The 72089-nt window shown below is 34.7% G+C and overlaps 1 pseudogene; it reads right to left on the bottom strand.

Annotated features, from left to right (window-relative positions):
• Positions 1-31137: 31137 nt before the first annotated feature.
• On the bottom strand, positions 31138-42286 carry LOC149557329 (E3 ubiquitin-protein ligase UPL4-like; annotated as a pseudogene).
• Between the last annotated feature and the right edge of the window lie 29803 nt (positions 42287-72089).

The following is a 72089-nucleotide window of genomic DNA, read 5'->3' as shown; positions in this document are numbered from 1 at the left end:
GATTCTAGGAAATTTCAGACCTTCAAAAATTTAGACTTAGCCAAATTTTAGGATTCTACATTTATGCCCCAACTTGGTGTTTTGTTGATGAGTGGTCATTCGTTGGAGCCCTCATCATGTGTATAGTCATTGTTGGCCTCTGTTTGCATGTGTTAGTTGTTAGTGGCATTGGGAGATTTGTTGGTTTTCGGGATTGTCATGAAGTCTTCAGCTGCGATCTTTGTGATCCCTGTATGATGTTGTCATGTGCATTCATACTTGTAAAAAAATAATATCTTGACTTGAATTGAATCTTTGTTCCAAGTATCTCCAAGTGGGGCATTACACCAATGGTGTCCTTGAATTGTACATAATGGTAGTTGACTTTTGAACTTCACAAGTCTCCCCTTTTCCTCATGTTCTCCATGGAAGGAAAGTTTAATGTGGTATGAAGTGTGATATGTGGAATAATCTTAAAGGAAGATTAAAGTAAAATTATTACACATTAATCAATGTGTTTATTGGGCAATTTAAGATAGTAAGAAGGCTTCAAAGATTGTTTTTTCTATTTTTCTTATACATTTCATAAGAGAAGGTCATTCACCACCTTGTTCATAGGTAGTTGCATGCCTACAACTCCATTAGGTTGCACTAGTTATGGTTCCTACTTAGAGACAAGTATGTTAAGGCACTAGGGAAATATCATGCTCAGAATTCTAGGTTGGTGATCATTTTCTCTGTCCCTTGCAATGTTTGGGTCATTTGCTTCCCTTCTTTTTTACTCTTTCTTTTTCGTCATTAGAGCATTTGCCTTGATTTTTTAATTTTATTTCTACTTGTAGGTTTATTTGGTTGGCATGTTTTGGGCTACTTATCATTATTTGTTGTTGGTCATTTTATTTGGATACAAGTGTTTTGGCTCGACCCTCACTGGACAAGGCAAATGAGGCCCTTGGCTTGTGTAATGCCTCCATACCCTGAAGAATAGGTCACCTTCATGTTGTAGTACAAATGACATTTCACAAGAGAGAACATTTGTTTGCATTGCTAGTTTCTTTTATCTTAGGTGGGTGGAAAGTTCATCTTTCTCAATTTTCTAAGTGTTTTCTCAATTGAAAAGGATTGCCTCGACTCCTTATTGTTAGTAGGGCCTTTTTTAGTGTTCATTGACTTCCTGTTTTCTTCCTTGATTCTACATGGGGAAATATATCATCAGTTGGGCTTATTTTCTCAACCTAACCAGGAAGTTGTATACATGCCTTCATGGATGCCTTAAGATTGGATTGTGATATAAGTTGTTGTCACTCAATTTCTCTATTTGGTCATGGATTTGGATGATTTTTGTGGCTTGTTGGTGTCACACTAGCAGTGCCTCCAGATTTCTTTTAGTGGTTGTGGGAGGCAACTTTCTACCTTAACCACTCATAGAATGTCAATCAATCTCCAATGAAGCTCCTTGTGTCATTCAATAACTAATATGATGGTATTTTTAATTTAAACATCTATCACATCAAAAGTATGCAATATTAATTTCTCCTATGTATCACATGAGTTAGTATTAAATGTTGGTCTTATCACTAACAATAGGAAAACTCATTATCATCATCCACATCGCTGGAACTTTTTCCAAAGAGTGCAAGTTATTGTTTCTAGTAAGTAAAAAATCAAAACATTTATATGCAAGAGTTACCTTTTATACTTAAATGGTGATATGATGTTGCATGATTTTGGGTTCTAAAGATCTAGAACCCTCTTTTTGACAAAGGTAGTTTTCTATTTGTAAGGTAAGATCTTTCAAAATCCCTTTTCTTATATTTGATAGGACTCACTTTAATTGTCTTTGGATTTTGAATTTTCACATTTTTTCCTCATAATAATTTGTCTCATAAAATGGAAGGAAGACATGATACCCTAGAACCTAAATGATATCTTTCGTCTAGAAAAGTTAATAATACTTCAAACCACTAACATATGTTTGGTCCTTGGAGGTGTGTTGGTAGATGCTAGCTTTAGAGAGATTGGCATGGGCTTCTTGGTATGAAAATAGAAGAAGGTTCCATCTAAATGCCAGAAGATGGAGGATGTTTTAAAAGACTAGCCCCCCCAGGTGCAAACAGAAAGACAATTGTTTGGTAGTTTTGATAGGCTGCATTTCATTGTATCTGGTACTCAAAATTGTATTTGCCAATCCATTCATAGTGGAAGGTATTTCTTTCTAAATAGAATACGCATACAAAAAATGATAACAAAAAGCCCTTTTCACCTACACATTCATTGCTCACTCATAATGCATTTGATGTTGTTAGAGGAATGACCTGGTCTCATCATTTGGTGGATGTTCCAAGGTGAAAACTAACTGATTATGATAGAATAAGAATGTGGAGGTGACCATTGGGATCAAATTTCACTTGGGAAATTCCCCTTTTCCTTTCCCCATCTCTTCTTATCCTTTTCATAGTTGTAAAATAACTACATTATATTTTGTAGATGCCTCTATGTGTAGGTGGCTTTAAGTATCTATAATTACTTGGTGACCTAGGTTGGTAGATTAGGGTTAAGGTTATTTTCCAATTCTATGAGGTTGTAGTGTTTTTTTATAAGTAGGAAGAAGATTGACTTTTGAAGGGTCAGTAAAATTGATAATTTTGTCATCTGTTGAAAAGAATCCTTTTGAACTCCTCTCTTGAAAAGATAGTCTAGGATCAACTCCAAGGTTCCAAGATATCTTCCAACCTAATGGAATATGATCAATAGAAGATAAATGTGTATGTTCATGAGGAGGCCTTTGCTAGCTCTAACCAATTTGTGATAAGATGTTTGGTCTGCTATTTTGAAAAATAACCATAAAAGAGGTAAAAAAATTTGGTATTTTATGTTTTATGATGAATGCAATTTATCTATGAGGCCTTGCCCTGACCCTTCGTAGCCTTAGTTGTTACTTTATCATTTTGATACTCACAACTCAAGATGTTGAGACATTATTAGATACTTGAACATATTATATTATTTTATGTTGTGTGATGTTACTTTCAGATATTTGATGTTTGTCATTCAATGTTTTATGTATATGTATGTTGATGAAATCAGTAAATGTAGGATTGATTCTTTGATTTAAGAGATTTTAAATGGTTAAGAATTAAGTAGGATGAAAGAAATCCTGATTGATGTATGTTTCAATTTATGTGAATTTTTGATATGTATATATATATATATATATATATATATATATATATATATATATATATATATATATATATATATATATATATATATATATATATATATATATATACACACACACACACATATATATATATACATCTATATATATATACATATATATATATATATACATCTATATATATACATATATAAATATATATATATGTGTGTGTGTGTGTGTGTGTGTGTGTGTGTGTGTGTGTGTGTGTACATGTAATTTTATGGGACTACTGATGTGTGCAATGAGTGTGCAGATATTTTAGTTGAAAAAACTGACGGAGGAACAGAATTGATCCCTATGTGCTAATTTTGGAAACCTTGTTGTTCGTAATTCAAGTATTTTAACTATGAGATGTATGTATTTTCTTTTTGTGTTCAGTGAATGTTAATGTTCGTAACTATGTTCTTTTAGTGTCACTTGACACTCGTGAATTTGTGTATGCTCTTCAGTGTGTTGATTAGGGTTAGCTGTGTAACCTCTAGACCTAAGTCAAATTAAGTTAGTGTCAATTTTCTAATTGGGTTCTTAATCGAGTTTAGTCACCCTTAATTCAGATTAGTGCTTAATCTGCATTTTTGAGTTGTTAGATGGTCCTATTTAATTCCTAGCTTTGTTTGGCTCTAAACCTATTTCTAATGCTTTAAAACATGAAATATTTATACCCAAGGGGTATGGGTATGGGTTGGGGGTCTTTTCCAACCCCTAAGCCCCTTTTATTGACTTTTGAGGTCACTCAAAAAGTCTCCTTTTGCCTTTGTACGAAAATTGATTATGGCTACCATGAGTTGTCTCACCTCACCTCCACTTAGTGGTTAACTATAGTATGGGTTGAGTTAGGAGCTTATAGATTTGTAGGTGGGTGGGAGAAGTTATTGATCCCTTTGGTGGTTGAATTGGAGGCTTATTTAGAGGCCCTTCTTGGACTAGTGGAGGTTGTTACCCAATCTCTGCATTTAGAGAGGAGTCTTGGAAGATTGAATCAAGGAAGGGAAAAGCTCTACTCAAACTTGTTCATTTTCCATTACCTCTTTGTGCAGGTAGGAATTCTCATCTCCCTTGTTCAGATTTTCATGTTTGTTTCATGCTTATGCTACCATGTTGATGTTTGAATTCTTGTATGATTGTGGGTATGTTGGGAAGATTTGAAAACCATATTTTTTTGAATGTCTTCTTTTCTTGTTATGTTTGAATTTTGAGATTTTCTTGCATGGGTTTTTTGGCATTACTCACCCTTGGAGAGGGAAGAAGTGGCCAATTTTGGGAAAGGTCCTTTTAGTTGGACTCCAACAATGTAGAGTCTCTTCTCAGGATGAGAAGAGGGAGAGAGGGTAGGGTGTTATGGGCCCCTACCTGTCAGCACAAACCGTGTATAAGTTTTGGCATGTAAGAATGGAAGAACAGAAGTTCTTTATTTATAGCCTCAATTGGGCACCTAGTTTGGTGTTGTGTCTGACATCTCCTGTGTGAAAAATCCACCTTTCCCTAGTTTTGATTCATTGTGAATCCTATTGTGAAAACCTCGTATGAATATGCATGTTTGAATTGTCTCTTGGTCATGCTTGTTGACACCTGATCAGATTTTGTTCCCTCCATGGTTCTAGAAATGTGTTGCAAAAATTGTTATGAATCCCTTGATTAGGGTCATGAAGTAATTAAATTAAATTGTTGTAATTTGGGATTGATATCCTATGTAATTTGTATTTCAAACTTTTTTGTAATGGCAACGAAGCTGGGTTTTTTTCCTGGTTCTTTCCCAGTTGAGCCTTTGAATCAGGTTTGCCAATAAAAAATGGTGATTGAGTATATTTGTTTATTAAGTGATTTAATCATAATTTTAAATTAGATGGATGCACATTAAAAATAGGATGAATGATGATGGTTTAATTAAGAAAATTTTTAAGTTTTCCTTATATGTTAAATTTGAAAACTATGTTGAGGAAAGAAAAATGGTTATGGTTTATAGTTCAATTCAAGTTGTTTGAAATATCAATTAATCTTGTATTATTGTGTCACAATGATTAAATCTATGTTTTAAATCTATCAAAAAAAAATACACCTTAAAAAAAATACATTGCTTTGAAATCCTTAGAAAAATGTTGACAAAAAAAAAAGTATTCTAAGAGAGTAAAAACTCTTTGTTTTTTGTATGGGGTTTGAAATTTAAATTTCTCCTTACAACAGAGAATATTCTTAAAAATATTCTTATATTTAAATTTGAAGCAAAAAAAATAGGAGAAAAACATGTGTGTGTGTGTGTGTGTGTGTGTGTGTGTGTGTGTGTGTGTGTGTGTGTGTTTAAAATAACAAAACAAATTTCAAAAAAAAAAAAATCTATAAAACATTCCATCTTAAATATCTAAATTCTACCTAATTAACTTTTGGCTTAAATTTCCCTTGGACGTCACTTCTAAAAAGGCATATTTTTTAGAAAGGTTTTTATTAAAAAAAAGTTTTTATGTTGCAAAGTCTTTGTCATCATAATAGATGACATCATCCCTGCCTCCATTTATTTGCTGACTTTGGAAGGAGATTGAATTGTTCTAAATGTCTTTCTTTTGCCCTTGAACTGGGTCGCCACCTCACATAATGGTGGTGGGGGGTGTCAGTGTACCCCGCTTGGACTGTGCGCTATCCCAAGTGCAGCGCTTGGGAAGCAGAAATTTGGATTGTGCATGGTTTGGGGGGGAACGATGGGACTTGAGGAAGGAAGGGTAGAGTAGGGTGTAGGGGGGAAGTAGAGTGTAGAAGGTAAAGGGGTTAGTGTAGGAATGTTAGAGTTAGGTGTTAGGGGTTAGTGTTAAGTTAGTAAGTAGGTTAGTTTAGTATTTTTTTTGTTATGTCATTTGTTATAGTACTAGTTGTAAGTTGTTATTAGGTTAGTTTATTATTAAGTTTTTAATTGTTAGTTTAGATTAGTTTAATTATAGTTTTTTTAAATTAAAGTTTTAGAATATTTTTTGTTATGATTTGGCTAGTTGTCATTTTAATATAGTTTTGTAATAATAAGTTCAATTAGTTTTTATATTATGTTAATTTAGTTGTTTAATTAATTTAGAAAGCTTTAAATTAGTTAGAATTTATTTAGTTGTTAATTGATTTTTAGTAGGGTTTTGATAGTTGATTATTATTTTTAAGTAGTCGAAATATATATATATATATATATATATATATATATATATATTGTTTTAATTCTAGTTAATTGTTTTTCTTAAAGTGACTTTTCAATATCGATTAAATTTTCAATCGGTAATTGTCTAAGAGATTTATAATTGAACTTGATATAGTTGAACTTGATTAAAATTCTTTTTTTATAATGTTAACCTTATATGAGATGAAAGATGCTATGTAAGAATGGTTAAATCTATCTTTAATTATATTGTTATAGAGGAAATTTAAATCTATTGTTTTAAGATTAATATGAAATGAAATAAACGTCGATATTATTTTAATAACGAGAGCTTCGGTTTAACGATGTATTCCTCCACAAGAGTTTATAAACTTATGATGTAATGAAGATAATCTTTTCTTGAAATGTGATTGCAAACTTATCAACTTGAGCATTATAATAATTATTAATTTTTAAAAAAAAATTGTGTGTGTTTTTGCCCCATAGTTTGGGCATGACATTATCGATTCAATTATATGAATTCCTATTTTAGCTAAGTGTTAGAAAAGAAAGAATAAAGATAAGGTAACAAGAGATTAAAGAAAATAACTTGAAAGGTAAATTCCTAATAGACATAAACCACAGTAACAAAATGTTTGTGAGTTAAATCATTGAAAAGATAGGGTAGGAAACTAATGAAAATAGGAGTAGTGCTTCTTCAATTCAATTGATGCAATCATCGATGGGAACTCAATAATAATTGAAAGATGTTTCACTTCTCATCAAATAGCAAGGCCATGAAAAGTGCACTCATGCAAGGCAAGAAGCTATGTAGGAAAAATAGGTTATCTTTTCTCCAACTTGATATATCAATAGAATTCGTGAACACGAGGCAAACACCAGAACTAAAAGATTGCACAATAAAATCAACACAACAAAACTACTCAATCCAATATTATTCATGAACACACATTCACAAAAATAACACACTCTAGAAAGAATAACTACACTCAAAATGAGAGCACCAATAACATATATTATTGCATCAAAATAATAGCTTGGAGTACATATTACATCCATGTATTTATAAGAACACATCTCCTCTTTTTGTGTTGAGAGTGAGAGTTCTTAAAATGAAAACATATGCTAAAAACTAATAAAACAAATCTAATTATATGCAAACTAACTCTCTAAATGGTGCTGAATAGGTCTCCACTCTTGTTTATATCAATTAATGGGTGCATGAGTTTTTACATGACTTAAAACAATAAAAGAAGATAAGAAGATAGAAGCCATGAGATGATTTGGAAGTCTCTGGGAGCTCTAAAAACGGAATCTTGTCCCTCTCTAGGCAATTTTTGGGAGTTGAACTATCTTCAAAATGTGTTTCTGGTGCATGGAATGCTCTAAAATAGCAATTGATCATTAACAATCAGTGCATTGCTTCTTCTTCAAAAACTTCCAGCGTACTATTACTTCTTCAAAATAGTCAGTGCACCTCTATGACCTGCACACCTACACAACTTAATGACAAGTTCAACAAATCCGAAATTTTCCCCCAAGTGTCAAAATTGAATTTCCAAAATCTGGGTTTTCTCCCTGTTTGTATCAAAATGATATGTGAATGTCTCCCTTTGAAATTGTGGATAGAAGAAGTAATTTATTAGGGAGATAATAAGTCTAAAGATTCATACTTTTCCCTCACTTCCCTATGGAAATCATAAAGTGTGACTTCTTGGGCATTCTCTGGAACTTGAAAGTCATGGGTTAGTGTGATCTTATTTGCTACAAAAGACAAGGAACCATGGTAATGTTTAGGACCTCAGGGGGCCTATAGATGTTTTAGATATGCACACCTTTAGAGATAATTCATTCACCAAATCTTCAAATTGTGCACCTACACACCTTTAGGGAATTTGTGCAAGGTGCTCAATTCACCAAAAAATTAAAATTCTCTATTTTCAAAATGATTTTTGGGTTTTTCTCAGACGAGGTCTGGGAGCACTTTTGTGTACTTATTTTTCCCTTTTTGATGATTTATACCCACTTTATGGCCCAACATTGTCATAGACTTGAACTCCTTATGCTTCTTCTATCTGAACTCCCAAAGTACATGTGTTGAATCTTATCATTAATAGTTTCATAAGGTGAGGAACTTGTTTTGGTTCATGTGTCCAACCTCTATATCTTTGATCTTTAGTGTAAATTCATGAATCAAAACTTATATGTGGCTCCTTTGGAGGTGAAGGTTACTAGCTTAGGTGAGATCTCTATTGCTGATGATAATGAAGATGCTATGATAATCTATGCACTTGTGTGTTATGTGCCACACCTTCATGTTATGCGCACTTGCACACCTTCGTGTTATGCACATCTTCGTGCACTGTGAAGTCTATTCCTTGATTTTTTATTTTCTCTGATTGCCCAATTCTTCCTAATTGGGGACTAGGTGATCCAAATTATTGAAAATGATCAAATGTTTGAAACTTTTTCATATATATATTCAAGATTTTCTAGGCAATTTTAACTAGATTTTTCAGAGGTCTTCTACTCAAAATTTCAAGTTGAATCATTTACTAGTCTCTAAAATTGGAAATCTAAAGGCTCAATATTTTAGGGACTAAAATTAGATTTTTAGTTCTTCTTTCCAACAGTGTAAACAGTTTTGAATTTTGAGCTCTACGTCAAAAGTTATGATCCAGACAAGTTATCCAATACCATGGATATTGTTTGTGTTATGGCTAATGAGGATGTCAATTTATTTTCACAAAGAAGAAAACATTAGTTATCTTATTCTAGAGAACCCAAAAGAGGACCCCATATGACTTAGATGAAAAAATGGGTTAACATCAATCAAAATAGAGAAAACAGTGGATTCCCCCCCCCCCCCAAAAAAAAGGCTAGTTTTGCGCACTAGCACACCTAGTGCACCTTAGAATACAAATGCCCAGAGAAGGCAAAGCTTCCTTATGAGGCATATTAATGCCTTAATTTTGATATAGTTTTCATATTTTAGATTTACTCTTTGTGCTTGCTCAAAAACATTTCCAAAACATTTGTGTAAATATCTTGTGAACTTATGCCAGAGACAGCTAGAACTTACTAAACCTATGGATAGTGTGTATGACATACTTTGCTTAATATTATAAATAGAATGTAGTATTTTATATAAATATCTTAAGCTATGTACTAATATTTGAATAAGAGTAGGAATGTTATCTTACATATATGTTTCGAATATTTCTAACTTTCAAGAAAATGAAGCGTGACACAAAGGGTCGTGATTACTGCATTAAAAAATAGGATGATGGAGATTGATTCTATCAAGGAAAGTGTAGTTCAGTTCCTATGGATAAGCCACACCTGCAGAGGAGTTATTGTTCCAAAAAATCTAGGAGACACAACTTGCTATATTTCTTGCAAATTGTTATTATGTTGCTTAGTAATAAATGTACTATGTCATGGTTGATCTTCCGCCTTCTTTACTGGCAATGTTTGTTCAAGAATTTTATGTCATGTTTTTAATAAGTATCCAATCCTCTATATAATGGATTTAAATCCTCTTAGTAAGCTAATGAGAATATAGACAATGCTAGTTTAAGATTCAGAAGTTTCTCTTTTTCTGTTCTTCATGAATTATTTAGTTGATGTAATCCAAGAAGGATTTTAATGAAAGAGTGATTTTGGAACACTTGTTGTGTTTTTAGTTATTTGAAACTAACCAAGGGGGCCTACTTGGGAGGTGGAATAGATTTAGGTAGAGTAGATTCATTCTTTGCAATTTCCTATTTTCAAGATAGATTTATTGTATTAGTCCTGCAACATTGTTACTGTGAAAGTTCCTACAACACTTGCAAAAAATGATTATAGTGGATGTTTTCAGTTGTTAACTAGTTTAGGTTCATTTTCCAAAGCTTTCTATAATTATTTTTTGTTATTCCAAGTGTGTTTACTATTTTGTAACAATAGCATAGATTCTTCTCATGCATTTTACTTTCCTATAGCATAGGTGTTAAGACTCTTAAAGGAACTTAGTGCACATACTGTGCTGACCCATTTTAAGTCCTACATTCTTGGGTTGACAATTCAAATGTATTTCATGATGGAATAGGTAGTCTTTAGAATAGATATAGTATCCTTGAGAAAGACAATGGTGTGATTATCTTCATCTATTATGAAACCATAAATTTTTGGTGTCATTTTTAGGGATGGTGTCAAACTAGGGACCTTCATGAGTCCTTTATTTTCAAATTAGTTTGTTAGCCAAAAATCACAAAGTTGTGGGCTCTATTAACAAGTCACCAATTCAATTGCATGCATCGAAGAGGAAGACAAAAAGATGAATATGGTAGTTTTTTTCCATGGGAGTGTGTTAATTTGAATGAAGAAATTAAAGAAGAAGTTGAGTTTCCTTTTGAGGATGCAAGCCTTGATTTTCCTGCAAGATCTTCCTCTAGAGCAGAAACCTTGGACACAATTGGTCATCAGCCTTTTGCTGAAATTTTGGCCAGCTTTCTTGATAGTTTTGGTCCAAATCCACCTATTGTTAACAATCATGTAGCCAACACTCCTTTTCAATAGCAACCCCATAATCAAATACCTCCAGTAATGGCACAAACTACTTTTCCATTTCCTCTCTTGAGCCTCATAACCAATGTTAATCTCAAAAATATACCTGCAGCTACTCTTCCAAAGTTTTATGTCCTTGTAATTGAGGATATTGATACTTTATTGTTTGAGTTTGACATACTCTATCATAGCTTTGACTATAATTCTAATGCCCATAAGCTCATCTTGTTTCCAAGAACACTGAAAAAATTAGCCTTACAATGGTTCATGGGCTTAGGAGCCAATGAACAAGTACCTGGGATGAAATGCACTCTATTTTTGGAGAAATACAAAGAGTATTTCAAGGGGAATAATTGAAGAGGAGATGACATCTTTAGAATATCAAAAAAGGAGGATGAAACATTGGAAGAATATGTTTCATGTTTCTTGTATACAATGCAGAAGAACCCCCAGCATGTACTAGTGAAGGATTCAAAGAAACTAGTCTTCTTGAGAGGGGTAAACAATAATTGTTTGGAAGCACTAGACCTGATGGATGGTGTTGATGTATATCAATCCTCTTGGGATGACATCAAGAAAATCTATCTTAACTACTCAAGTTCAACTATGAAGAAAGGCAAAGGAAACTGGTCTATAGCCGCTAAAGGGATCAATTAGGGTATTCTTGAGACATCTAATCTACTCTCAGATTTCAAGTAGGACATCATAAATGATGTTTCTATAGATTTGGACATAATGACTACAAAGAAGAAGCATGCAAAGGCTGAGGTGTAGTTAGCTGAGTACTGCCCACACTGCCGAAAGTAGAAGAAAGATTGTCAATGAAAATTGGTCGCTAGTATGGAGAACCAGCATCTTCCAACTAAGTACCTCAAGATAGAAGGAGAGGATGAACAAGTATTCTTTGTTGCTCAATGCTGGCCATGGGCCCCACGTCAAGGTATGCCACAAGACCCTTTACAAAATTCAAATCCACATGGTAATTAATGGCCACCATAGTGTCCAAGGTCCTCCACAATATAGTCAACCTAATTGTAAAAGTTCTTAGAAAAATAATCCACAACAGCCTTAGTACTCCCAACCTTCTTGGCCTAACTAGAAAGATAACCAATGGCAGAATCAATAGAACCAATGGTAAACATCCCAAGGGAATTGGCAGTCTACAAACTAATGGAGAGGACCTCAACAATGGCCTAACCAAAATCCTAGTAACCCACAACTACCACCTCTAGTCCAACAACCTACACTAATGCCACCACCTACAAGTTTTGGACCTCAAAAGAAGACTCAGTTGCCTGCACAACCTCAACCAAATTTAAATAACCAATAGCTAGAATAACCCATGTATTCTGTTGATGCTCAACAATATCCTTCTTATGCTCTAAATGTTGCAAATATACATTTGAGATCTGGTATAACCCTACCAATGCCTAGACCACCTCTCATAACTAAAATACCAAACATTCCTATAGCATCAGAACTAGCAACTTCTCTACCACAAATGGTTGACCCAACCAATGTAACTAGCTTAGCATAAACTCAAACAATAATTGAACCCCCTTTTCCACAAAACCTCATACAAAGTAAACCTACAAAAATAGAGGAACAATCCTTTGACATCATTGATCAACTAAAGAACGTGCATGTCCAAATTCCTTTGTTCCAAGCTATTAAAGATGTTACTATTTATGACAAATCCATTAGAGAAGCTTGTCTGAAAAATCTTGGGAGAAAGAAGAAGGACCCAATCAAAATCCATGTTATAGGACAATTGGTTGATATTATGTTAGGAAAATTGGTTATTCCTAAATATTCTGATCTAGGAAGTCCAATTGGGAATGTGACTATAAATGTTCAATCTATTAAAAATGCCTTGATTGATCTTGGTGCTACTATAAATATTATGACCAAGGATACTATGAAAAAGTTGAATATAGAAGGATTAAGGGCTACTCGAAAAAATTTTCAACTTGCAAATAGTTATATTGTCACTCCTGATGGGATGATAGAAGACATAGTAATAACCCTAGACTATCTAGAGTACCCTATAGATTTTATGATTATGTCCCCAAAAATCAACTTATCTAGTTACCCTATCATTTTAGGATGACCATGGGTAGCTATAGCCGATGCAAATATAAGTTGTAGGTTATGGAGTATGACCATATCAAATGGACATGCAACAAAGAAATTTGTCCTATATCCTCTAGCACAACCCCAACTAGATTTAAGCACACTTGTGTGACTAGATTTAGGGGATAGAGAGGAAGAGTTAAACTCTATGGCACAACTTGTGATGTTATATAGATAGTCTTTTCTAAAGTTGCAAGAGGAGGATTTAGTAATTCAAAGTATTCTTAATAATACTTGTGTGGTAGAAAAGGATGTATTTGATAGTTCTGTGTTGGAACTAACTACATACAAGGAATGTAATGAGAATTATTTTCTACCCAATGAGCCAAACATTATCCATCAGCGTTAACCATGTGAACTAGATTCAAGTCCAATCTCTGAAGCTACTATGGTTGGTCTCACAACTAATTTTGAGTTGTCAAAAGGTCATACTCTCGATAAATTGCCTCCCAAATAGATGAAACAGTTAAGAGAGCTTCTTCAAAAATATGAAAAGGATTTTACATGGGACTATGGGAATATGAAAGGGTTAAGTCCTACATTATGCACTCATAGAATATATATCAATGAAGGGTGTCTGCTACTCTATCAACCCCAGTGCATGATTAATCTAGCACTTAGAGAAATAGTTAAAACTGAATCTAAAAAATTGCTTGATGCTAGTTTTATATACTCTATATCTGATAGTAGGTGGCTTTCACCTCTGGTTATAGTACCTAAAAAGGGAGGGAAATGGTAGATTTTTGTAGATTATAGATAATTGAATAAGGCAACCAAGAAGGATCACTTTCCTTTACCCTTTATTGATCAAGTTCTAGACACTCTGGCTGGTAAGAAATATTTTTCTTTTCTTGATGGGTAGAGTGGTTATAATCAAATACGTATAGCTCCAAAAGATCAGGATAAAATGACATTTGCATGGCCATGGGGTACTTTTTCATATGTTGTCTTGTCATTTGGCCTATGCAATGCTCCTACAACATTTCAAAGAGTTGTAATCAACATTTTTGCTAATATATCACATGGCTACATGAAAATATACATGGATGATTTCACGGTGTTTGGAGTCACCTTTGAGGAAGCCTTGATGAATCTTGAAAAGGCTATCACTCAATAGTGAGAAATGTTTCATACTCATGCAGGAAGGAGTGGTACTTGGTCATTTTATATCTGTTGTAGGGATACAAGTGGACCCAGCTAAGATAGAGGTAATTTTAACATTGCCCATACCTATAAAACTAAACGATGTAAGATCTTTTTTAGGTCATGTTGGCTATTATAGGCATTTCATAAAAGATTTTAGTAAATTAGCTAGTCCTTTGTATACACTATTGACTAAAGAAGCTAAATTGATTTGGACACCTGCATGTAATGAAGCCTTCTTGCAGCTTAAGAAACTCCTCACCACAACACCTATTTTGAAGGGACCTGATTGGTGAATTCCATTTCATATCCGTACTAATGCATCAAAATATGTTGTAGGTGTTGTATTAGGATGAAAGCCTACTAACCTTGAAAATGCAATCTAGTATATTAGTAAAAGCCTTCATGTTCTTGAACTATACTACACAGTAACTGTGAAAGAACTTTTAGTTGTAGTTTATGCATTAAACAAATTCAAACATTTTGTAACTAGATATCCTATTTTTGTTCATATTGACCACTCAGCTATAAAGTATTTAATGAACAAACCTGCTATAACTAGTAGATTGGTAAGATGGCTCTTGTTGTTACAGGAGTTTGATATTATCATTATTGATAAGCCAGGAAAGTCCAACATAGTTGTTGCTTATTTGTCTAGACTGCACGTTGCTAATGAAGATTTGACTCCAATTGAAGATACCTTTCCAAATGAGCATTTGTTCCACATAGCAACTCATACACCATGATATGCAAACATAGAAAACTATCTTGCTGCAAATAGAATCTACCCACACTTCTCTCACAAAGATAGGAGGAAGCTAGCAGAGAAAAGTTTTCATTATTCATGGATAGATAATAATCTCTTCTATACTTGACCAGAACAGATTATGAGGAGATGTGTTAGGGAGGATAAGATATATGACATACTACATGCCTTTCATGAGGAACCATGTAGAGGCCATTTTGCACAAAAAAGAACAGCACTGAAGGTACTTACAACTAGATATTATTGGCCAACATTACATAAGGATGCAACAAATTATGTAACCAAGTGTGACAAATGCCAGAGGATGGGCCTGCCAACCAAATTAGATGAGATGCCACTCAATCCTCAAATTATTGTTAGACCCTTTGAGAAGTGGGGTATGGACTTCATAGGTGCAATTGGCCCACTATCAAATGGAAAATCCTACATCTTGGTATGCATAGATTATTTAACTAAATGGTTGGAAGTCAGGGCAATGCAAAATGAAAGAGATGAGAAAGTAGCTAAATTCTTATATGAGAAAATATTCACATGCTATGGAGTTCCCAGAGAACTTTTCATAGATCAAGGCACCTAGTTCACATCAAACTTGATCACTAAACTTATGAAATAATACAACATAAGGCACCAAAAATCCAATCCTTATCACCCTCAGGAAAATGGGCAAGCAGAGATCACCAACAGAGAAATTGAGGCCATTCTGACCAAGACAGTCCAAATACATAGGAAGGATTAGAGTAGTAGGTTAACTAAAGCTATCTAGGCATACTATACTACATGGAAGACAACAACTAGATTTTCTCCATTTGAGCTTGTGTATGGAAAAGAAGCAATGTTGCCTATTGAATTTGAACATCAATCTTCTTTTAGAATAAGAAGAGAGACTTCTCCACTTGAACTCACTAGATGAAATGAGAAAGATGGCTTTGGAAAGAACAGAGATCATTCAGCAGCAATGAAAGAAGTGACATGACACCAATATCAATAATAAACAATTCCAAGTGGGAGATTGGGCTCTCCTATACAATTCTTGTTTCAAAGAGAATCTAGGAAAGTTGTAGACTCGGTGGCTATGGACTTATGAAATTTAGTATGTATCCAAAAATATGGCAATCCAACTGACAACCATTGATCCTATCTAGTTCAAATTGCTTGTAAATGGAAATAGATTGCACCTCTATCATAAACCACAAACCAAAGATTAGTTCTTGTACTAGTTCCAACCAAATGGTTTACCAACTCCTATGGACATAGTTCCTATAGTAGAGGGTGCAAACCTTCTTTCTGTGGCTATATCATTAAAAACCTTCAACAAGCACTCATAATAAAACCTCATTTAATCTGAGGTCCATTATTTAATTCATTTTTTATTTTTCTTCATATCAACTCATCTCACTTCTTTATCTATCATCCGCTCACACTCCACACCACCCACACATTCTATTTTTACTACTTTCAATAAAACATATCGCCAGCACCTTTTCTGTGGTCACTAGACTTTGCCACCTCATCAGTTTTCATGTAGAAGTACACTTTAAAAAATTTAGGTATAACATTTTTACTCTTTATTCATTTTCAATGCATAGATTTCAATATTTATATATAATACTACATTAAATGTATCGTATAAGCCTTAAGCTAATTTCTCATTCCTATGCCAAAATTTTTAAGTGTGGACACTTGTTAAAATTTAGTGGGGGGTGAGAAAGTTTATTAATTTTCAAATGTCATCTCCATATCACCCTAGTCATGTCCATGTTATAAGTTGTACTTTGGTGGTGGTCTAATTTTAATTTTAAAATCTTTTTGTATCTATCATACCTTTTCATTGTGATTTTGGGAAAGATCTCATGTCTTTGACATGATTGAAAAAAGACTGATTTATTGCAAGAACACTTCTAGATAAACCTTGATTTCCTTCATAATTAATTGCATCATTATTTTGCATGCCAAACATAATGGAGTCATGTTAAGAGAATGTGGTATCGGCATTTCTGAAGAAGATCAATTTGAAATTTTAAGAAGAGGGTATTTGCAGAAGTGTTAAAGGAGTAAAACTTATCAGGGTGGTGAGAATAGAGAAATTTGAGGCTAGGCATTTTGAAGATGGGAGGATAGTTGCTGCGACATGAGCCTATTTTTCATAGTATTCTACTTGCGGATGTGGAGGCAGCTGACTATTTAATGCTTGTGGATGGCTTGGCTACTTCCTACTGTTAACTAAGCTCAATGAAGTAGCAATGGAGTTTATGAGGATATTTTATAAAGGGAAAACCATAGTATGGGGATTAACAATAGTTTCTACTAAGAAGCCAAAAGAAAAAGTCATAGGACTACCAGCTAATGGGGAGCATTATTCGAAAAAACATGATGCCAGGTTGTCGCAGGTGCAGTTGTCTTGATCAAGTGACCCTCTACTAGAAATTACTAAGAAAGGGTGTAAAAGACTCTCTCTCCCAAGTCTGTATTCAAAATTGGCAACCCATATCATCAGGTATTTGACTTGTGAAGGCAGGTTGTCACACTTGCACACTCACTATTTTAAGTTGCTCAATTGTGCAAGACATAAAATTCAAGTTAATATCCCCAATTTCCTTTATAATATGTTGTGTATCAATATTGAAGAAACTTAGAAAATAAATGTAAATTCTATTTCTCATCATGTCCTCATCAAACTTTTAGTTGAAAGATCTCTTAGGGATTCTTCCCTTGTATCATGAGCATAATTTGAATTTAAAACCTTGCAGCCTCAAGCCAACCCTATTTTGCAAAATTTAGGGAATGAAGAAGAAATTTCAGAGCCTAGTCAGAATCTAGCTAAAATGGAAAAAAACTAGTACTACCCTCTCTTGATAAACTTGTTGAGCCTATTCCATAGGTTGACATACCTAGCTCTTCTAGAGATAAAGGCAAGCATAAGGTTGGTAAAGAGAGCCCTAATCTTGAAAAGGAAGCCAAAAACCCTTCTGTTAAAGTGACAAAGTGAAAAAGGTCTATTCCTGTAGCAACCACTCCTAGAACATCTACCCCAATAGCACCTAAACCAAGGTGGACCCACAAAATAATAGAAGTTAAAGAGGTTTCTGAGCATTGAAGCCCTCATATGTGAGGTCAAGTAACCCTAGTTTTGAATACCTAAATGCTTCAATCTCAAAATTTTATATAGAACCAGTGGTTTAGAATATTCGAGATGACTCTCCTATATAGTTGGAACCCCAAAATGTGGAAACAAATGAAATAGAGCCTATTAATGAAATGCCACAAGGAAATCAAGAAATGTGTGAGTCAAACCCTGTTGTTGTCTTAGAAAAAGCACCTAAAAATGATCAACCTACTTTGCCACTAGTCCTTGCATATTCTAATGTTTCTATCATGCCTTATAGATCCTCTTGGTATACCATTACTTCCAGCAAGTTGTTGAGGAAAAAAAGAAGAAATATATGGCTCAAGAATTCCCTTCTTCTACAATTCAATCTATATAATTTAGTTTGTACAATCACTTCATTTTTCAAAAGGCCTTGTGGAGGCAAGAAAGAGACCAAATGCAAAAAGTAATATTTGACAAAGATGAGGAAATTGAGTCACTGAAAGAGCAACTTGAGAAATAGAAACAACGAATGAATAAGGATTTAATGTTAGCTGACCAAGTAATGGCCTGTAGACCACCACCAAGGGTGCATTCCATTTTTTTAAAGGATTAGTTTTTTTTTATTTCAACTGATGATGACAATAAGGGATGTTGATTGTGAATTTAAAAATGTTGAATATTTTTACAATGTGTATTAGACTTTTCCTTCATGGCAGAAGAATTTGTTGTGTGAACTCTATTTACATAATTTCATAATTCTACATGAGATAGAGTGGAACCCTTTGCTTTACATTGGGGATGTTAACCTTAGAGCTTTAATGTCTTAGATGCACAGCAAGACAAACTATGATAGGTATTTAAATGCCTATAGAGATCTTGAGAAATCTGAACCATTACCACTATGGGTTGAATCATGCAAGCTTGATGACCTTCTAAGAGACTGGTTAAGACTAACCTATGGGAAACCATAACTAGAGATTAGGGAGAAAGTGTTTGTAGAAAGAGAAAAGGTTTATAGAGATTACCAGACACTTCCAAACTTTACACATCAAAGAGCTATTGCAGGGCTTAGGAATTGATGGAACCGACTGCTAGAAACTTTCAAAAAGGAAAAACCACATGCCCTATTAATTACAAGGCATCTATTAATAGGGTGGCCAAGTATATACAACTGGGAAGATAAATAAAAAAGGAACTATGGATGCCATTGACTTTTCAGCCTCCTACACTTATTTTCCCTCCTTATGGTAATGATGCTAATAGACAAGATCCATTAGTTGAGGAACACATGGGTGAACATTAGAAGCATACCGGAGGATTCTTCTACACTTTTAGAAGTGGGAAGGAAGGGAAAACTATAGTGGAAGACTTTAGAGCTATGGCAAGGAAGTTTAATGCTTGAAGACAAACATTTGAATAGTGGGGGGTAGATGATGAGGCATATTAATGTCTTAATTTTGATATAGTTTTCATAGTTTGGAGTTACACTTTGTGCTTTGTCAAAAACATTTCCAAAACATTTGTGTAAATATCTTCTGAACTTATGCTAGAGATAGCTAGAACTTACTAAACCTATGGGTGGTGTGTATGACATACTTTGCTTAATATTATACATAGAATGCAATATTTCAAATAAATATCTTAAGCTATGTTCTAATATCTAAATAAGAGTAGGAATGTTATCTTGCATATATGTTCTAGATGATTCTAACTTTTAGGAAAATGAATAGCGATGCAAAGGGTGGTGATTACTGTATTAAAGAAAGAGGATGATGGAGACCAATTGTGGCAAGGAAAGCTTAGTTTAGTTCCTATGGATAAGTCATGCCTATAGAGGAGTTACTATTCTAGAAAATCTAGGAGACACAACTTGCTATATTTCCTGCAAGTTGTTATTATGTTGCTTCGTAGTAAATGTACTATGTCATGATTGATCTTCCACCTTCTTTTCTGGCAATGATTGTTCAAGACTTTTATGTCATGTTTTTAATAAGTATCCAATCCTCTATATAATGGATTCAGATTGTCTTAGTAAGCTAATGAGAATATAGACAATGTCGGTTTAAGATTTAGAAGCTACTCTTTTTATGTTCTTCATGAATTATTCAGTTGATGTAATCCAAGAAGGATTTTAATGAAAGAGTGATTTTGGAATACTTGTTGTGTTCGTAGTTATTTGAAACCAACCAAGGAGGCCCACTTGGAAGGTGGAATAGATTTAGGTAGAGTAGATTCATTCTTTGCAATTTCATGTTTTCAAGATAGATTTACTGTACTAGTCCTGCAACATTGTTACTATGAAAGTTCCTGCAACACTTATAGAAAATGATCATGGTGGATTTTTTGAGTTGTTAACTAGTTTAGGTTCATTTTCCAAAGCTTTATATAGTTATTTGTTGTTAGTCCAAGTGTGTTACTATTTTGTAAAAATAGTATAGATTATTTTCATGCATTTTACTTTCCTGCAACATAGGTGTTATGACTCTTAACACCTGTATAGATTCTACAGTTATTTGTTGTTAGTCCAAGTGTGTTACTATTTTGTAACAATAGTATAGATTCTTTTCATGCATTTTACTTTCCTGTAGCTTAGTGCACATACCATGCTGACCCATTTCAAGTCCTACGTCCCTGGGTTGAAAATTCAAGTGTAATTCATGATATCTAAATATCTTGGAAAGAAACAAGTTTTGGTTAATATGAAATTTAGAATAAGGCATGGATATCTATCCAAGCATAATGGGCAAATGAATTTTGAGAATGCATAGATAAAAAGTTTTGGCATAAATGTATGCAAAATATGTAAGATAAAACAAGTCATATGAATTGTTCAATATAATGCATAAAAAAGGTGTGAATTGTTTGTCTAATAGGCTATTTTGGCTACAAAACTACTTTGGCTAATAGTTTATGGTTTCACATGGATTTCTATATGGATAAAGGCCAAAAGTATTTGAATTGCATCAATATAAACTATGTATAGGACACGCTTGTAATATCACAATAAAATGAATAGAGAATGAAAGTTAGCTCATTTTATAACAATAAAAAATCAATTAGGTTTTCTTCAAGTCACAATGGATTTTCTTTGATAATCCCCTTGTGTTGGACCCTTTTTGTCTTTTCTCAGATAACTTAAAAGGAATAGTGTCACATATAATAAAAATCATTCATCACTTTAATCAAAGTGCTACCAAGAGACATTATAGTTAGTATATCCACCCTTGCCTATGAGGGAGAAACGATACTATTTTGTGTGTATAATTCTAAAATAAATATTTTTTCAATTGATAGATGTTGTGCCACATAGACACTACACAAGATTAGTTCACCATCATCATCATTCCTCAAAAGACATTACAAAAGTGCCCACACATACACAAATTGAATTAATTTAACAAGATGCAATAAAGATATTTGAAGATCTTATTAACCATTTATAAAAATTTATAAATTTTATATATTATCTTAGGAAATATCATAAAATAATAATGAATTCATATTAAATTTATTTTGTAATTAATAAATTAAAATATATAGAAATTATCATACACTATATATATATATATATATATATATATATATTATCCACAAAATTTTGATATAAAAGTATCATAAAATAATAATCAATTTACATAAAATAAATGGGGAATGTGAAATCCCAATACCATTGGAAGAAATTAAAATCTCTTTCCATGCTCTAAACAATCTATCTTGTTTATATTCACAAATGTATCAAGAACAAAATGGTTTCATAATCTCTACTAAAAAGCCATCCAATAATCTTATCTCTTTCCATATTCTGAACAACCTACCTAGTTTACATCCATGGATTTCTCCAACAATACTGTTTCATCATCTCTGCTCAAAAATGATCCAGTAATGTATCTCTCCCTTTCCATCCTTTAAGTAATCCACTTATTTACACTCATGAAATCATTAAATAATATGATTTTTCCTAATCCAAAAACCATCCAATAAAATAATAATGAATCTACACAACATCAAATTAGCGAGTGTCATATCCAAACACCATTTCAAAGAGATCAATATCTGCCTTCCCATGATCTAAATAGTCCACCTTGTTTATACCAATTGATTCATCCAACAACATGATTTCACCATCCCTAGTTGAAAATCCATCCAGTAGAAAAGACATGTAAAGATCTGAGTTCCATGAAAAGATAGGAGGCATGCTACTTGTAGTGTTGTTGTTGTTGTCACTCATGGGAGAAGAGTGCAAAAATGAGAGAGTGGAATCGCTCATCATGGGCACATCATTTTCAAAGGAGGAGGAGGATTTGTTGGCATTTGAACCATTCAAACTCCAAATGTACTCCTGTAAAATGGAGCTCCTCTCATGGCTGCCACCACCTTTACATCTTCTTCTGCTAGATTGCCTACGCTTGGTAGCATTCCAATGATTTTTAATTGCATTCTCTGTTCTTCCCGAAATTTGTTTTGCAATCTCTACCCATTTATTCCCCAATGCTCTGTGTGCCTTTATAATCATCCTTTCCTCCTCTTCACTCCACGAATCTCTCTGTGCAAAACCAAAGTAGCATCCCAAATGAAAAGTTAATGGAAGGTTCAGACATGCAAAACACAAGCCTAAAGCGTGGAAGCTACCAAGGGAGGTCAAAAGTCAAAATGAATTTAAATCATTAGTTAAAGATAAAAATAGCAAAAGCGTGCAAATCACCTTAATGCCAGGACATAAATGATTGTGCCATCTTTCTCGGCACTGTTTTCCAACACGGCCTATCAGCATTTTTGCTATTTCTGACCATTTGTGCACCCCATGCTTTTCGACCAGTTTCACAAGCAACCTGCACAAATATAACACAGATTTCTCACTTTAATGCCTAACAAATAAGAAAACCTTTGAAAATTACAATGGAGGCCACATGAGTTATCATCAATGATATATTCTTAATCAAATATATCACCTAAACAAATCAAAATCTATTTAAAATATGTTGTTCAAACTGAAAAAAACCATAACATGATGAAGAGCGCCAGCAACAAATTATATATCCATAACATTACTTGATTTCTTAGATATGCTGCAGAAAAATCTTGGGAAGCTTAAACAGAAACATCACTGCATATCTATTATCCTATTTCTATATAAATCATTTAAACAAGCCAAACCTTAAAATACATTGTTTGAGCCAAAATCATTCAATAAAGAATCTCGAAACAGAAACCACCTTCAAAATCTGCCCCCAAAAACAGCCTTTTAATGTTTTTTCACCATTAGCCACAAAAGGAAAACCAAAGGAGAAGGGGAAAAAACAGCCTTCAAAGAAGAATAATGAAATACCTATCTTCCTCTGCAGTCCACTGGCCCTTTATCACATTATGAATCTGGTGCCCTCTGTTTCCATTGAGAGTATGGATTTGCTTTTGATTTTGATTGTGAGACCTCATATGTTCAGGTGAGATCTCATGGTGATAAGCATACCCAGTTTCCATAACATTTGCAAAATACCCAGCTTCATTAGAAGAAGATTCTTGCATTTTCTCGGGATGGCTCATATATGTCTCCTCTCCATGGTTGTGGAGATTATTAGTTGTAATCTCATCAGCCATGGACATTTTTCCCTACTTCAACACTCCTTTCAATGAGAGATTGAAATTGGTATGAGAAGAACAACACTTGTTTCTTCAGCTGCTTGCTGCGATGAGAGTAAAATGGCCATTTATGTCAATATCCCTAAACTTTCAAAAATTTGAGGAATGTTGTAAGAAAAATCATAATTATGAGTTAGCTAAGATTGGCCATCATTAATAAGAATTTATGAGGGCCATTTCTAAAGCATCCCATTCCACTCCAAAAATGGAAAATTTATATAGCTCGGTCAAAGGTGGAATCCTGAAAGGGGGAAGTTTGAAAAATGGAGGTCAAACAAAAGAGGGATATGAGACATATGGCCCTGTGAGAGCATAGCATAACATAACACTAATTACAATACCATATTAGGAAAATTATAGAGAATCTTTCTGAGGAGTGGGAGGAGGCGATTGGTGATCTCACCCTACACGCTCTCTGTTATGAAGTCGCGGAGAGAGATGGTGCCGAACTTGTAATTTGCAACTCGTTTCTGCAATTTCCAAGCGTCGCCATCGGCATTGAAAATTCTGGTTCCGAGCAAATCATGCAAGCGGAGGCAGAAATAATTGCCCTTTGAATAATTTTGGAAACGGGTCTTTGAATAATTGCTATGATGACTACCTTTGTTCCGAGACGCTGAAAGGTGATGGTGTTGGAAGGAGTGTGTCTGAGAATTTCCGTTAGCCATTCTAAAGGTGCTAACTGTCTACGTTTAGCCTTGAAATCTTTAAGGTAAAAACCATGAAAAAAATAAGATGTCTAGATCTTAAGACCATTTTATTTGATTCCACTGCCTGCAAATTAATTAATGGATCTATCAAGAAAAATAGAAGAAGTAAATAAAAAATCTTTCGCCCAATTGAAATTTGAAACATGAAGGTAAAAATATATTCATAGGTTCTATACCTATTATCTGAATGTGTCTTCCGTTAATCTCGTTCCTTGGAAGCTGCAATTAATCTTGAATACCCACAACTACTATTTTAAAGGAGGCATAAGATGTTAAACAAATTTAGATTAGAAGAGATTCTTATTAAATATTAGTTTAATTTCATAAAATAAGTTAAATATGTTAAGATTTACAGTCTATCATATAAGAATAAGTTAAACATGCACATTAGTTGTAAGAAAAATCAGAATTATGAGTTAGCTAAGATTGGCCATCATTAATAAGAATTTATGAGGGCCATTTACTTTGTCTTCTTGTCATTTAACAATAAATGCTATTAAGCATCCCATTCCACTCCAAAAATGGAGAATTTATATAGCTCGGTCAAAGGTGGAATCTTGAAAGGGGGAAGTTTGAAAAATGGAGGTCAAACATATGGCCCCGCGAGAGCATGTCTAGACATATGGCCCCGTGAGAGCATAGTATAACATAACACTGGAAAATTATAGAGAATCTTTACCAAGCTAAGCATTACTATTTCAAGGCATGACACCATGTTCCCAGCTCACACAAGTGCAGTAGAAATTGACGTTGCCAACTCACACTAAGAACAACAGAAAATGACATGCAAAACAAAACAAAAATGACACGGTAACTAACCCTCCATCCATTCATGCCATCATCAATGGCGGACTCAATGTCAATCCATAACATGTGTACGCAACTTAGACTTTAAGCATCAAAAAAATTAGTTTATCAATCCATATTTTGACCCAACTTTAACTTTTGTACACAGAAATAATAAAACCTAAACAAAACGTATATAAACCAACAATACAATATTAAACTCTCGTTATAATTTGAAATTGAATAGTCGCCAATAAAAATATATTTCAGAAGCAGTTGTTTACTTGATTAAGTAGACCTACTATGTCATGCCCAAAATTACTAGTAAAAAAAAAAAAAAAACACTAATTTTTTTATTTTAAAATTTGTTGTAATTTAAACAAATAAATAATTAATTAAGTTAAATTAACGATTATATATTTATACTCCAAATAAATTTAACCCCATATTTAAATCAATTCTCCTTATAACCCACTAATCCCTTAGTAAATGATTAAATAAATATAGTTCAATAACCCAATGCAAATGTCAATAATTAAAATGTGAACTAATTATAAACTTTTTGTTGACTTTTCTACTCATAAACCTTATATTATGTTTTATCCCAGAAGTCGTATTGATACGTTTGATAAGGTGATCATAGAGTTTTCGTTGAGGATTACACTTCTAGTGTCAACTATGACCAGTTACTCTCTTTTGGAATTCAAGATTTATACCTCGAAATAATAGGATAAAACATTATCTCTTCACTGACTCAATTAATCATACAATTCAAAGTTGGTTCGATATATAATCAATATAATCATATTCACTTAATAATTGAAATATATATATATATATATATATATATATATATATATATATATATATATATATCTATGTATATATACATACATATATATGTATATATATACATATATACATATATATATATACATATATATGTATGTATATATGTATGTATATATATATATGTATATATACATATATGTATGTATATATATATATGTATATATAAATCTATATATACATACATATATGTATATATACATATATATATACATATATATGTGTATATATATATATATATATATGTATATGTATACATACATATATACATATATGTATACATACATATATATCTTAGTCATTCCAAATAAATAAAACATTTGCCAAACTCTTCCATTTATAATTTTTGTTGTTAGTTTACCAAACTTCTAAGTGAGTCCTATCATTTGTTTAGGTTGATTCAACAATATATTCAATACATACTACTATTGTCATAAGCTTATTGTTTTCTTTCTATTTTATTCTAATGACTAATAACAAAGACTCATTAAATCCAAAATATGGTTGCTTCAACTTAATTAACCTCCAAACATAATTTAAGATCTATTAAATTTGAAGTAAATCAATTAACTCATTTCTCGTAACACTTCCCTAAAATTTGTAACTACACATGGCCTACTTTTTTATACCCCTAATTTACTCACTCCTTTACCAGTTCGACCTCTAAGGAATATGGTCACGTGCCTATGCAAATATAGTTTATTTGAAAAAGTTGACTGAAGGATTTTCTTTTATTACATGCTGACAGGCCTGACACAAGAGTTTTTATTTTATGTTTTGGCTCAGTGTACTCCTAACGCTTTTCAAGAAGATCACGTCTCTTACCTCTTCCCAAAATGCAAGTGCTTCAACCAAGGCAAGATCTCATTAGAAAAAATTGTTTAAATCTGCAATTAATGCCTTGCTAGGCATGAAGGGATGTTAGAGGGAGAGTTTTAGTCTTGTCAGGAAAGCTACTCCTTGTCCCCTCTAATTTAGACTAGGCTCACGCCAAGTGGGGAGTCTCCTTGCTTTTTAACTTTTACTTTATAGTTAATTCATAATGCAAGGCCCACTGTATAGCCGCTAGGACACATTTCCTTATGTTATTTTATTATTTGTTTTGGGATTTTTTTCAAAAAAGGGTTTAAAGTTAAATAAGGATAGGAGTTACCATAGGGTATACATTAAATTAGTGTTAGATGTCTAAGCTGAGTTGACATGTCCTTGTTACTATGCGTGTAGGCATATTTTATGCAGTTTTGGGGTCACGGGTTTTTAATATATGTATTTTATTTATTTATTTATTTATTTTTTCATTAACCCTTCAAATCTTCTCTTGAATAAAATATCACTCTGTAATCTAGGAGGGGATTAGTTCTTCTCCCCATACATTTTCCAAAGAATGAAAATACACACTTCCAGGTCTAACTTATTGTTCACTCATATTTGCATCTTAGTTATTATTATTATTATTTATTTTGACTCTTACTTAAGGTTGGGTAACATGGAAACTAAGCATAGCATTGAGTATTAGTGCTACTACCAATAAATGATTAAGGCATCGAATATAATACTCTATTGAATTATACCAATATCCATTTGTGTTTTAAATCTTGAGAGTCAAATCTACTATCTTTTTACATGAGCAACCATAAGTGAATGCATCTTACAACTATTATTCAAAATATAATTATGATTGTTTCTAAACATGAAACTCTCTCATATATGACTATGAAGAAAATCAAGTATTCTAATTGAAACTAAGAACATAAAGATAGAGTCTTATAATGCAAATAGTTATGAGAACCTTCAGATTACTTTCTTTTCTCACATGAACTCATACCCCACAGTAGTATATACAAAATGGCGATTTTCTTTTATATCCCAATACAACACAAAAAAAACTATACTTTTACAAATACAATATTTGATGCCATGAAAGACAATATCTCCTTCCAAATAAATGACAAATCCCTTCTACTCTACTATGCAATCATTCATTGAACAATATGGAGAGTTCTCCATTACAGTTACAAGAAAAATAATAAGTTTTATCTTCATGAAACGTCCATAAGATGATCATACCAAGCTTGTTTCCATTGCTCCCTTGAGCACAAAATCTGCATATGTAACAAAAAATAAAGAAGCAACAATGACCATGGGTGCTTTCCACCCAACCATAGGCCTCCAAAGAGACCACCCCCGTGGTAGGGGAACAAGGCTCAAATCGGGTTTCACACATACATCACAAAATTTTGCATGAAGACACAACACAAAACACAATCAACACCCTTCCATGGCTTGCACAATGATTTACCATTGGAATCATAAAACGTTGGATGAAGGTGGGCTCTTCAAGGAGGAGAAATTCATAAGTATCATATTGCCAATACATTTTGCCTCTCAAGGCCACCACAACATAAACAACATATTACCACTGCATTGCCTCTCAACGCCTTCAAAACAACCATCTTCTCCTCATCCACCAACCTCCTTGTACCTCCCAAACAACAAGATTCATGGCCATGAAGGAGCCCATGCTCCATAATAACAACCTCATCATGAGGTAAAAATAAAATTTTCTTTCTCACCTGCAATGTTAAGCCCAACTTATGCCCTTCACCCAAGGCTTCTCTGCCCTCCCAAGGGTGAGTGAAGCCTTCACACCCATAATCACAATCAACACTCACATTCAAACAAGAACAATTAGAAAAATAATGAAGAACAACAAAACAAAACCAAGAAAGGATCTCCAAAAGCACAAAACACATTCACTTTCCATTCCAACAAAAACAAAACCAAGAAGGTGAACCAAGAAATTTACAAGAACATCACACATTCTCACATTGTCACCATACATAATCAATGCTCATAATGCAACAAGAACACCACACTTTCACACAATACCCAAAAATCTATATCACAAAATTTACAATGCAAATGCATACTCTATTAATGAACTCTCACACTTGCAGATTTGTTTAACCATGCTAAAAGCAAGAAATGAGAAAGAAACAAGTTTTGAGACACCAACTTTGGTCCAAGCTATGGTAAGGATAGTTGTAGTAGAGCTCCCTTAATCTCCCTCCAAAACCTAACAGTCTCTAAAATTAGAGAGTGGGTAGACACCCCACTAGTTTGGCCAAGACCCTCTAATAAAGCCTTCTCACTAACTTATTTTAGCAAAAACACTAAGCCACTACTTCTTACAAACTTGTCTCCTCTAACTTTTCTATTTTTGACTAAGTGGGAACATGGATATAACAACTCCAAATTCGAATTGATGGAAGAATGCATGGGTAAAGGGGCCCTCTAGGGTGTCTAGGCACTCACATGGTCAAAATTAGGCCTCTAACTTTTTGTACTATCATATGGATAACTTATTCTCACATTAAAGACACTTAGGGACCACCTAATGACCCCTAAAAATTGGAGCCAAGTCCAAATTCGAATTTCCTTTGATTGAGACTCCTCATGGCATTTTTCTATGTGAGGTTAACTTGGGTACTACATTGGGGTCAAGTTTGGGTTAGGTTACTTCTTGCCAAACCCCTAATGACATGGCATCTCCACATGGACAACACAAGTGTCAAATGACACACAAAAAATAACACATTACATTAAAAGTGACTTGACTCCAATAATACATGAACTAAGCTATTACACACATATACAATTCACATACACGAAATAAAACACATTATAATGAGGTTTGAATCTTTTCCACTGATTCAACCTTGGCTATGTCATGTTTGTAGTAGTTTGAGCCTTAATTCCCCTTTAAACCCATGGTCAAATTTTTGCACATTAAACTCAAGCATCATTAGTCCAAGAAAATCATGTAAATAATAAGTACATAAGTGAAATAATCATTATCTCATTCAACATTAGACTTGCATATATTTCATCATCTCAGTTTAACTTTCCCTTCCTTAATCATTTCAAATATAACCTTCAAAATATTAAAATATCAAAACTTACATATCATATTTTGACATTTGAGTTCCATACCTCATTCTTCTTTAATTAAATTACTTTTTCTAATAATTTCCATGTAAAATGCTCAAAATACTATAACATCAAACTTTACTTATCAACATAACATGGTCAATTTAATATTCTGAATAATTTCATAGTCTTTTTTTTTTTCTTTTATCATTGCAAAAAGATACTAAATTTCACAACTATTGAATCCCTAGGTATGCGGGTTAGGTCTCAATGCATAACAAAATTTATCTTTTAACTCTAATTTCAACTTTAAACATTACATTCTTACATTACAAGCATTTCTATCATTCAATTTCTAAATAGAATCATTAAATTCATCAATTAGGTCATAATATGCAAAGGTAATTGCGATCATCAAAATGAAAATATCTAAATGACATAACCCTACAGTCTCAAAAGTGTATAAATACATAGGATTAAAATCACCATAATGCAATTATCTCATTGGTACTATGACGGATCGGGTGAGGCCTCACATACTAGTCCACATACTTATTTAGGAATCGCCAAAAAGAAAAAAAGAAAAGTGTATTAGCCGTTTCCATTGGTTCTAGATTTTATAGTGGAAAAAAGAAATCATTAAAAATTATCACGTGGGTGTGAAATTTTTACGAAATGGCTATAAAACCCTGTAAGCTTTTGACCTAAATTTAAGCCTGCAATTGCAAATTGACTTTGATGGGAAATGTTAGAAAAATGTTTGGGCTGACAACTTTTCCACTGAAATTATATTTTTTTTTTGGGGAGCAAAGCTCCCACATAAAACCTATCACAAGAACATGCTCATTCCATCAAATTTAACCATAGCTTCAACAATGTTGGCATAAATAGAATTACTGAAATTAAGCAACCAACAAACATGATACTTTGAATTAGACCAAATGTGATTAAGCATTTTAGAGGCTTCCCATTTTGTAGACATGTCTATCATCGTGCACTTCCTTCTCTTCACTAGTGGATTATCTCTACATTTATTTCATTCAAACTTCTGTAACGTGGCAAACATTTCCTTGAATTTGATTTTCATCATGTGCAAGACAATCTGCTAAGGTTCTTGCATTTGAATGGGTAGAAGTGGCCAATGTCTTCTAAATTCTGAAATCATTGCGTGGAGCTCAAAAAATGCCAACATTGTGAATGATTCAATCGCCCCCTTTTTTATGAGAGGTCAAAAGATCCCTGCCCTTCAGTAATGACATACGCCAGTTTGTCACACATTGTTTTTTGTGATTCTTTTATTCATTAGAAACATATTCTACCAAAAAATTATCAGAGAGCCATAAAATACATCATAAATGTTCTTGATTCAATAGGGAGAAGGGAAAACCTTGTTTGGGTAAGGAGGGAGTTTTAGGTAATTTTTAGAAGTCATAGCACTCAAAAAATCCATAACAACAGCCTCTATTGAATTTGAGGGATTTTGCATTTTGAAGACATATGCTTAGAAGATGTAAAATTTGGAAATAATGAATCTATACTTGTAAATGTGAGCAATGCACTTACCTTGCAAACAATAGTCAGTTTTAGATTCAGAGCACTCAAACCACCTGGATGAAGGTTTGGATAGCCAGTAACGAACTGCAAAAATGCTCTCTGTAGCTTTGGTGTGAATTGCCCCATGATCTCAATAAACTTCACGTAATTAAGAAAAAAAGATGTTAGGGTATTGCAGATCTAGGGTTTTCAAAGTCTCAAAATTTAGCAAGAAATAAACACACTCTAAACATAAGAGTTGGGAATGTATAACTCACGTCCACTACGTACTCACATCGAGTAGTGTATCCATGGTCAAATTTGATGTGGTCCCTTAGCATTTGATCCTGCTAAAACATTTTACGTTTCAAAACTCAAAAATTGATAGAGATTATGATAAATAAAAATCAATTAAACTACTTCATAGTTCATACTTACCTTTTATAAGTCACACACACCACATATAAGTGTTTCCAATTCCTTTTCTGAAAATAATTGCAAAGTTGAGATGGAAAACACCTATAAGCAATGGAAACAAGCATTCAATCACCAAAAGCTTTCAAAGGTTAAGATAGGTACCAAAAAATGCATTTAATAATTTGGACAAGTGGAAATTTAATCAAATCAAATTTAGAATCGGTTCTATAAAAAATGTTGAAGCCAATATATCAAACTGACCAAATCTAGAAATGCTTCCACAAAAATTACCAAACCAATAGATCAAATTGACAAAAACAAACCAAGAGCTAGTAATAATGAAAGGTCACTCACCTAATTTGGGTTCAAGTGAAGACATTGAAGAACAAAGTTCAAAAAACACTAGAGAATTAGTAAGTTAAATAAAATCAAAAAAAAGAGAATTAGCAACATAAGAGTAAGAGTAAAATAGAAAGTTTATATAAAAAGGGTATTATTTGAAATAAATTTTTAAAAAGTATTGTTTATAGAATAATTCTAAAAAATGACTTCTATCGAAAAAGCTCGCATAAAATAGAAAGATGTTTGGGCTGACAACTTTTCCATCGAAATTATTCTTTTTAGGAGCAAAGCTCCCACATAAAGCCTATCAGCTTAACTAGCAATTGCATGCTTTTGTGCATGCAACATTAGCTGATAGGAAATATGATTTTACATAGAGCTTAGAATAGAAACATCAATGTCACAATATATACATCAAAAAAATTGAATGCACCATATGTAATTTTTATCTTGATATTCTACATATTGTATAAATATCATTTTGAAACTTTGTTCTGTAGAACAAAATTTAGTATGCAAAGAACATTAACAATAAGAGAAACATTCACAAACTAAAACTAAATTCACATATATGCTTAGACAAAGAAAGCAAACAAAAAATGCAAACCTCAAAAGAGAAAACACTCCATGCTTCCTTGATTTTGTAGATGTGTCCTTTGATATGGATGTATGCTCAATTGTTTGCCCAATTGCTTCAATGGTGGAAATGGGTAATGACAAATTGGTAGCTTTGTGAGCTCTCAATTTGGCATTATAAGGGTAAGATTGATGAATTTGGTTCTCAGAATAGCATGGTAACTTTAGCTCAAAGATTGTTGATGAATGGCTTGGGATGGGATTCAATTTATAGGCCAAGGGGTAGAGGGATGGAGGGCTTAGATGCAAGGATGGGGAGATGGTTAAGGAGGGGTAAGATGCACTCAAAGGGGAGCACATGGATTGTGCTTGTTTAGCACCAATGGGAAGGTGACACTTGTCACAAGGAGGATGAGTGTGAGAGGGTAGGGTAAAGGGTTGGTTAAAGGCATGATGAGTGGGGTTGAGTATGTAAGAGAGATGTAAGAGGAATGAGTGTGGAAGAGGGAAGAGTGTGGAAGATGGATGTAAGAGTCATGAGTGGGCTTGTAAGAGTCTTTTATGGTTTGTAAGAGCACTCATGACTTGGTGGTTGGGATTTTTGAGGGGAGACTTTGGTTTGGTTTAGGAAATTCTTAAACTTGTTTAGGGAATGTGACAACATTAGGGGGTGGATTAGGCTTGGGTTTAGGATTAGATTAGGGATGTTAGAGATGTGCAAGTGGATGGCATTAATGAGAGTGGGTGAGTTAGTGGCTAAGCTTGGTTAGTATGGGTGGATGGGGTGGATTAGGCTAAATGGAGGATTAGGGATAGGTTAGGGGTTTTTGGATTTGAGGATTTTATTTATCAAATAGATTTATTTAATAAATGGGGGTTTTTGGAATTAGATAGAAGAATAGGATTTAATTGATAAATAATAGGTTTATTTGATTTATCAATTGGGACTATAGATGATTAATTAAATTAATCAGCTAGGGATGGAAAATGATTAATTAAATAAGAATTTAATTAATGATGCCTTTAGAGATGGCTAAATTAGATTACCAATGCGGTGTAATCAAATTTAGGTGTCTACATTTTGCCCCTCTTTGACATAGTGTTGAGACAACACTATTTTAAACAAGTTCAAATGAAGACGACATGAAGAAGATGTTTTAGCAACAAGATTTCCCCAGTCTCAGATAAGAAGAGGAGAGACTAGACTTAGATGATGCCCCCTCAAGAAGGCGGCGAAGAGATAAAAGAGGTTCGATGGCTTCTTGAAAAGTACAAGAATCTGAGATGAGCAAGGAGACTCATATTGGCTTAAGAGAAGAGGTTTAGTTAGCTCAAACTCTCACTATGGGAGAATGATAAAGGGAAAATTAGAGTCACAAGAGTAAAGCAAGCTTAAGACTTTCTAGGATTGGGGGGGGGGGGGGGATGGAGAAGCGGAGCACTATAAAAGGAATCCATGGATAGGGGGATGAATGATGGAATGATAAAGCTGATGCAACAGGATTTCAAAGAGTCAGATTGGCGAAAGATGGGTTTTCGAAGATCCCTAGGACTAGGATTGTGGATCTCGAAAGATGAGGCTTGGTGGATTGATTTGATTGGTGGATCCCTAAAGCTAAGCGTGAGGAGTGATCCAAAGAGATAATGATGCATAAGCTGGGATAGGTGCTGGATATGGATGGGGGATAATGGAGATGAAGGGAATCCATTGAAGCTTTTTGTGCGGGAGGATACTTCAAAGAGAAGTACCACCATGTAGTTGAGCACTAGATTTGCTATAGGACTGTTGGTTAATTGCCAAGGTTACCAATAACATCAAGGCTTTTTCACCAACCATCCAAAGGACTAACGAACTGACTCGAAACAAACATGCAAGGATTGCCCCAGTATCACACATCAATCCCAGAGGAAGCAGCGTGGAAATGACACTAGGTAACCCACAAGCAGAAAAAGAAAACAAGTGAAAGACATGATCAAGACCTCACACTCTAATTGCCCCATTTGCAGCATACCATGATATGGAAGATCGTGGCAACCTTGAGGAGGGAACAAGGAGATTGATTGGAAAAGATATTTCAAGACCCAAAACAAAAGATTCCAAATCAAAAGAAAGTGAAAATCCAAAAGAGAACTATTTTCCAACAAGATGGGTAGGACGAGGTACTAACGGACCAAGATCAGACATGAGAAAAGCTATATCCTGCAAGGACCTATCAGAGAGCACCTAAGCTGGTGGATTTGGATGAGTGATGTGTCTGGCAAGCTGAACTAAGAAGGATAACACTTTGGTGATAGGAAATCTAGCTAAAGGATGCATTGGAATAGCTAACCAAGGGTTGTGCGATGTGTGCAAGATGTTGATCAAGGAGGAACTGACACGAAAGCTGGATAGATACAATGGTACTAAGCTAAAAAGGATGTACAAGCTGACAGACCAAGATATGTTACAAATGTACAAGTTTTTTCATGTTTGGGGTTTGTGAGATGGAAATGTTTGTGAAGGGTGGGATATCTGTAATAGTTGATAGGTGGATAGTTAGATGGTTTGCAAAAAGCTTAAGTGAAAATGGGGTTCTTTGTGTGCATGTGATAGGATACAAGCTAGGAGACAAGATTATTTACAAGCTGAAATATGGTACAAGCTTTGGACAAGATTCAGATATATAAGGTATGGTACAAGATTTACAAGTTATAACACAAGCTTGGGTATAAGATTTTACAAGCTGAGGTACAAGGTTTTACAAGCTGTACAAGAGGTATTTACAAGCTCCATTAGATTTTGGATATTTGATTGGAACACCAAGGGAACAAGCAGGTGTGTTTATGGGATGGTGGGTGGATGGATGAGGGATAGGATAGTGATAGATAATGGATTAGTATTTAGTACACAAGGTGCCTAAATTACCAGGTTTTCACCAAGGTACCTATCCAAGGTGCTTGAATTGCCAAGTTTTCACCATTGGACGCTTATTTCTCTTTACTATTTTTTTGTATTTTTCAAAAGCTGGGTATACCAAGGATCTTCAAGAATAGAACTTCTTGAGATGAATGATGTCAGTAGGATCATTCAAGAGTTCTCCTTTTGGTGTAGATAGCTGATAGGCTCTAGAGCTAAAGGATGCAGTGACAACATAAGGACCAAGCCAGGTAGGTTCAAACTTGCCTTGCTTTTCTCGATCTGCTTAGACTTTCATATTTTCTTTGAGGACCATGTCACCTGGCTAAAAGTGTCATGGGAGCACCTTCTTGTTGAAATTCCTTTTGAGATGAGTTTGGTAGACTGTGAGATGGTCATAGGCTTGTTGTCTCTTCTCATCTAAGAGATCTAGCTGGGTGAGCCGAGCTGCTCTGTATTCTTCATCTGAGATTTGGCCTCGCAAAGATATGCGTAGTGAGGGAAGTTCAACTTCTATAGGTAATACTACTTCGGCACCATAGACTAAGGAATATGGAGTTGTGCCTGTGGATGTACGAAAGGAAGTTTGATAGGCCCATAGAGCTAGATTTATTTGTAGGTGCCAATCGTAGCCGGAATCATTGACAACTTTCTTTAGGATTTTGAGGAGGGTTTTGTTAGTTGCCTCTGTCTGGCCGTTACCTTATGGGAAATATGGGCTAGAAAAGTGGTGATGGATGTAGAGGGAAGTGCATAATTCTTCCATGTTGAGATTTTCAAAGTTACCTTCGTGGTCAGTGAAGATGGTGGATGGGATGCCGAAGCGGCAAACAATGTGGTACAAGATGAACTTGGAGACCTGAACTCCTGTAGCTAAGACTAGGGGGACTACTTCCACCCACTTAGTGAAATAGTCTGTAGCTATTATTATCCATTTATGTCCATCAAATGAGAGAGGTGTGATAGTTCCAACTAGATCAAGGCCCCAACAAGTGAAAGGCCAAGGTGGTGCAATAGGCTATAGATCTTATGTTGGAGCGTGCACAAGATTTGCTTGCAGCTGACATGGGAGACACTTTCTGACAAAGTCACAGGAGTCTTCTTCAATGGTAGGCCATTAGTAACTTGCTCTAAGGATTTGTCGTGCTAGGACAATACCACTCGTGTGGGCACCACAAAGTTCAGAGTGTACTTCTTTTAATGCCATCACGGCCTCATTTTTATCTAAACATTGAGAGAGAGTATCGTGATAACCTCGACGATATAGGGTATTGGCTATGATAACATAGCGGGATTATTTTCTGTAAGAAATGAATAATGTTGAGCAAGGAATGAGAAACAATCCAAGTAAGTTAAGTGTGAAACAATGTTACCATGAGATAAGCAACTCCAAGAGCATACACCAAGATGGTTCAACAATGGAGACAAGGATTTTATAAGGGGAAAGCAAAGAAAACCCCTTGTGAGTTATTATGAATGAAGGCAAATGCCTAAAGAAGAGAGAGAGAGAGTGTTGGAGCAAAGGTAGCTCAATACAATAACATCAAGTGCTTAGAGTGGTGTGTAGTTGTGAAGAAAGAAGGAGGAGCATCTCTTATATAGAGATGAGAGAGGAGTTGCATTTGTAACTCCCATTTCTATGAATGCCACATTCATAATAGGTGTGTGTAAAGTGTCACAATCCTCTTAAGGAGGATAAACTAAATAAAGAAATAAACAAGAGTTGTCCTTACATGTGGAATAATGGACAAATAATGACATGTCCTCCACATGTGTACAAGTTGACAAATTACATGTAGGGACCCTTGGAATATCCCAATTAAAATATATCCAAGGAAAGATTAACCTTTCTAACACCCCCCCTTAAGCTTTACTTGGGGAGTGTACTTCAACGGGTTGCAAACCCAAATTTTTACAATGAAACTGAAATCTCTCTTTAGAAAGTGGTTTGGTTAAGATATCGGCCACTTGATCTTCTCCTTTACAATAAAGAAGAATAATTTGATTGTCTTCAACTTGTTCTCGAATGAAGTGATGTTGAAGTGAAATATGTTTAGTGCGAGCATGATATACTGGATTCTTTGCCAAGGCAATAGCACTTTGATTGTCACAATGTATAGGTGTAGGTGATTGTTGAAGTAGACCAAAATCATCAAGAAGTCTTCGAATCCACAAAGCTTCTTTAGCTGCATTGGTACAACCTTTGTATTCAGCTTCCATTGAGCATAGGGAAATAGAGTGTTCCTTTTTGCTTTTCCAAGAAATTGGACCTGAACCAACAAAGAAAACATAACCACAAGTGGATTTTCCATCATTGGGATCTCCACCTAGATCGGAATCAGTATAGCCATGTAAAATGAATTCAGAGTTTGGATCATAAAATAAGCCTATATTAATAGTTCCTTTAATATACCTTAAGATGCGTTTAGCAACTTTAAAATGAGTTTGTTGAGGTTTAGACATAAAACGAGACACTAAACCAACACTATAAGCAATATCAGGTCTAGTAAGAGTTAAATAATTTAAACTTCCTACTAATTGTCTATACAAAGTTTCATCAACAAAAGGAGTATTCATATCATTTATTAATTTAGTTCCTAATTCACATGGAATTGAAACATGGTTAGAGTCATTCATATTAAATTTTTCTAAAAGATCATAAGCATACTTGCTTTGAGAAACAAAGATACCATTAGGAGTTTGAAAAATTTGCATACCTAAGAAATAATGTAAGATACCTAAGTCGGTCATTTGAAATGTTTGTTTAAGTTGGAATTTAATATCAGAAATCAAAATGTCTAAACTAGAAGTGAGAATTAAATCATCTACATAAACAATAACAATGATAATATCATCGGTAGTATGTTTAATAAACAAATTAGGATCATTTTTGCTTTTAGTAAAACCTTGAGAAATGAAGAAAGAATTAATTTGAGAATACCATTCTCTAGGTGATTGTTTAAGACCATAAATAGATTTGTTCAATTTGCAAACTAGATTTTCAGTACCTTTCTTAACAAATCCAGGAGGTTGAGCCATATAGATTTCTTCATGTAACTCACCATTTAAAAAGGCACTTTTAACATCCATTTGATGAATGGGCCAATTCAGTTTAGATGCTAAAGCAAGAACTAATTTGATAGTAGGCATTTTAGCAACAGGTGCAAAGGTTTCATTATAGTCTAAGCCTTCAATTTGGGAAAAGCCTCTAGCAACTAGTCTAGCTTTAAATTTACTAATTTCATTATTAGTATTCAATTTTGTTTTATATAACCATTTACATGAAACTAGATTTTTGCCAGGAGGTAATGTGACTAAGTCCCAAGTGTGATTAGTAAGTAACGAATCATATTCCTCTTGCATGGCTTTCTGCCAATGAGGTTGAGAGTTAGCTTGATCAAAAGACTTAGGATCATTAGAATTCATAATAGTAGTCATCAAAGCATAATTACAATAATTAATCCTTCTATGTTTAATTCCACTAGATTTAGAAATATAATCATCAGCTTCATTGATGAGATTTTGAGCCCATTTAGGTTTACGTTTAGTTGTAATGGAATTATCACTAGAGGAAGAATCATGAGTAAGAATGGTATCATTAGTATCTATTGGAGTATCATGAGATGTAGGAGTAGAAATAACCTGTGGTACTTGATTAAAAGAAAGAGTAGGGTTAAGAGAGGGAGGTTGGTCCTCCACAAGCACAATTTTAGTGCCACTGAATTCTTCATCCATTGTAGTAGAGCAGTCATGAACTCCAGTTTCTGCAATATAGACATCTCTAGCAACTTGAACTTGGTTAGTAGTGGAATCATAAACACGATAACCCTTAGTGTGTTCATCATAGCCAACAAACATATAAGGAGACGACTTAGCATCTAATTTATGCCTTTTCTGTTTAGGCGTATGGACATAAGCAGTGGAACCAAATATCCGTAAATGATGTAAATTTGGTTTCCTACCAGACCAAGCCTCTTCTGGAGTGATAGCTTTGAGAGCTTTGGTAGGAGTCCGATTAAGAATATAAGTTGCACAAAACATGGCTTCAGCCAAAATTTATAATGCAAATTCTTAGCATGTAACATGCTTCGAGCCATTTCAACAATGGTCCGATGCTTTCTTTCTGCTACACCATTTTGTTGTGGTGTATAAGGAATAGTAAGCTCGTGCTTAATTCCACATGATTTCAAATAAGAATGAAAAGCATTATTCACATATTCTTTCCCATTATCAGTTCTAAGAATTTTAAGTTTATACCCAGATTGCCTTTCAACATATAACTGAAATTCAATAAATATATCAAGAACTTGATCCTTGCTATGCAAAAAATAGATCCAAGTTCGTCTAGAAAAATCATCAACAAAGGTAAGTGCATACCGAGAACCTTGGATGGAGGTATTCTCCATGGGACCCAAAAGATCACTATGGACAAGATGCAACTTATGAGTTGCTCGCCATGATTTTCCACTTGGAAAGGGCTCCCTATGCATCTTACCACTCATACAACCTGTACAGGTAATCTTGGAAGGAATAATGTTAGGCAAGCCATCAACCATATTATGCTTTTGCATGAAAGTAATATAATCAGAATTTAAATGACCAAGTCTTTCATGCCATATATTGAAATCAATAGAAGTATGTAAAGAATATCGTGAACTAGCAAATTCATGGAATTTAAACAAATTGTCATTATCCATTTTAGCATAAGCAATTACTTTAAGAGTTTGAGGATCTATAATATAACATGTATCTTTGTAGAATTCAACTTTATAGTTCTGACATAGCTGTGAAACAGAAATTAGATTAGTTTTCAAGTCAGGGACATATAGAACATTATGCAATTTACCATTAGGAATAGTAACATCACCTAGTCCTTCAACTTTACAAGTCTGATTATTAGCTAACTGAATAGGAATGTTAGCAATATTAGGTTGTAAGGAATCAAAAATTTCTTTATGAGAGGTGACATGTTGGGATGCACCACTATCAACAATCCACTCTAGAGGTTTACAAAGATTAAAGCTACAAGTAAAAGCTTGACGAGAATTAGAATAAGTTGAATTACCTTTTCTATGGTTTGAGGTTTGATGATTGGTACTATGATTCATAGGTTTTCTATCATTTTGTTTTTTAAAACAATTATTAACAAGGTGACCATCTTTGCCACAATAAGAACAATGAGGTTTGGGATTGGAATGGTTCCTCTGATTAGGATTACGAGTATTATTAGGGTGATGGGTATTATTATATTTGGGATGAAATTTATTGTTAGTGTTATTTGAATTAGATGGCTTGTAATTATGATTATTGGAACGAGAATTATTAGTTGAATTTCTAGAGACAAATGCATGTTCAGTTGATTTGAGAGTACCAAACTGGATTAGCTTAGCTTCTTCCTGTCTCAATAAAGTTTGGAAAATAACATAAGTTAACTGAGAAGATAAAGTAGGAATAGCAAGTTGTGCATGAATATTGGTTATAAACTGTTGAAACTGTCTTGGAAGACATTTTTTAAGAATAAGATGGATTAAACGAATATCCTCTAATTGAATACCTAAAGCCATAATTTGACTTTTAAGAGAATCAAATTTTAAGAGGAATTCATCCATACCTTTAAAATTTGCATACCTGAGATCTTCGAGTTGATCTTGCAATTGTATTTTGCGATATTCATCGCTACTGTCATACTTGGTCTTCAAGATGGACCACGCATCATGAGCTTTAGAACAATGAGCAATTAAGACATATAAATCTGGAATAATAGAAATACCAATTAACCCTAAAGCTTCTTCGTTTTTAGCTTTCCAGGTATCTTTCTCATCTTGAGTAGCCGCTGAACCGGGCTCAAGAGAAGGGTCAGTGGCTATTTCAAAGAGATGTTTAAAACGAAAAATAAATGAGATATGAGTTTTCCAAGAATGATAATTTGAATAATTAAGTTTGATTTCTGGAATTAATGTTGACATGATTAAAAAAAAATTCTTCGCTTCTTTTTTTTGAAAAAAAAATGCCCTTAATTTTAGAATCAAATGATTTGGAGAAAAAAAAAATTAAAATTTTTATGAATTGAGCAAAATTGTTTTTTTTTATTTTATATTTTATGTTATTATTATTATTTTTTTTAAGAATATTTGATTTTTTTAAAAATTATTTTAATTATAATTAATAGTGATAGTGCAATTTAAAAAATAATTAAAGTTTAATTAAAATGAAAAAAGAAGGAGGGGGAAACGGTTTGTTTAAATCAAAAAATGGAGGGAAGTGAGCGGTGGCTGCCGCGTGGCAAGAGAAAGGCGGCGGTCGGTGGTCACCGCGTGTGTGGAGCGGCGAGCCGCGACCGGTGGTTGCCGCGTGGCGGGAGCGGCCAACGTCAGTGGTCGCAGCGTGGTGGGAGCGGAGGAAGCGGTTGTGGGGGGTTTTAAAAACACAGAGCGCGCGGCAAGGGTGCAGAGATGGCGGCGGCGGAATGTAACCGGCAGCGAGGATGTTGGCGCGGCGGCGGGATTTGTTTGCGCGACGGCGGGATTTGCGCGGCCAAAAATGCTTCGGCGGGTCCAGGCCAAAATGTGTAACAGTGCCTTCGGCAGTGGGTGGCTGAGGCATGGGGTGGCGCGCGGGTGGCGCGGCCGCCTTAAAAAAAGAAGTTTTTTTTTTTTTTATTATTATTTGTTTTTATATATATATAAAAACTTTGTACTATATTTTTTGTTTTTTTTTTTTTTAAATAGTAAAATATATTATTTTTCCTAAAAAATTTTTTTTTTTTTGATAAATAAAGTAAGAGGAAAAATAAAGAGATAAAAAGCTTCAGTATTGTAATATGTTTTGTTTTGGCGGCATGCCGTCCAAAACAAACCAAAAAGAAATTACTAAGAAAATCCTTTGGCGGCAAGCCGTCCAAAGAGGGTTAGAGAAGAATATGAAGCTTTACAAGAAAACCCTTTGGCGGCAAGCCGTCCAAAGAGGGTTAGTAAAAAAAATGAAGTTTTGCAAGAAAACCCTTTGGCGGCAAGCCTTCCAAAGAGGGTTAGTAAAAAAACTTGCATGCACAAGATTAGTTAAAACGAGCTAAGATCACAACACAATCTTCTTCTCTCAATAACGTCTCCAAGTAAGGTGTGCTCCAATGAATGGCAACCTTCACCACAAAACTTAAAACAAGGATTAGATAACCAAGCTCTGATACCATGTAAGAAATGAATAATGTTGAGCAAGGAACGAGAAACAATCCAAGTAAGTTAAGTGTGAAACAATGTTACCATGAGATAAGCAACTCCAAGAGCATACACCAAGATGGTTCAACAATGGAGACAAGGATTTTATAAGGGGAAAGCAAAGAAAACCCCTTGTGAGTTATTATGAATGAAGGCAAATGCCTAAAGAAGAGAGAGAGAGAGTGTTGGAGCAAAGGTAGCTCAATACAATAACATCAAGTGCTTAGAGTGGTGTGTAGTTGTGAAGAAAGAAGGAGGAGCATCTCTTATATAGAGATGAGAGAGGAGTTGCATTTGTAACTCCCATTTCTATGAATGCCACATTCATAATAGGTGTGTGCAAAGTGTCACAATCCTCTTAAGGAGGATAAACTAAATAAAGAAATAAAAAAGAGTTGTCCTTACATGTGGAATAATGGACAAATAATGACATGTCCTCCACATGTGTACAAGTGGACAAATTACATGTAGGGACCCTTGGAATATCCCAATTAAAATATATCCAAGGAAAGATTAACCTTTCTAACATTTTCGAATAAGGTTTTGGCATTGGGTGTGTGTGAAGTGAGGGGATATGATACCATCTTGTAAGTAAGCATGAATTTCATGGTACCAAGGGGATTGGCGACCAACCAAGATACAAACACAGTTTGAATCCTCATTCGCATAAGTGGGTGTGAGGAGTTGCTCAACTAAAAACTCATACTACGTAGCTTCTTGGGGAATTTCCAAGAGTGAGCCGATAGTGGCCATGGCATCTGCTGCCTTATTCTGCATTTGTGGCACTTGTGTAAACTGAAGCTTTGTAAAATGCTGGGTCAGCTGATCAACTAGCTCTTTGTAGGTTAATAGCTTTTCGTCTTTGGTTTGATATTCATTTAGGACTTTCTTGATGATGAGCTGAGAATTTCCAAAGATTTCTAACTCAGTGATATTCCATTCTGCAACTATCTTTAATCTTGCCACAAGAGCTTCATATTCTACTATATTGTTGGTGCTAGGGAATTTTAGCTTGAAGGCTTTTGGAATATAATCTCCCTGAGGTGTAACTAATAATATTCTTGCCCCTAATCCATGAGATGTGTATGAGCCTTCAAAATAAAGCTTCCATGGGGGTTGTTCTTCAATTAGGCAGATATGCTCGTCTGGGAATTCTGTGAGCAAAGGATATGCATCTACTAGAGGTGCATCAGCTAGGTGATTTGCTATAGCTTGCCCTTTGATTTCCTTTCTATCCACATATAGGATGTCAAACTCACTTAGTAGCATAACCCACTTTGCTAGCCGACCTGTGAGTGCTGCTCTAGAGAGCATATACTTGAGAGGATCAATTTTGGATACTAGTTGGATGGTATGACTTAGCATGTAGTGGTGAAGCTTTTAAGTTGAGAAAACAACTACCAAACAAGCTTTTTCCATAGGAGTGTAATTGAGTTCATAACCAACTAGGGTTCTACTAATATAGTAGATGGCTCTTTCTCTGTTGTAGTCATCGAGCTGTGCTAGAAGTGCCCCTAGAGAAGTAGGTGTTGCTGATATGTACAAAATCAAGGGATGACCAGGAAGTGGTGGAACCAAGATAGGCGGATTGGCTAGATACTGCTTGAGCTGATCAAAGCTGTGTTGACATAAAGGATCCCACTTGAAGTTCTCATTCTTCTTTAGAAAATGTGAAAATGGTGTACACTTATCTGCAAGCTAGGAGATGAAGCGTCAAACAGATTGAAGCTTTCCCTGAAGAGAGCAAAGCTATCGTAGTGTTTGGGGAGGAGGCATGTCTAAGATAGCCTTGACCTTTTGGGGTCAATCTCTATACCTCATTTAGAAACTATGAAGCTTAGAAGCTTGCCAGATGTGACCCCAAAGACACACTTATTGGGATTTAGCATGAGATGATATTGGGCTAACCTATCAAAGACTTTCTCTAGGTCAGCGAGATGATCCATGAAGGTGTGAGATTTGACTAGGATATCATCCACATAATCTTCCAAAATGCTATGGATAAGATCATGGAAAATGGCTGTCATAGCTCTTTGATAAGTAGCCCCAGCATTCTTTAGGCCAAAAGGCATCATGGTGTAGTAAAAGGTTCCCCAAGGGGTAGTGAATGTTGCCTTATGCTGATCCTCTTCTACAATCTTGATTTAATTATACCCAAAAAATCCATCCATAAGGGACAGAATTTCATGTCTAGTTGTAAGATCTACAACCATATCTATGTTGGGCAAGGGAAAATCATCCTTTGGACAAGCTTTATTAAGATCTCTGAAATTAGTGCAAATTCTGATGTCACCAGAAGGCGTAGTGATAGGGACCATGTTGGAGATCCACTCTGAGTAGTCGATAGGTCAGATAACCTTAGCAGCTAACATTCTTTCTAATTCAGCTTTGACCAGTAATGCCACCTTGGGGTGCATTTTTCTAAGCTTTTGTTTGATGGGCTTGATCTTTGGGTTGACTACAAGATGGTGAACTACAAGCTTTGGATCCAATCCCGACATGTCCTAATATGACCATGTAAATCGGCCAATATTCTCTCTTAAGACCTCAAAGAGGAGGTCGGCTTGGTCTTGTGATAGGGATGCAGCAATGTGAACAAGTCTAGGGATCTCTAAAGAATCGATGTTGACTTCTCTAGTATCCTCTATTAGAATAGATGACACCTCTAGATGATTATTTTGAGGAGGCAATACTAAATCCTCATGTTCTTCTTGTGGCTCTAGATTTTCTTGTTGAGGGGCTTTCTTCATTGCATTAGCTAGTCCTGGTTTCTCCTTAGTTCCAGTTTTGGGTGCATTAGAACTAGGTTGGGGATTTTCTCCAAAATACCCCTTGGGATCTAGCTTATAGATATAGGCAGAATTTGGCTTTGTCTGCTTGTGAGGTGTTTTAGCTCCCATGAATCTTAGAAGCACTTCCTCTTATGTGAATTCATCAATGTGTATGACACTTGGTTGGTCCCAATCTATGAGTTGTGGATGAGTGAGTGGTAGGTCAATGAGATAGATTTATAGTTCTTGGAGAACAGAGTCTCCTAGGAAGATTTGGTCTAGGATATCATCGTAGGCTCTCTTTTCAACTTCCTCAGGAATGTCTTCGATTTCGACAAGGTTGTGGTGGATGTTCGAAAAATCATGACCATTCTCGTTGGTGCCCCCAGTTGTGGGTATGCCAAAGCCAAGACCTAACTTCGTTTCCCACTTATGTGCTTCGATGGGACATTGCATGCCCCTTTCTTCTGCTCCTAGTCCACCTCCTTGATAGTTCCATTTTTTAGTGATGAGATTATGTTCTTGGGGATACTTCTGGTTGAAGTGATCAAGGTGTGCTTGATTTCTTGGAGATGCATCCTTATGTAACCAATTGTTGATATCTGGAGTGAGCTCATCATGAAGAGTGGTTTTTGAGGATACAAAGGTTGTTGGGCCAAACTGTTTGTATCAAGGAGGTGAAATCTCCTTAGCTTTGTGATATGTCGGCCGTCCATGGGTATGTGGATCAAGTGGGATTGCTCTAACAACAAATGCATCTGACAGACTATATTCTCCACAACCTTTGTTGTTGATCTTTATGGTAGATAGGGTGGAGGCGAGGATGGTTTTTGCATCATTACAAGTGTGGGATAAGCTGGTGATGGCTATGCTAATGTCTATTCTAGGGCAATGGTTTGTATATGAAGCTTCAACCGCATTGCAGTTAGCAAAGGGTTCTGGATCAGCATGGATGGTTACCTCAGTACCCTGATGCAAAAATTTGATGCACTAATGGTAGGTAGATGGAACGACCTTCATAGAATTAATCCATGGGTGATCGAGGAGGATGTTAAATGGTAGGTTTAGATCAACAACATGGCAAACTATCCCTTGGATGACTAGCCCAACCTTGATTGGTAGCAAAATAGTTCCTTCTGTGGTTCTTTCCAAGTTGTCATAAGCTTTGATGGTGATAACTTCACTGATCATATCTACCTCAGTATACCCAGCTTGTTTTATGAATTTTAGGGTGCAAATGTTCAAGGCTGATCCATTATCTATCATTACTCTTTTCATGATGAAATCAGATACCCTGATGGCTATGCGAAGCGGAAGGGTGTGATCTGGCTCAACCGCAGGTATGACGGTGGGTTTGAATGATAGGGAACATGAGGAAGATAGGTGTCTAATGAGATTACAAAAGTCAATAGCATTGATATTAGACGAGACATGGGATTCTATAAGAGCACTGTCAAGGATGTCTTTGTACACAGGACTAGTGCGGAGAAGGTCTAAAATGGAGATTTGGGCTGGCATGTTCCCAAGGTGTTCCAAGATATTGTACTGGCTTTTTGATGGAGCTGATGGTGCTGATGAAACTGGTGGGCCTACGATGTTAAATTGCACTCTTCGAGTGGTAACTGCACACTCATTGTCTGGTCCTCGGCTATTGATAACATTGATAGAAGGCTCTTTCTTAGATATACAACCTATAAGGCTACCATAGTTTATATAGGATGAAGTGTGGTCATTGTTCTTCCCATGTTGTTGGTTTGGCTAGCGGTTGTTGGTGTTGTTTTGGATAGGTGCTTTTCCAAGATTTTGGTTGTTGTGTGGAGGAAAAGCATTTTGATAAATTTGTAAGCCTGCATTGGGAGAGGTTTGGGCATCAACAGTGATTTCTTTTTTATCAATGAGGTCCTGCACATAATCTTTCAATTTCATGCATCAGAGGGTGGTGTGACCGTTTACCCTATAGAACTTGCAATACTCATTGTCCTTGTACCATGCAGCTTTGGATTGGCTTGGATCAATTTGTTGGGTAGGAGGAAATTTGATGAGGTTTTATTTAGCCAATTTCTCAAAAATAACATCCAATGGCTCACCAAGAGATGTATAGTTTCTAGGTGCGGGTTGGAATCTAGGCTTTTTCCCTGCAGCTACATTGATGGCATTAGCTTGATTGTTAGACCCTTGAAAGTTGGGTCTTGTATTGTGGTTTTGATAGCTTTGGTTATTTCGTTGTTGGTAGTTGATAGCTTGGTTGTTGTTTGGTTGATATGGTGGGTTAAACTGGTTTTGAGAAGGACCAACAATATTTACATGTCTGGTGTTAGTAACCCCATCTGTTGCAACATGCTTGTTTTTGTTCCAATACCTAGACTTGTCATTGGAATGTGATTGATTTTGGTTGGCCTCTTTGTAAATCTTGACCACACCATCTTTAATGAGTCCTTGTTCGAGGATCATTCCTTTCTCTTTGATATCTTTATAGGTCTACAAATAGTTCATGGTCATGTGGTGAGCCAAACTGGGATGGGCATTATCAATAAACATTTTCACCACATGGCGTTCCGGCAAGGTGCAGGATATGCGGGTGGTAAGGGTTTTCCATCTTTGCAGGTATTCAGCAAGGCTTTCTCCACCATTTTGTTTAGTGTGGACAAGGTCAACTATTGATAGCTCCATTTTAACAAGATGGGCATATTGGGCTACAAATGCCTCAGATAATTCAGCAAAGTTTTTAATTGTGCCATAGGGGATTCTGTAAAACCATTCAAGAGCTAGTCCAGCCAAGCTTTTGGGAAAAAGGCACAAGAGGAACACATCATTGTATGCCACATCCTGGCAGTGCATGTAAAATTATTTGATATGTGTGATAGGGTCTCCTTTTCCTCTGAATTTGTCAAATTTGGGTACCTCAAAGTGTTTGGGAAATGGTGTCATGGTAATGGCTCTATCAAATGGGTAAGGACACACATTCTCAAACTTGAATGTCTTCAGATCAATCCCTTCTTGGATGGCTTTCAGAGCTGTCTTCATTTGCTCCCATTTTGAATTGATAGGTGATGGCTGGGGTGCCCCCAATGTAGGAGTGCCTTGAGGCAGGTATGCACTAGATGGGGCCACTGAATATGGATGGTTGTGAGGGATTTTCTGATAGGGATTGTACATTATTTGGGCAGTTGCATGCTGGATGACGGGTTGCTAAGGGGGAGGTGGCACATATTGCTGCATGTGTTGCGAGGCTTGCTGTTGATATGGGATTTGAGGTTGGGATTGAGGAACATAAGCTAGTTGTGGGATAAATGAATGGCTTTGTGGAGGTAAGGTATAAGATGGTTGTGTAGCTTGGGGAAAGGATCGGGGGGCTTGTGGGGTTTGACCAATATATGTGAGTTGCGCCCCCATTTGGGATGGTATCTACAAATAATTGGTGGTTGGCTAGATTGGTGGATTACCTCCTAGAAGTGGCATTGAAAAGTAGTTGGTAATAGGAGGTAATGGATTAGTTGGTGGTGGAGGTGGTGGGAATTGAAAGCTTGGGAATGGAATTGATGGGGTTTGATAGCTTGGTGGTTGGATTTGAAAGCTTGGAAGAGTGGTGGTGGGAGCTAGGGTCACTTGGGAGCTTGGAAAAAAATTGGCAGTAGCTTGTGGGATTTGATAGCTTTGTGGAGTGAAGGTAGTAGCTTGTGGATTCGTGGCTGATGGTATTGAGCTCCCAAGACCTAATGGAAATGATGAGATTGTGCTTTGGGTTGTGGTGAACAAGCTGGGGGTGATGAAAGGTTGATTACTTGGCCCCATGGGTGGCATCCCTGTTGTATATTGTTGCGGTTGGCCAAAGATGCTAGCACTGATTTGGGAGATGGATGGATTTGGAAGGCTGGGTTGGGGAGCAGCGGCAACAATAGTGAAAGGAGTGAATGGTGAGGTGTTTTGGGCAAAGGTACTTTGGAGTGGAGAGGTATGAACCAAGGATGGAGTGGTGGTGGCTGGGTTTGCTTGCGGCATGGAGATTTCAACTTGGGTGGATGATGGTATGTTTGGGTCTGTTAGATCATATGGATTGGCTGGAGGCTCTTCTTTTGGCACATATTGAGGATAATTTGAATCATAAGAGCCTATGGGTGGTGGCAGCTGCCCAAAAAATGGGTGAGATGGATCTGATAATGGAGGGGGTCTTCCAAAGTCAAAGGTTCCTACATTGTCCCTTCGAAAATTAGCCATGATTGTCTCTCTGTTCTTGTCTATAATGGCATTTACCAATATTGCATTTCCTGGTTGGTTCATGAAAGCTTCAATGTCAGTAGGTGATGGCATAGATTTCTCTGGGCTGAAGGATGGCTGAGTGCTCAAGGGGGGTGATGTTGTTCGATCCAGATGATAGGGCTCCATTATTTCTTTCTTCTTGGCTAAGCGAGTGACGGGTGGCATGAAGATGCAGAATGTTCCTAGGGATGAGATGCAATAATAAGGCTTTTCTATGCAAATGATTTCCTAGGTTGAGGAAAAGCTATATGAAAAAACCTAAGGAGGATTGGGTTGGGGATTCTAACTTCAAAGATATGTTGCCAAAGCACGAAAGGTATTCTTTCCTATGTGCAAGCTTGGTGGTGATTGTGTCAACTTAAGGATAGACTAATGATCCTTTAGGAAGAACATGAGATTGACCACTTGTGGATCCCAACCTTTAGCTCAAGGTGATGAGGGATAATAAGTGACAAAGCTAGATTACCCTAGACAAAGCTCTGTCAAAGGGATAACCTTGGTGAGATTGGTGGATTTGGAAGATTTTAGAAATGGCAAACTTTTGGCAAGGTGACAACAATTTTGAAAGCTTACATGTGCAGATTTTGGATGGCTGGCTAGATGGTTTGGTTTTAAATGAGATGGATGAGCTAATAATTCTTAAGGGGATAACCTAAGATGGTTGGCTTTTCTACAAAGATGACTCTAAAGTGAAGCTTATCCAAGAAGATGTGGAGAAACAAGGGTGTCTAATCATAGAAGTCATGCCTAGTTGGTAAGGCATAAGTAGGATTAACTCCTGGATGTTGGCTAAATTTGATGGTGCGCTCTAACCAGGCCTCTTGAAGTGCTTCAACGACAGCTTTGTCCTCTACTTTGTGGAGTTTGGCAATTCCCGAGCTTGGTGTTATTTCTTTTCTCTTGGCTGAAAGTTCTTGGTATGCCAGAGATGGCTTGAGTTTGACTTTGTGAAACTTTTGTTTTGGTTTGGATTGTTCCAACATAATTCTTGAATTTGCTTGGCTTTAAGAGATCTTAGTTGTTTTGCTTCAACTTTTTCAACTTCTAAAATAGGTAGTGACTACACTAAGTGTGCCCTAAGCTAGGATTGACCAAGTTTGGCAAACATTCTTCAACAAGTAAAATAAAATCAAGTAATAGATAAAAACACCCAGATAGAATTTTGTGGTTCTCAGAATGTGATACTTGCGCCAAGGAGTTTGTATGTTCTACAAATGTTTCGATCAGTCACCCCAAACACATTAACATCCTAGGTGGTTTTTTGCAAGGTTGACATTTAGTTTAGCTAGGGAGTCCTCGATATACTCAAGGTACGTGAGGCCCAAATCCATAGATGAGACCAAAAAGATGTCACACAGTCAAGAGGAGCAGTAACCCACTTCTCCTCTTTCACTTCTCAAGGGTATAAAGTTCCTTGAGGCTTAGCTCGAGTGACAAAATCTTGATCCCAAGCGAGGTGTCTTTCGATTCACCTCCCAATTCTTATACTCCGTTGAAACGTTGGAGTTGAGGTCATCCAAGAGGTGATGAAATCTCCAAGCAGGCCTCCTAAAAAGAAACAAGGTTTTGGATCCTAATCTTATGCACCCAAGATGGCCTCGAAAGATGACAAGGGGAGAGAAGACTTGGATGACCTTGGGCTAAAAGACACACTTGTTCTTTTACCAACTGACTCTTATGTGTGCTAATCTAGACTTTGCAAGCACTCATGTTTAAGAGACAATGTTCAATTCCAACTTGAAGCGCCAACAAAAGTAAATTGATCGAAGAATGCAAACAATAAGAAGAGTTAAGGTCAACAAAAGCAAACTCGCATGCTCGAAGGCCCTCCACATCAAGTATCGATTAATTTTCTTTAAGGCATTCAAGATTGAGTGTGAGTTTGTTTTAAGCCCAAAACAAAAGTGTGTGAGATTCGATTTCAAGCGCGCGCCTCGAGGCTCTCCACATTAGTTGTTGTTCAATTTTAGTGCCCAAACTTGAAGTGCGATCAATTTAATCTAGAGTTTTGGTCATTTAAGAATTTTGATAAAGTTAAAGAGAACGTTCAAAGACCAAGTGAGTGAGTTAGATTGTGAAACATTTAACACCTTTTTCAAGTAGACCCATCCCCATAAATGGCGCTGAGATTGCAACCAATGGTTGAATTGATGGGTGATTAGAAAAGAAGTGAGTCCAAGGAACTACTCAAATTGATTTTTATAAATTTGTATTTAACTTAACAAAGTTTCTTAATTGTCCAAAAAGCAAACTTTACCTAAGTTGCATGTGAAAAAGAGATTTGTTTTGTTCAATTTTAGAAGATCCAAATGAAGTGTTTGATATTGCAATGGTTAATTGATTCTTGGCATTCAAGATTGGATTTGTTGTTTTAAGCATGCATTCCAAGGAAAATTGATTTTAATCCATGGCATTCAAGAGTGTGTTTTGAGCAACATTCATTCAATGGAAAATGTGTTTAACTATTCAAGTTCATTTTAGCAACATGCATTCAAAGACAAATGGTTAAAGATTCAAGTTCATTTTTTAGCAACATGAGAACCTGCAAGAAACATGGTTAGTGGTTCCATATGTGCTCCAACCTACAATGAGACAAAAAAAAGCAATTTAGTTAGTCACCCAAAATCTTTAAAAATGAGAGCTTAAGTATGGGAAAAAATTTTTTAACTTTTTTTGCTATTTTTCCTATGCGTAAAAATGCTTAAAATGGTCTAAATCCTACAGAACCACTAAAAGTGCAACAAAGACAAGCGAAGACGACAGTTCATCAGGCGCAGACGCCAAACTGCAAAGACACTGATCTGTGGGGACGCTAGTCTGTCAAGATGACAGTCCAGGATGCATAGATGACAGTTAGAGATGCCAAACTATGAAGAAAACAATTTGGTTGCAGAGACAATAGAGTAGCTGGCAGAGATGACAGTTTGTAGGCGCAGACGCCAAACTGCCGAGACGACACTGCGCGAAAAAAAACTGAAAAACACATATTTTTTTTTAAATTTTTTAAAAAAAAATTAAATTTTTTTTTTTGTTATTTTCAATTTTTTTGAGGGTATATCTTCTTCCTAAGTGCGTTCTTTAACCTACAAAAACAAGCAAAACACCCTACAACCCACTCAAACAACAAGAAACATTAGATTGTTAGAAAAAATAACATATAGATCGAAATAGATGATTAAATGACCCATAGTGGGGTCCCACCGAGCATGCCAAACTGTAGAAAAAGATTTAGTATGCAAAAAACATTAAAAATAAGAGAAACATTCACAAACTAAAATTAAATTCACATATATGCTTAGACAAAGAAAGCAAACAAGAAATGCAAACCTCAAAAGAGAAAACACTCCATGCTTCCTTGATTTTGTAGATGTGTCCTTTGATGTGGATGTATGCTCAATTGCTTGCTCAATTGCTTCAATGGTGGAGATGGGTAATGGAAAATTGGTAGCTTTGTGAGCTCTCAATTTGGCATTATAAGGGTAAGCTTGATGACTTTGGTTCTCAAAATAGCATAGTAACTTTAGCTCAAAGACTATTGATGAATGGCTTGGGATGGGATTCAATTTATAGGCCAAGGGGTAGAGGGATGGAGGGCTTAGATGCAAGGATGGGGAGATGGTTAAGGAGGGTTAAGATGCACTCAAAGGGGAGCACATAGATTGTGCTTGTTTAGCACCAATGGGAAGGTGACACTTGTCACAAGGAGGATGAGTGTGAGAGGGTAGGGTAAAGGGTTGGTTAAAGGCATGATGAGTGGGGTTGAGTATGTAAGAGAGATGTAAGAGGAATGAGTGTGGAAGAGGGAAGAGTATGGAAGATGGATGTAAGAGTCATGAGTGGGCTTGTAAGAGTCTTTTATGGTTTGTAAGAGCACTCATTACTTGGTGGTTGGGATTTTTGAGGGGAGACTTTGGTTTGGATTAGGAAATTCTTAAACTTGTTTAGGGAATGTGACAACATTAGGAGGTGGATTAGGCTTGGGTTTAAGATTAGATTAGGGATGTTAGAGATGTGCAAGTGGATGGCATTAATGAGAGTGGGTGAGTTAGTGGCTAAGCTTGGTTAGTATGGGTGGATGGGGTGGATTAGGCTAAATGGAGGATTAGGGATAGGTTAGGGGTTTTTGGATTTGAGGATTTTATTTATCAAATAGATTTATTTAATAAATGGGGATTTTTGGAATTAGATAGAAGAATAGGATTTAATTGATAAATAATAGGCTTATTTGATTTATCAATTGGGACTATAGATGATTAATTAAATTAATCAGCTAGGGATGGCAAAGGATTAATTAAATAAGAATTTAATTAATGATGCCTTTGGAGATGGCTAAATTAGATTACCAAAGCGATGTAATCAAATTTAGGTGTCTACATGTTCTAGAAATAAATTTAAAAATATTAGTATCTTTATTCTATTTTTTATATTTTCATATAAAATATATTATTTTCTCTTTTGTTTACGTGTAAATTAAAAAATCTACCAACCATGCTAGAGTTAAATCCTAATAGTTAGCAATATTATAAATTTCTATTCTATTTTTTCTTCTATAAACCTTTTATTTTATGCTTCTATAAACTTTCTATTTTACTTTTTCATTCTACAAACTTTGTATTCTACTTTTCCTTTAAAATTTCTATTTTATTTTATTTTGCCTCCTTTAAACTTTTTTAAAATTTCTATTATGGTTTTAAGTTAATATTCTATATCTACCTTTATTATTTCAAATTCAAATCTTAATAATTATAATTAAAATATTTATTTTTAAATATAAATAACATATAACATTTTAATATTATTAGAAGAATTAAACTTTAAATAAAGGTTTTTTATAAATTTTCTATTTTATTAGGCATAGAGTGCTTACTACAAAAATCATCAAAAATAAACTAAGGACTTGAAGCATTCATACTATATCTTGTATATATAAACTGGAAACATTAATAAAAGCATGTGAGTTCACGATATCTTAGTCAAATAATAGATTTTATTTTGAAATGTAATGTTGCTAGCAATTATGGTTAGAACAGATAAACAAACAAAAATCATCCTAACTGCATGGATCCTTCCATTGCATCTTTTTTCTTGCATACAAAAAATTTCTCTATAGTTCTAATTGTGTGGAAATCCATTACAGAAGGTATAAAATAAAAATAGCTTTGATTTTCTAATTTGAGGGATTTACTTAGAATGATGTAGAGTGCAACTCTAGAAAACTTAAGAGGGATTTACACTCAACTAAGTTGCATCACAGGAGCTGTAATTCCCACATGAGCTCTTGAAACAAAATATATAGGTTCGTACTAATGAAGAAGAGATAACAATTTAAAGTCTCCTAGCCTTTATCGGTTGCCCATAGAACCGTGTTTCATAACTTGAACCATGTAACTCATTACTTTCGTCTCAATTCATATTGTTTCCATTCCATATGGAAACCAGATCAAAACTATAGTCCATATACTCAAAAACAATTTTAGCCAACAATTTTACCGATGAATATGTATTCAACAACAAGCGCATGTATGTCAATCCTCTAATTCATGTATTGATTATGACAGGGGAAACTCAACCTTCTTACCCGATTCCTCAAGAAATGTTACTGAGAAGCAACGCTAAGGAAAACCCATATTGGCATTGTATTGGCTTCCACTTTGAAGTCCTATATAACTGTGGTAAATCGATGGTGATGAGAACCATTGAAACCTTTAGTGAAAATTAAGAATGAAAACCAATTCTCATTCTAAAATAATGGATCGATTACCAAACTCGGTGTGCACAATTATCAATTTTCACCACTGATTCTATGTTGTATCCTCTCCAGCACCACTAGAAATTTTCAATTAAATGAGAAGTTTGGGAAGGTATAAAATAGAAAGTGTTATTAAATTAGAAATACAAATCATGTATTAAAAAATTAGAAACTCGCTAATAAAAGGTAAAGATCAATTTTGGAAAAAACATAAAAAAAAAGTTGCAAGTCATAAAATATAAAAGCGCGGCAAGGTTGACAATTTTCTAGCATAAAATTGTAAAAATTGGGAGCAAAGCTCCCACAAATAAGCCAATCGGCTTAATTAATTAGTAAAAGTTGTAAATAAAAATCACAACTTATAAATTTCTTATAATATTAAGTATTATTCTATACAATTGACTCTTTATAATATAAAGTATTTCTCTTTTATGATTATAATTTATTTTATGAGGAATAATACTTAATATTATAAGGAATTTATGGTATGAAATAAATATTATAAGAAGTTTATGGATGATGATTTATTTTATAACTTTTACTAATATTATAAATCATACTAATATTAAGAATTATTTTTCATATATAAAGAGATTGTATTATTATATATATGTCTACCTCCCTTATACGATTATGTGTGCATCACTCTTTTGTTTGGCTTACTTAGAGGACAATAGATTCTATTTTTTCAAACTTTTCTCTTTTAGATCTCACCTTTGACTAAGTTGTATAACTTCTTCATTGTTGGAGTGGAATTAAATGTTTAATAACATTTATCGATAACAAGAAGACAAAATAAATGAGCCTTATAAATTCTTATTTATGATGGCTAATCTTGGCTAGCTCACAATTTTGATTATTCTTACAACATTCCTCAAAATTTTGAAAATTTAGAGATATTGACATAAATGACAATTTTACTCTTATTGAAGCATGCATCATCAGGTGTTGTTCTCTCCATAATAATTTCAATCTCTAATTGAAAGGAGTGTTGAAGTACAGATATAATATTAAGAATAGTTACAAAAATAATGTGATAAAATAAATCACTGGAGATAGTCATTGGACTACCAAAAAGAGTTGTTGATCAAATAGAGGTCATGGTGGGTGAGATACTTGTCTAGGATTTGAAGTATGAGGCATTTTATAGTTGGAAGTGTAGACACCTAAATTTGATTACACTATTTTAGTAATCCTATTTAGTTATCTAAAAAGGCATTATTAATTAAATTTCTATTTAATTAATCCTTTTTCATCCCCTAGTTGATTAATTTAATTAATCATCTATAGTCCTAATTGATAAATCAAATAATCTATTATTTATCAATTAAATCCTATTCTTCTATCTAATTCCAAAAATCCCCATTTATTAAATAAATCTATTTGATAAATGAAATCCTCAAATTCAAAAACCCCTAACCTATCTCTAATCCTCCATTTAGCCTAATCCACCCCATCCACCCATACTAACCAAGCTTAGCCACTAACTCACCCACCCTCATTAATGCCATCCACTTGCACATCTCTAACATCTCTAATCTAATCCTAAACCCAAGCCTAATCCACCCCCTAATGTTGTCACATTCCTTAAACAAGTTTAAGACTTTCCTAATCCAAACCAAAGTCTCCCCTCAAAAAGCCCAACCACTAAGTCATGAGTGCTCTTACAAAACATAAAAGACTCTTACAAGCCCACTCATGACTCTTACACCCATCTTCCACACTCTTCCCTCTTCCACACTCATTCCTCTTACATCCCTCTTACATACTCAACCCCACTCATCATGCCTTTAACCAACCCTTTACCCTACCCTCTCACACTCATCCTCCTTGTGACAAGTGTCACCTTCCCATTGGTGCTAAACAAGCACAATCCATGTGCTCTCCTTTGAGTGCATCCTAGCCCTCCTTAAGCCTTCATCCATCCTTGCATCTAAGCCCTCCATCCCTCTACCCCTTAGGCTATAAATTGAATCCCATCCCAAGCCATTTCATCAACAATCTTTGAGCTAAAGTTACCATGCTATTTTGAGAACCAAAGCCATCAATCTTACCCTTATAATGCCAAATTGAGAGCTCACAAAGCTACCAATTTGCCATTACCCATCTCCATTGAAGCAGCTTTTGAGCATCTTGAGCATACATCCACAGCAAAAGGACACATCTACAGAATCCAGAAAGCATGGAGTGTTTTCTCTTGTCAGGTTTGCACTTCTTGTTTGCTTTCTTTGTCTAAGCATATATGTGAATTTAGTTTTTGGTTTGTGAATGTTTACTTTATTTGTTAATGTTCTTTGCATACTAAATCTTGTTCTACATTTTGGCACGCCCGGTGGGACCCCACTATGGGTCATTTAATCATCTATTTTCATCTATATGTCATTTCTTCTAACCATCTAATGTTTGTTGTTGTTTGAGTGTGTTGTGAGGGTGTTTTTCTTGTTTTTGCAGGTTAAAGAATGCACTTAGGAAGAAGAAATACCATCTGAAAAAAAAAATTCGCATTTTTCAACTTTTTTCGCGCAGTTTTGGCATCTGCAACCTGTTCTGTCTGCAAAAATCCGCGTCTGCGCAAATCGACGTCTGCGAAAATCTGTGTTTGTGCAAAAATCGATGTCTCTACCACCGCCAATCCAAATCATCATCTACAAAAATCTACATTTGTGCAAATCGACGTCTCTACTTGTCATCTATTTTCTATGCCGCAAATCTGTTCTGTCGTCTTCGAATACCAGCGTCTCTGTATTTCAGCGTCTTCGTATTTTGGCATCTCCGCTTGATAGACTGTCATCTTTGCCTGCTTATGTTGCATTTCTATTTTAAAATCTTTATTTCTGCACTTTGTAGCTATAAAAAAATAGCAAAAAACAGCAAAAAAAGTTAGAATTTTTTTTCCCATAGTTAAGCCCTCATTTTTTAAGATTTTGGCTAACTAACTAAATCATTTTTTTTTTTTTTTTGTCTCATTGCAGGTTGGAGCACATATGGAACCACTAACCATGTTTCTTGCAGGTTTTCATGTTGCTAAAAAAAATGAACTTGAATGTTTAACCATTTGTCTTTGAATGCATGTTGCTAAAAAAATGAACTTGAATGGTTAAACACATTTTCCATTGAATGAATGTTGCTCAAAACACACTCTTGAATGTCATGGATTAAAATCAACTTTCCTTGGAATGCATGCTTAAAACAACAAATCCAATCTTGAATGCCAAGGATCAATTAACCATTGCAATATCAAACACTTCATTTGGAGCTTCTAAAATTAAACAAAACAAATCTCTTTTCCACATGCAATCTAGGTAAAGTTTGATTTTTGGACATTTAAGAAACTTTGTTAAGTTAAAATACAAATTTACAAAAATCAATTTGAGTAGTTCCTTGGACTCACCTCTTTTCTAATCACCCATCAAATATTAACCATTGGTTGCAATCTCAGTGCCATTTATGGGGATGGGTCTACTTGAAAAAGGTGTTAAATGTTCCACAATCTAACTCACTCACTTGGTCTTTGAACGTTTGCTTTAACTTTATCAAAATTCTTAAATGGCCAAAACTCTAGATTAAATCGATCACACTTCAAGTTCGGGCACTAAAATTGAACAACAACTGACGTGGAGAGCCTCCGGGCGTGCACTTGAAATCAAATCTCACACACTTTTGTTTTGGGCTTAAAACAAACTCACACTCAATCTTGAATGCCTTAAAGAAAATTAATCGATACTTGACGTGGAGGGCCTCCGGGTGCGCGAGTTTGCTTTTGTTGACCCTAACTCTTCTTATTGTTTGCATTCTTCGATCGATTTACTTTTTTTGGTGCTTCAAATTGGAATTGAACATTGTCTCTTAAACATGAGTGCTTGCAAAGTCTAGATTAGCACACATAAGAGTCAGTTGGTAAAAGAACAAGCGTGTTTTCTAGCCCAAGGTCATCCAAGTCTTCTCTCCCCTTGTCGTCTTTCGAGGCCATCTTGGGTGCATAAGATTAGGATCCAAAACCTTGTTTCTTTTTAGGAGGCCTGCTTGGGGATTTCATCACCCCTTGGACAACCTCAACTCCAGCGTTTCGGCGGAGTATAAGAATCGAGAGGTCAATCGAAAGACACCTCTCTTGGGATCAAGATTTTTTCATTCGGGCTAAGCCTCAAGGAACTTTATACCCTTGAGAAGTGAAAGAGGAGAAGTGGGTTACCGCTCCTCTTGGCTGTGTGACATCCTTTTGGTCTCATCTATGGATTTGGGCCTCATGTACCTTACATATATCGAGGACTCCCTAGCTAAACCAATTGTCATCCTTGCAGAAAACTATCTAGGATGTTAATGTGTTTGGAGTGACTGATCGAAACATTTGTAGAACATACACACTCCTCGGTGCAAGTATCACATTCTGAGAACCACAAACTTCTATCTGGGTGTTCCTATCTATTGCTTGTTTTTATTTATTGAATGAATGTTTGCCAAACTTGGTCAATCCTAGCTTAGGGAACACTTAGCATAGTCACTGCCTATTTTGGAAGTTGAACAAGTTGAAGCAAAACAACTGAGATTTTTCCCAAAGCCAAGCAAATTCAAAAATTTATGTTGGAACAACCCAAACCCAAACGGAAGTTTCACAAGGTCAAACTCAAGCCATCTCTAGCATACCAAGAACTTCCAGCCAAGAGAAAAGAAATAACACCAAGCCCACGAATTGCCAAACTCCACAAAGCAGAGGACAAAGCTATTGATGAAGCACTTCAAGAGGCCTGGTTAGAGTGCACCATCAAATTTAGCCAACATCCAGGAGTTAATCCTGCTTATGCCTTACCGACTAGGCAAATCATTGAAAGATAAGGATGGTGTGGAAGGTGGGTAAATAATAATAGTGAGGGTATTCCTTTCAGACAGGGTATTCGAGGAGATTTATTAATAGGATAAATATCATAAGAAAGACTTTCTCAAACAAGGGAAAATTAGGATCATGACATCAAACTCACTGATTCTTTGTTAAGATCTAGAATACAAGTATTTCACAATTGAGTTTTAGTTTGTAATTCTAGAACATTTCAATTCCTTTTCAAGATTTAAGAGCTTGGATTAGTGAGGTTTGGGGAGAGTCCCTTAATACAAGTACCTCACAATTGAGTGTTAGTTTGTAATTCTGGAACATTTTAATTTCTTTTCAAGATTTGAGAGATTGGATTAGTGAGGTTTGGCTAGAGTTCCTTGAGGTTTTCTATTGGCATAACTAATATAACTAATGATGTGATGGCTAGTGATGTTAGTGATGTCATGATATGTAACGCCCTGCCAAGGGATCCAAAAGAATTAACTTAAATTTTTACTAAGTTTGCCAAACAATTTTTTTTTTAAACATGAAAGATAAACCATTCACATCGAACATCTAGTAGCAGAAGCAATAACACACATTCAACTAAAAGTATACATAATAGGTAACACTCCTTAAGGATCCCAAGATGTTGAGTCACATTTAATTTAATTAATACTAAGTCTAAGAATTACCACATCCATATGAAAGAATAATTAAAAAGTCCAATGTCCATAATATACTTTTTTTTTTTGAATACCTCTTGGCAATTAAATTTGGAATACTCAATCATCTGTTGTACATGTCACAGGGTATGAAAAGCTTAAAAGAATATACATATGTAAAATAAAGATACATCATTGTCATCATCAAATCCATGACACAAAGTACAATAAAGTAAATGAAACCAATAACATACATGATACATCCATCCATCAATAATGATATAACAACCATCGTAAAAGATAACCATCCATCATAAAACACAACTAAGTGTGTAGTTCCTCCCAACCGTCAATAGCATCATTAGACCATCATGGGCCCTAGCCATCCCTCTGTGCATAACATCTGAAGTCATCAAAGAGATCATCAACATTATCATAGTAGGGATGTCACTCATAAACATACTACAACATATGCAAAAGGAAATCTAACATGTTACAACATATGCATAAAGAAATCTAACATGCAAGAATAAAGCATAAGATGATCCTACAAAGTAGATAACATCATCTATCACATGCTAGTCATCAATATAAAGGAACTTACTAGTAAATAACATTCATCATAGGATCCAAGAATAGAATGAAGATAAATGCCAACAAAGAATGTTCCAACCACGGTGTCTACAGATGGATCTCAAATGGTAAGAGTAAAAAAGCACTACCACCCGACAATGTGGAACCTAAATGGCCCACTTCCACCACGCTGAGGAGATAGTCTCAAGTCCCAAACAAGATATCAAATCACATAACACAAATACTCTCTAAGTCTAAGAAATCCTAAAAGTATATGAACTCAAAGTTTCCAACATAAAATGACATCTAATTCCCAGAGGCACACAAAGACACGTAGGAAACCTACTATGTAAGCGAGAAAGTGTCACTGCATGGATCATGCTAGAGTTACCCTGGTAGTCTCTCAATAGACCCTGGACCCTTAGTGATCCCTATGCGGCCACTAGTATCCTCTCGTACTGACGAGGCATACTATGGAATGCAAGGTCACAACCAACTGTTCTCTCTACTCCCATCCTAGTTTGTACTAGCACTCGAGGCATGAGCGAGAACATATAATTATCTTATTAGGTTCATTTTAATCCCCATTTAGTGTATGTTTTCACTTATTAAAACAACTTACAATGAGTTACCCTGGCAGCCACTTAGGGCCCCGGGCCCCATTGCAGGCTACTTCCTAACACTACAAGTAGATAACCTACCCTAGGCTCATAAAATCACAAATCAAAAGATCACCTCAACCCTATACAAGTGAGTGGAAAGCATCATAAAGATAATCAAAATAATCACATCAGTTCTCCACAAGCAACTGAAAAGCATCCAATGCCAATCATAATATCCATCAGTTCTCAACAAGCAAGCAGAAAGTATCTCAAAGTAATACTGATTGAAGATTCCAAAATGGTCAAGTCAAAGCATGTCACAACATGACATCATCAAGATCAAAACAAAAACTCCAGTCCCATCAAGGCGACTGGAAAGTAACCCAAGTATAACTGAGCGATGACTCAAAAATGGTTAAGTTAAGTATCTCATATACATACACCTCAGCTTCAGACAAGAAGACTAGAAAGCAATAACAATCAGTAAATAAAAACATCTCATAGAGCATACCATCACATTACCATGGTTGGATTTTTAAAAAGATTGAGATCAACATCAGCATGACATCGCAAACACATAACCCCTGAGCCACTGGTAACAACCTAAGACTAGTCAAAGCTAGGAGAAACCCCAAAACCCCAACACAGATATATCATAGAGAAACAAGATAAAAACACATGTTTTGGTTTGCTTTTGCAATCACATGGTTAAGCAAAATATGAGATGTCAAATTTTGTACCAAGTATATTTCAAGAGTATAAGATTCTTCTACAAGTCAACCCAGTTATTTTTGAATAATGCATAGAATTATTCCTCCATTAATTTAAACAATTTTCTAAAATAGTCAAAAGATAATTATTTACTTATTTAAATCATTGAACTAGTTCCCATTACCTCTTAATAAAATCATTCGCATTATTTCACTAAAACAACAATATTACTAATAATTCCAAGAAGCATCTCCCATTATTCAAATTATTAAAAGTATACTTATCAACCTTCAAATAATTAGTTTACAATTTCCTTAAAACACTTCAAGGACAATCATTTATTTAAAATAATCTTCATTGATTTTAAGTAAAATCAATCTCATTAATAATTCAATTATTTAATTCCACTAAACACTTATGAATATCTCTTTTCTTTTAATTTTCCCTCATTTAAAAATCCATTTACTTAAATTCACTAATAATTAATTACACTTCTTCTACTATTAACTAATCTTAATTTAATTAAATTAAATTAGATTAGTTAATAAATCATATAAAACTAATGAATAATAATAAGATTCTATTTTTATTCGAACTCAAACCCGAATCAATTTCCAAATCTTGATTCTACTAAGGGAAGATTGCAATAATATTTTTAATTCCCATAACTGGATGAAACAATATACATGCCAAAATTACAAAATTGAAGATTCATTCATAGAGAATTATTTAGACACACATAAGAGACAGAATGAAGACAGGAAGAGAAAGAGCGTAATAAAAATATGCAAAATAATCACAAGTGCCTACCTGGACACTGATGCTAATTCGCTATGCCTGAAAAAATTGTAGAGAAGCTCCTCCTCTTAGAACCTTCTACTTTCTAAAAATTCCTTCCTTCTCCAACATTCGCAATCCCTCCAAGAATCGAAACCCCTCAAGTGACTAGGAGTGCTTATAGAAGCATTTGAGGATGTAGAAGCCTATGAGCTTGTAGAAGCATATGAGCTTGTCAAAGCATATGAGGATGTCCATACACACTAGGAGAGCCTCTATATAAAGGCCTCTAAGATGCATCTAGAATGTGTCTAGAAAGAACCAGGAGATAAGCATGAAAACTAAGCACATAACTTCCATGATAAGAAGATAAACATGATGAGGTGTCTACAATGTTGTAGACACCATGTGCTCAAATAATGTGCTAACTCCTAAGTGTAGACAACACGTGCATAATTAGAGTGCAAACTCCTATGTGAATAAATATTAAAATAATGCACATTAATTAATTAATTAAATTTTTTTATTTAATATTCACTTGACTCTTTCTTTTAAATTAATTTATTAATTTTAAATCTCATGCACTCACTTTATTAAATCCACTTGTTTTTTTAATCACATGCACGTATCATGCGATCTAGAATCTTTTAATAATTTTAATATCTTTTTCACTTTTAAATTTATTTTCAAAACTTAATTGATAAAATATTTATTAACTTAAATAATAATATTATTTAGCATTTATTTAAAAATGAACTTTAAATATATTATTAATAAATTAAATAAATATGATCACATTCCAAATTTAAACTTATAACTTTCATCTCCAAATTTAATTCTTTTATTTAATTAATTTTTTGATTAATTAAATAAAATAAAATATTAAAATATCATAATAATTTTTCATTTAATTAAAACTTTTAATTAGACTTAATTAGTAGAAAATACCCCAAAGGCTCATAGAGTAAAATCCAAAAACCCATCATAGCAAAACACATACAAAATCAAAATAAGGGGTTAATATCATGAATTACGTCATCCAACGCATTCAAAGGATACTCAACTCAGATGTTTTTCCTAATTTTCAATTAGAATGAATGGCTTAAAGGGTTGGGATTTAGACTTGAGAGTTTATCTCCCCTCTCTTACCATTGAGATAATGTGATAGGGTACGCTCATCCTGGCAATTCAGGGAAGTCGATACCAAATACCTACAACCTGCATAAAATCCATGTATGTACAAGCACAATATATACTAAGCTAAATAGGCATTAGCAGGAAGTGGTGCATTGTGTAGATCCCGACTAGCAAGTGACTACAACTCCCTTCCTTAACCACATCAGAAACACCATATAGAAAGAAAACAAACACATACACCATACACATTCAAGTATGGGGTAAGTATCCATAAGAAAACAAATATGATAATAAATCATCTAACTAATTATCATCAATAACTACAAACACTGTAATAATCATCATGCATACATGAAATATAAAGTACCAAGTAATCTCATCATATAATAAGTTGAATTTGAAATAATATCTGATAATCTCAAAATAATACTACTAATCATCAAACATAAAATTGGCCTAAAAGAGTTTGGCAACAATAGTAAAATGCAAACTAGGGCAGGCACTACATGATATAAATTTGAGTGCATGATGATCAATTATTGTATTGTTATTAATGTCAGTTATTGATCTAGTGTTCCTAGTATGTTTTTGAGCATATTATGATGAATAGAGTTTTTTAAGTGAGAATTAGTGAGTGTGATCATCAAGAGAGCATTGGGGATGCCACTTTAAGTGTATATGGTGAACTCTACTATTGAAGAGAAGATGAAGATGATCATTGAGTTCACAATGTAACTATTAGAATAGTTAATGACAAGAAATAGATGATTTCAGTATTTTGTCAAATCTATGTTAGATAGAATGGAGTGATCACATGTTGATGTGAAGAAGTCAATGAAGATGACATGGTTATCATTATAGGTACAGTTGTCCTAGGATGGAAAGGTGACTGGTGAAATAGTGATCAATTTGATGGACATGTTAAAGAAGAATGATTTCTTGAGAGTTCTTGAGTAACAACCAATTAGCTAATGATTGTTCACCAATGAAAGGGTTATAGTGAATTTGGATGAGTCAATAGTAATCTAATGACATGGATGAACATCTAGAGATGATGATATGGCATCACATTGATTGAGAATAGTGTATGAAGAAGATTGTAGAGAAAGAAAATAGTAGGTCAACTATGTTTGATCTCTAGCACAAAATTCTATGAATTACTTGGTGCATTCATTTAAAAGTTTTGTAGAGTTATGGGTGTTGGATCCAAGTGGGATATTTGAATTTTATATCAGTAACATGTTTAGGGTATAATTAAGGCAATGGAATTGGAAAATCAATATTTATAGGTAAAGGATGAATAATTTGTGTTGTTGATCATGGTTAAGGAAGTGTGGCGAAGAAGTGCAAGGTGTGATCCAACTAGAAAGAAGTTAAGTCTATTGAAAAGTGATTTTCTAATCTATAGAGGTAGTGTTGCTACACATATCATTCTTTCTACTTTTCCAAATAGTTATAATAGCTAAAATACCTTAACTAGGTGGATCCTAATATGTACTTTATTAGGATCGTAAATTCTTTAACAGGGTGACATTTTGGATAGTATTCAAAGTTCTTTAAAAAGGCTACCCCTAACAAGGTAAAACTCCTCACAGTGCTAGAGGTAAATACCCTAATAAGGTGGCACCTAATACTATCTTTTTATCTCCTAACAAGGCACATTTTAGAAGAGTACACAATTTGTGGGTACTGATCTCTACCAAAATTTTGATCCAAGTTGGTTTTTCATGATATAAAATATGTGTGTCAACTTTTTGGATGTTTTCATGTAATGGATTATTTTATATGTTTCTATTTTTTTTTTTATTAGTTAAATGTGTACAAGGTTGAAAAGCTGATTATTTGGTTGATTAGCAATTCACCCCTCTCTAGTATCCGGATCCCTTAGGACTACAATTGGTATTATAGCTTTGGTCCTCTTTTGTGGTAAAGCTTAATAGCTTGAAGCAAAGATCCAAGACAATGAGGAAGAAAGGTCCTAGGTTCACAAGGTACAACTACTTAGTGTGGTGTGACAAGATGAAGCTCTATCTCATAGGTATGTGTGAGCAATATTAGAATCATGTAGGTACAAGATATGTTGTTCCTCCATGAACTCTTGATGTAGATCAATTAAAGTCATGCAAGAGAGTAGTTCTACTATAGAAGCCATATATAGCACTCAATTTGATGTAGAATACATTTGTCCAAGACCTAGAGACTACTCATGATATGGGGAAAATATTGGAGAGATTCTATGGAGGATACTCGCATGTGCAAAAGGCTAAGGCAAGTAGTCTAAAAGTTAAGTTCAATGAAATGAGGATGATGGAGAACGGTGACATTGAGAAATATATCCAAAGGATCAAAATGTTGTTGCTACTACCAATGGTGTTGGAGGCACTCTTGAGGAAAGGGATGAGGTAAGTAAAATACTTAGAATTTTGGTTCCTCAATATGCTATTAGGGTCTCAACTATTCAAGAAGTCAAATCTTTAGGAACTAGTGTAGCTACTTTAGATGCACTGATAGGAAAGTTGACTACTTTTTAATTAAGTAACTTTTGTAACTATATGGATAAAATGGAAGCTACATTCAAGGAATCTATGTTTCTTTCCTCTATGAGAAAAGGAATGGATATCACAAGTAGTTCCACTCATTATTCTAATGTTTATGAATGTATCTTGATTGAATAAAAAGAGCATAGGGAACTAGAAGTGTTGCGTACTAAGAGGCTACCTAGAGGAAGTGGAAAAAAATGGTATACTACCTTTGAAGTCCTTCTCATGCAAGAAGATTGGAAATATTGCTTTAAGATTATCTAATAAGGAAAAATAGGAGGACATAAAATCCAAAAGGAACAACAAGAAGACATACTATCTCGTAGAACATCAAGTTTTTGATGAGGAATTTGATTGCAGAGAAGAAGAAGAGATTGTATTTGTGATGACCGAGGCTGAAGAATACAATGTTGTCCAAGTGACAACATTTAATAGTTTGTGAAGGAATTGAGATTCTTGGTCAGCATAGTTGAATTCTTAGAATATGTAAAGCATGTTGGAGATAAATATTGATGAGTTGGACATTTAATGCAAGGGAAAGCGTGTTTGAGTGTTTCTATGTATAGGTGCAAAGGGAAGTTTTGAGAATTTTTTAGAAGAGGAAGGAGGAAATGAAAACATGGAAGGATTCAATGAATATGACCTAAACCTAAGATCAACTACAATGTTTAAGTGACAAAAGATCAAGCTACCTATTTAAGAAGGCATAAGGGATAATCTAAAAATATTGGTAGAGGGAGGTTAGCATACCTAAAAATGTTGGAGCAATTGTTGATTGGCGAACTTGAGCATAACGCTGAATAGTGAAGTATTAAGGTGAAAAGTAGTTTCTTGAAGGGTTGCCAAAAAAATTAGTGATTGAGATGTTAATGGAGGCCAGTTAATGAGTCAAATGTTGAACCAAATTGTGATATGGATTTGCAAAGTGAGTTGTATTTACTCATATCATTCTACTATTACTTTCTAACCATTGTATCAATTGAAATCCTTTAATCAAGGTTGACCTAACACTCATTTGTAAATCCTTTAATCAGGTGACATTCTAATAGAATTTTTGTAAGTTCTCTAACAAGGCCACTCCTAATAGGGTGATTAAATCCTCTATTAGGGTCACACCTAATAGTGTGTATTGTAACAAGGTTGGCTCCTAATAGAGCTCATTTTAGAAGAGAGAGAAATTGGTCACATGTTGCTAGTAGTTTTTCTCGAATTGGATTTCCATGTTAAATCTTGATGTCTTACTTGTGTGGATGTTATTTGAGATGTTTTACTATTATTGTTTTATATTATGCAAGTTTTTAATTATTGCGATAGTGGATTGTAAGTTTATGTTACTGAGAAGTTTTTATAGAGATCAAGTGGATTAGATATTAGATCTAAGTTGTTTGATGAGTTTAAAATTTTTAATCGGTACATCTAGACCTTAGAATAACTGATTCACCTCCCCTCTTAGTTATTATAAATCACTATAAAAATTGGTATAAGAGCATTGGTTCTTGTAGAGAAAATTTTGAAGGGACTTAAAGCTAAAGATCAAGATGTATAGAAAGGAGATACCTAAGTTGAACAAGGAGAACTTCTCTACATGGTGAAGTCTCATGAAGCTTCACATAACTAGAATTGGAGATTAGACAATATTCTATTTGGAGAATGAATTTGTAACTACACCTGCACCTTTGACAACCCAACAAATAAAAGAGAAATAAGAGCACAATCAAGCAATATTGGAGATTGCATTTTCCCTAAGCTATTCAAAGTTTGATGATATTAAGGACTAAAACTCTACAAAGAAGATGCAGGAAAAGTTGGAAAAGATCCATGGAGGAGATAAAAATGTAGTGAGAGCCAAATTAAAAAGATTGAGAGGAAAGTTTGATGACATGAGAATGGTAGAAGATGAGAATATTACCCAATATGTTGGAAGAGTCCAAGAAGTTCTGAATGCTATCAAAGGAGTTGATGGAAAGATAAGTGATGAAATTGTAATCAACAAGGTATTGAGAAATTTACTTCCTATTTATGCTATTAGAGTTTCTAAAATACAAGAACTAGGCCTAACCTTGGATAGTCTAGTTGGTAGACTCACTACTTTTGAATTTTCAAATTTTGATAATTTTAATGCCCCAGCTATTGAATCTTCTTTCAAGTCACAATTAGTTTTGCATAAGTCAAAGAAGAAGAAAGAAAAGTATGAAGTTAGTGAAAGTGAATCTTTTGATGATGATCTTGAGGAACTTGAAGCATTAATGACTAGGACACTTGCAAGAGGAAAAGGAACATACAAAGTTAATCTCCCTGTAATATGTTTTTCATGCAATAAAGTTGATCATATTATTGCAAGATGTCCTGACAAGGATAACAAGGATGAGAAGAAAGGAAAAAATTTCAAAAGAAGAAGAGATGGAAAAGACAAAAAATGATACAAAGACTACAAAATAAAAAGTAAGAAGTCTTCTTACATTACTGAAGAAGAGAGTAATAGTGATTCTGATACTAATGATGAAGAAGTAGTTTATATTGCTAAAAAAGATGACTCTGATGAAAATGAGAAAACTACACTTATTTCATATGTGAGTAAAGGTGATAGATAATAATGTATATTGGTTTCTCACATCACATGACTAGTGATAAAAGTAAGTTTGAAAACCTGGAATATAATAAAGGGGGTAGTGTTAAGTTTGGTAATAATGCACAATGTCTTGTGAAAGGTAAAGGATCAATAAAATTGACTAAAAAGATCAAATGTGATAATTCTTATTGGGTTGAAGGACTTAACTACAATTTGTTGAGTGTGACACAGTTGAATAGTTTAGGCTACAAAGTTGAATTTCAGCAAAAGAAGGATAAGATCTACAATGGTCTAAGAGAATTGATTAGAAGTCAAGATGGAACAAGAGGTAACTTTTTCTATCTAGACACATATAATGATATGTGCTTATTTGCATAATGTGATGATAAATGATTATGGCATAAGAGGATATGTAATGTGAAATTTGATAGTTTGGTAAGCATTAGTAAAATAAAGAAAGTAAGAGGGTTACAAAAATTGAGGAAATCTGATAATGTGATGTGTTAAATATGTCAATTGTGAAAATGACAAAGTCTAGTTTCAATAGAAATACCTATACTTATAATGTTATTTTAGAGTTGGTTCATACTGACCTTTGTGGACCTATTCATGTGCAAACCTACTGTAGTGACAAATACTTTATTTGATTTATTGATGACTACTCTAGAATGATGATTGTAATGTTTCTTAAAGAAAACTATGATGTGTCTCACATGTTTAAGTAGTAATTGGATAGAGTTAAAAAGGAAATAGGGAAAATCTTAAAGTGTTTGAGATCAGATGAAGGATTTGAATTCATATATGGGGAATTCAACACATTACGCAATGATAGAGGAGTCAAAATACATATGTTTTTACCTAGGTGTTGGTGTTATAGATGGAGTAACTGAGGGGGGGGGGGGGGGGGTGAATTAGTTACTGCAAAAAAAAATCCACAGATCCCTTAGATGTCAAACAAGTTACTTACTACTGTCACTCGGTGAACATTTACAAAAATGTTGTAACTTGGTAGATTAACCTGTTACTGGTCTTTAATCATTCATAATTATTAACATGCATGCAAAAGTAAATAACATGAACACAAGAGACACCAAATTTAACATGGCAACCCAATATGGGAAAAACCACCAAGTAACTAACTACCAATTTTCACTTTTCTAAAGTGAGCCCTATTAGGAGCCCACCTTACTACAGGTTACAAAACACACTGTTAGGTGTGACCCTGTTAGAAAATTTAATCACCCTATTAGGAGTGGCCTTGCTAGAGGTCTTTAGAACAATTCAACTGAACTGTCCACCTTGTTAGAGGATTTACAAAATGGTTGTTAAACCAACTCTGTTAAGATATTTAGGAAATATTGCTACAATGGTGAGAAAGTAACAATAAGTGACCGAAATGAGATGCAACTGAACTTTTCTAATACAGATATCTGCTTTTCTTCAATAGATTCTAGCTAATCAAATACAACTTTTCTTCTCCTTCAAAGATATCTGATCCTTCTTCAAAATTTACTTACACTACCTTTTCACACAATCAACTCATTGCATACTCGTTCCTTACAATTAGAATCCACAATTTGACATCTTATTTATACATTACAAATTGTCAAGTTGGCTCAATTACAAGGTTATATTTACCAATAAACCATACATCAATTGGCTACAAACATTACATTAAACAAATAAACTTTATTTTCCAAAATAATGAAATCCTTCATTGGCCGACCTTGCTCGATAAATACTACTCCAAAAATAATTTCCTGAGTTAACATCTCAACTTGATTAACACTGCAAATTCTGTAAAATTCTTTGGCTACCAAGTGAACTCGGTAAGAACTAAATTTCCTTCACTGACCATGAGAGCTCAGTAAGAACTGTTCTTTGCCATAATTTCTTTTGATGATTGAGTGAGCTTGGTAGACACTAAATTTATTTTGCTAACCTTAAAAGCTTGGTAACAACTATCTACACAAAGTAAAGTCTGAGAACACTCAGTAGACACTGTAAACCTTCTTGCAAACCTTCAAAGCTTAG

Source organism: Cupressus sempervirens, chromosome 5, assembly GCF_028749045.1.
Source record: "Cupressus sempervirens isolate cs-2001-9-10 chromosome 5, ASM2874904v1, whole genome shotgun sequence".
NCBI lineage: Eukaryota > Viridiplantae > Streptophyta > Pinopsida > Cupressales > Cupressaceae > Cupressus > Cupressus sempervirens.
The sequence above is the reverse complement of the archived record's forward strand: the minus strand, read 5'-3'. Positions and strand labels throughout refer to the sequence as shown.